The sequence below is a fragment of the Amblyomma mixtum genome, chromosome 5 (assembly GCF_055824585.1).
Source record: "Amblyomma mixtum isolate Tamu chromosome 5, ASM5582458v1, whole genome shotgun sequence".
Taxonomy (NCBI): domain Eukaryota; kingdom Metazoa; phylum Arthropoda; class Arachnida; order Ixodida; family Ixodidae; genus Amblyomma; species Amblyomma mixtum.
Genome location: NC_143016.1, coordinates 135528903 through 135600991, shown reverse-complemented (window position 1 = coordinate 135600991; position 72089 = coordinate 135528903). Strand labels below are relative to the sequence as shown.

The following is a 72089-nucleotide window of genomic DNA, read 5'->3' as shown; positions in this document are numbered from 1 at the left end:
CGGAAGCATCCTGGCCAACTTGAGTTCTACCGATTGTGGGGCTAGGACCTACGCGTATGTAAGAGATTTCTTGAATAATCGCCAGGCCTTTCTTCGGATTGAGGGCGAGGAATACGGCCCTTACATGATGGGAACACCTGGTACCCCTCAGGGAGCATTGTTATCACCGTTCCTGTTCAACATTGCTATGATGCGCCTCCCAAGCCAATTGGCCCGGGTGGAAGGCATTCAGCACGCGTTATATGCAGATGATATTACAATTTGGACCACTCAGGGGAGCCTTGGGGACATGGAGGACCGCCTTCAGCAGGCTGCTTCCATAGTCGATGCGTATGCTATTGACTGTGGGCTCCAATGTGCTCCAGCGAAATCAGAGCTTCTGCATGTCAGAGCGAACCCAAAGGATAGGACAGCAATACACACCTCTCTGTCAGGAGGTCCTATTAGAGAGGTGGAGGAGCTCCGTATTCTGGGCCTTTTCATTCACCAGAGACTCAGACCGGACTCCACTATTGCGAAACTCAAGAGAGTAGGCCAACAGGTAGGGCGCATGATCCGCCGCATTTCCAACAAGCGGGGTGGTCTGCGGGGCAGGGACGCGCTTCGGCTAGTCTATGCCTTCGTGACTAGCCGGATCCTCTACGCCGTGCCATATCTCCGCACTACTAAGCAATACGAGGCGCGAATAGACGCCATCATCCGCAAGGCAACTAAGCGAGCCCTGGATCTCCCGGTGGCTACCTCTAATGCCAAACTCAAGGCATTGGGGGTGCTAAACTCCTACCAGGAGCTGCGGGAGGCCCACCTCATGAACCAATACACGCGGCTCATGCAGACGGCTCCTGGGCGCCGCCTGCTAAACCGCTTACACATCCAACACGACTGCACTCCAGAGGAGGCGGAGCGTATCCCAGTACTATGGCGCCATATGCTCTGGGTCTCCCCGCTCCCCCGTAACATGGACACCGACATGCATGAAAACTGACGACAAGCGCGGGCTCGGGCTCTTGAGAGGCAACATGGCTCCCGACCCGGTGTATATTATGTAGACGTAGCAGGGCCATCGCCCACGGGATTTTACTCGGCCGCTGTCGTTCACCAGGAAATGCACGTTGATGGACTCTCCTTTCGAGCCCCGAATTCAATGCGAGCCGAGGAAGTAGCGATAGCGCTTGCTCCCGCCTACGCCAATTCCAGAATAATCATCACGGACTCCCGAAAAGCATGTGAACATTACTTGGCAGGGGAGATCTCTCCCTTAGCTGCTTGTATTCTACGACGGACTGCCACTGATCCAACACCCAAACGAATCATTTGGGCTCCTGGCCACCAGGGCTTACGAGGTAATGAGGCCGCTCACGCGGCTGCCCGAGCGCTTACTCACCGGGCTCCTCATCCCAGCTCTTCTGGCTCGGAGACTAACCAGCCGCTGCTGCGATTCAGGGAAATATTAACACATTATAGCGACAACCGCCGCCTTTTCCCGGCCCCTGCAAAAGGGCTGAGTAAGACGGAGGAGCGAACTTTAAGGCGCCTGCAGACAGGTACTCTACTCTGTCCTGCAATCATAAAACATTACGATCCTAACACGGATGGGCGATGCCCACACTGTGGGGAGACCTGTGATATCTTCCACATGGTGTGGGCATGTACTCAAAATCCCCACCTCCCCCCTTCCCCTACCCCTTCCAGGGAAGCATGGGAGACTGCCCTCCTCAACTGCTCCTCGCTTGAGTCCCAAAGGGCTCTGGTGAAACGGGCGAGAGACGGTGCCTCGTCATGCGGTGTCCCGGACTAGGGACGCCGACCATGTAGCGGGGCCACTCTGTGGCTCCCAAACTCTATTTCACAAAATAGAAGTTTTCACCACCACCACCCTGGCTGTTCTCTCCTTCAAGCACAGATAACAGCAGTTGATCGTTTATTAGAGGAATCTCTAGCCAAGTGGACAATTATCCAAGGCCAGCCTGACCAAGGGGACACCCTCGAGATGAAAATGAAGCCCGCCAAAGTTGCCTCGACGTAAACAACTGAAATGACCATTTGTCAGCATTCCCTAAAATTTTCGCTCCGAAATATTTCCGCCAAATTTCAAAATTAAAAAGTTCGATTTCTTATTTTTGTTACCAGCTGCATTTAAAACTATCCTGAAATTGGTCCAAACGACTGCTTACAGCCTTGCTCAAGTCAAATTTCCTTTCAGCACATTGTCGTTTTGTCGCAATTTAGGTGAAGCATCATTTCTGTTCCTCTCAGGCATATTCGCGAAGGTAAAAAAATTACCGACGATTACTTTACTTCTTAATGCGAAATTTGAGCGCAGCTCATAGCCTGTGTCAGCTTTTCGATAGATTGAGGCAAAGAATTCGAACAAGACATGTTTGTACAATTACAAACAACTTGTTATTTTTCACACATATTGCTTCTTCAAGAAACACTCCACTAACAGTTCTTGATTGTCACGAAGGAAGCTTAGTGGACGAAGAAATAGATGGACATATGCTCGACTTGCTGCACCAATGCCTGGTTCTCAAAGACGAGGTCTGAACAAGTGTTTCGCGAGGTTTTCACAGCTGTGGGAGCCGTTACCAGTGAGAGGAACGGGACGTTCTCGCGCGTAAGTGGCAAGAAATTCCCGCTTGTCTTTATATCTACATTAAAGTCCCCACCCACCCTGCCACCCTGGCAGGAGGCAGCGTTTCTGGCACAACGTTGTCAATGCCAAAGCATGCACGCACATCTGCCACTACAGCCACATAGTTTAAAGCACGATTCAGGTGTCCACTGTTCCAAGAGGGCAGTTATGCGCCTTCCCTCTGGTTCAGGTGTGTGGGGTTTAAATGGGGGAGATAAACACGTATTCCCCGTTTAAGCGCGGCTGACATGGTTCAAAGCCGCGCGGACCCCACCCCGTGGTCGCGTACGCTACTGAGCGCACGCCGACCACGGCGGGCCGTGCTCTGCGGGAACAAAGGAACGACACACTGGCTGACACAAACAAGGCATTTATTGCTATAACAACAATAACGCCAGCTAGCAACCAAAATACACTGAGGAATCTAGGATGTCCGACTCACCAGCACGGCTACGAGCGAACGTCCGCCCACGGTAGGGCAAAGGGATAAACTCCGAGGCCCGACGGAACGAGCTGAGGGGAAGACGTTTCCACACGAGGACGCCCGCGGCCAAGAGCGGAGCTTTGCGCGTGAACGTCCACACGCTATCCTGTCCCGGGGAGAAGAGAGCTAGCCTTTCCCCCGCGCGCGAGCGGCAAAACACGCCATCCGTGGCGCTGCTGTCGCTGCGACGCGAGCGCCCTCCCCTGTTAGCTAGAGTAACCTAACTAAAGGGAGTGCTTTTCGGGGGCAGCTAACAACAGTGGGGTGCAGTGCGGGAAAGTGAACGCAGGGGACGAAGGCGTCCCCACATCCCCCCAACCTTAAATAGACCCACGCGCCTGCAAGTTACATGCTATGGAGGAGTCTCCTGGTCTTCATGCACTTGAGGCAGGTCGTGCAGCGGAGGTCACGCCGACAGAGTGCACGCAGTCTTCCGCGGTATTCCGAAGGCGGCGTGAAGGTCTCCGCTGGGACGACTCGCATGGCCCGCGGACTAAGTGCCCGCAGGCCCGCGAAGAGGAGGGCCGGTTGACCACTGCAGTCCAAGATTCCGCAGTAGTCGCCAAGGCAACAGCAGCCTGAGGTGGCTGCTGTCTGGTCTCGCCACGGCTGCCCCGGATGGATGCGGCGAACAGGATACAGGCCGCTCCGTCGCAGCAGGCGGCAGCGAGACGATGTGCACAAGACAGCAAGCCGCAGTGGCTCCGCTGGATCTGAAAGATTGCCAAAACACACTCCGCATGCCTTTAACGTAGGTCACGGGAGGGGAAACGGCGTACACAAGAGCCTCGTGGCTCAATGCTCAACTCGCTAGCAAAAGGTGTCGGGCGGCCGTGCAACGCAAAGTTCGAGTGAACAAAGCCCTTTCTTGAGTTGAACGAGAATGCTCGGTTCATGCGAGGTTAAAAAAAACAGGCGGCCAGCAAAGTGCGCCCCCTCTCAACACCACGGTCCGGTGGTCGTGTCACTTTTGACATGGCGCAGGCAGCTATGAATAGCCTTAGGCCTCACTACCACTGTGAAGGTCGACGACCCCCAACAAAAGAAAGACCCGAAACGGGTTTCGTGCGCGCAGCCGCGAGGAGACATCAGCGTTGTGGGGTGGTCCTCCCCGCTCACTGCACGAAGCAGCTGCTGAGTGATCGGCGCCCACCGTATCGGACGGTGTCGGAACGCCCGGTGCCGAGCTGCAATACCAGCGAGCTCGTTATGACACCCGTGGCCCCAGGCCACCCGGCTCCCAGAGCCGCGACTCCCAGAGTCGAAAAAGAGACAGCGAGAAAATATATACAGAAAACTCGGACCACCCACGCGGCTTCCGTACTCACTCGGTTCGGGCTCGGCAACTCCGCGGGCGCTAGGCCTCGCGCTCCCTCGATGCGGACCAAGTGGTTCTTGAAGAAACTCCAGGAAGAAAACTTCACAAAAAAACATGCTGAGCATGTCGAAAAGTTCAAACATGCTGCAGCGCAATACACCTCGCACTCAAGAAAGCATGCCGCAGGTCCTAGCGATCAAAATTCACTCTAGGCCTAGCACTTGTCAAGTCCGGACAAAGAGCGTTCCTCGAACCGAACAGACTGTCGTCCAATGTTCCAAGAGCAGGCCCCACGTTGGGCTGCCAGATGTGGGGCTTAAATGGGGGGAGATAAACACGTATTCCCCGCTTAACCGCGGCTGACATGGTTCAAAACCGCGCGGACCCCACCCCGTGGTCGCGTACGCTACTGAGCGCACGCCGACCACGGCGGGCCTTGCTCTGCGGGAACAAAGGAACGACACACTGGCTGACACAAACAAGGCATTTATTGCTATAACAACAATAACGCCAGCTAGCAACAAAATACACTGAGGAATCTAGGATGTCCGACTCACCAGCACGGCTACGAGCGAACGTCCGCCCACGGTAGGGCAAAGGGATAAACTCCGAGGCCCGACGGAACGAGCTGAGGGGAAGACGTTTCCACACGAGGACGCCCGCGGCCAAGAGCGGAGCTTTGCGCGTGAACGTCCACACGCTATCCTGTCCCGGGGAGAAGAGAGCTAGCCTTTCCCCCGCGCGCGAGCGGCAAAACACGCCATCCGTGGCGCTGCTGTCGCTGCGACGCGAGCGCCCTCCCCTGTTAGCTAGAGTAACCTAACTAAAGGGAGTGCTTTTCGGGGGCAGCTAACAACAGTGGGGTGCAGTGCGGGAAAGTGAACGCAGGGGACGAAGGCGTCCCCACAGGTGTCACAGAGATGTGTGAGACAGATACTGCGCATTTCTTTTCATCAAAAACCAATTTACAGACTTTATCCTCTGCCTTCCAAGCCCCCGCTCTACTGGTTTCGCAGCTGTGGGAGACATATACTGCGCATTTCCTTTCCTCAAAAAAATACCGAACACACTTAGGAAATTCTAAAGTGTGCTTGGTGAAAGCCTTGTGGTCAACCCACTGCCGCTTCCCAGAACCGCTTGGCGCAGAATCACTGGGCCGCTGCGGAGCCATGCGTCTCACTCACTCGACTGCAACGAGACGCCTGGCAAAAGGGCGGCGGTGCAGCTGCCACCGCCAACGCGCGCGCGCTCGTTCTACCCCTACTGTGTGACGTCACGGTTGCTATGCACAGCTGCCCCCCCCCTCCCCACTGGTGCGCTGGTTGCTAAGGAGGGAAGGAGGTTGCGCTTTTACTTTCTCCTTTCCAAGCTCCCGCTCCATTGCTTTCGCAGCTTTAAGGGTGTCCACTGCTGGTTACAACGGACACGGCGACGGCGACGCCGCGAAACGCAGAAACGGGCAAAATTGTGAGTAGTGCGGTCAGCGGCCCCTTAGTACGCTGCTCACTTTGAACGTCCATAACAAGAAGTCCATCTTCAAACAATCAGAGGATGAAGACCAAATTGGGCTGTCGCCCTGTCTTACCCGCGGTACTTATGTGGAGCGGGGAGTCCTCCCTAAATGACTCATCTACCATCTGTCGCCCTGTCTGTACCGATTGGCTACTTCTGTGCTTTTATGTGCTGTGTTTACCTTCCCGGCCATAATGTCACCTCTTCACGCTGCCTGAAGATCCGAAGACCGCCACAAGATCTCGGGACGGACCCTCCGACACTGCCTTGACTATGCCAACGTTCGTTTTGTGAGGCGCGAAGGCCTACCTCAGCCTGGCCAACGGATATGAACAGTAATTATGACATGGAAAGACCACATCCTGCTATTAATGCGTCTGCTGTTTCGCCTACCCTTCCACCTCAAGAATGCATCCTCAGCACCTAAGCTCCTCTTGCACCCGGTATTTGATCGCTACTCAAGTCACCGTCTTCACTTGCAGGGGAGGAATCATCGTTCAACCCTGCCGCTTTGCCTACTCCTGTGCCTACCCCTACACCACTCCTGCCAACTCCTGTGCGGACAGTGTCTGATGCCAGCTTTGAACCGGCCGCGAAAAAGTTTAAGGACACCCCAACCGATCCTACCGCATCAAAGATGACGCCATCGAAATATTCACCCCCTGAACTTAATTGCTCCTTCCGAGTGCACATTAAGCCTACCGTGCAATATGACATAACGCCAGTTCTCTCAAGATCGGTGCAACAGCTCATTGACCATGCATATCAGGGTACCGCGGTTTTGTTTACCATCGTCCCTCCAATTCCATCACTGTCCAAGTAGCGTCACTTGCCGATGCTGAAAAGATCTGTCATATTGACAAATTATATAACAGCGAGTCACAGTACGTACCTGTGCAGGCCTACCTAGCATCTGGACCCGGCTTGCAAAGATGTGTCATTTATTACCTGGAACCTAATACGCCTCCGATGGAAGTGATGACGGATCTTTACTCCGACACTCACTCAGTGCTTAATGCCCGCCGATTAGGCAACCAAGGCACATTTCTTCTGCTTTTGGCGCCGTTAGAACTTTCTACCCGATTCTTCTACAATGGATGAATCGTTCATCCGAAGCCTTTCCGTCCTGCACCAGTCTTCTGTTATCGGTGCCTGCGACAACGTCACATCAAAAAGTTGTGCCCTGCATCGCAAGACACTCTGACCAAACCACCAACAGTTGGTTTTCCCTCATTCACGTGTCCATTTTGTAAGACAAACGACCACGACATCACTTATTCTAAATGCCCTCGAAAGAAAGGTCGTCCGGCTGCACCTACTCAGGCTGCAGTCAAGATCTCCAACCGTTTCGCTGCTTTGTCGACAGACAGAGATGAAGATAATACTGAAAAACCGCCAGCATCGTTGCCCTCACCTTCTGGTGTTCGCCCTTCCAATGCCTCTGTTTTAAAGCCAGGTTCTCCTTACCCAGTGGGAAAAAAATGAATTTGCTCCGATATTCCAATCTATGCCTGATGAGATCTCTGCCATCGATGATATGATCGCCAACGTTCGCGAACAACTTGACCAGCTTTGCCGACGTCGCTCTCTCTTACTACAACGTCCGCATCTAGCGCCAGTCGCGCCTGTTTTCCAACTGCCTTCTTTATCTAATGTGCACAATCGTTCAAGCTCAAAATATGAACAATCCGAGCAACTCTAACTGCAACTTCAAAATCATCCCTGATTATCCGGTTGCAGCAACTGCCTCAGATGATTGCATCTATTTTGCAAGCGAATGGCCACTAACGCTACTTCCCATGTTATACAATGGAACAGTCGGGGTCTTACTGATAAGCTCCCTGAATTGAAGCTGCGTATTCAAGAAGGCAAACTCTCTGCCTGGGCTTTCGTTCTACAGGAACATAATGCCATCCTTCCTCTGTCTGGTTATTGTGCGTATCACTATCCGTCAATACCTGACCGCCGCAGTGGTCTTGCTCCAGGTAAAGCAGCTATATATGTTCATTGTTCGACACCACAATCTCCCGTCGACCTATCTCATTGGTGCAATACCCGTCAAGAAGTAATTGCCATTCTCACAAAGCCGCAGCGTACTCTAGTATTATTGTTCTTTTCGTGGAGATCAGATTTACGACACGTTTTTCGACCAGTCGTTTACACTTCTGAACAACTCCTCTAATTATACCCGCCCGCGTGCTCCTCCATCAACTCCGGACCTTACGTGGTGGCTGGGCCACGGCAATCCTCACTGGTCTTGCGAAGCAGACACCTGGGGCAGTGATCACGCCCCCATTCTAATTGACTTAGTCTCAAGTACATTACGTAAAATTCACTGCAAGATCCATATCACTTCTTGGGACAGTCTTCGCACAGATGGTCGCCTCCTCTCAATAACTCCTGCCTCAGCCCTTTCTACATTAATGCTAGTCTTAACTGACAACATAATTTCTGCCACTGTCAACGAAGACCAACCAAATCCTGACTTTCACCTCCTTAATCTCTGGGCAAGGCGCAAGCAGCTGGACGTATACGTCACTCAGCATCCGTCAGATCCGAATGCACGAACGGAACTTCATAGAGTCACCGCTAAAGCCCGTCGGTATTCTAAACACCTTCTGCACAAGCGCTGGACAGAGTGGTGTTCTCAACTCAATACTCCTGTCGGCAACCGCCAGTTGTGGCGTGTATTTCATTCCATGGAACGCAAGCCATCCGTCAAAGACTACGCCGAGAGTATTCAAATTGCCCTTCGTCTTTCTCCAGATGAATTCGCCTCGCAAGCTGCCCTTCAGTTTTTTTCAAATTATGATTGCTCACCTGCACCTGTTCCAGTCAGTCCCAAACATGAGGCAGAGGATAAGATCACCTGCCCGTTCACCATGGCTGCTTATAGCTGCCATTGAGGACATTTGCCTTAACAGTGCACCTGGTCATGACGGTGTACCTTATGCCCTATTCCGGAATCTGGACGAAGCATCGACTTCACTTCTCAGAATTTTTAACGAAATGTGGACATCCAGTGAAATGCCATCCGATTGGAAACATTCAGTGGTAGTTCCGGTACCAAATCCCGGAAAATCACCCACATCTCTTTGAGCCTTACGACCGATTTCTCTTACACCAACTATTTGTAAACTGTATGAAAAACTACTTGCCACTCGAATCTCCTGGTGGCTCGACCATCATCAGAAAAATTCGTCTGCTCAAATTGGTTTCCGACCAGGATACGGAGCTGAGGATGGTATCGACCGCTTTGCCAACGACGTGATACGTCGCTCACCTCACAGCCGTCTTGTTAGCACAGTCCTAGCAACAGATATCACGAAGGCCTACGACAACATTCTCCAAGCGGCCATTCTGAACACTATGTCATTGTCACCCAACTTCGCGCGCTTTTAAGCGTGAAGCTCTCAGATACCCTTAGAGCGTGTGGGGGTAGCGGTCTCGGACTCAAGGAGATGCCCTCGACTCAGCGTACCAAGCTCAGTGGAGACCAGCTACCAAGTGACGAGAAGTTTTTGGTCGTTTGGTTCCCAGCTTTCGCCGGTCGCAAGCCAGAGAATGGGTCGGAGCCAAAGGTTCACAAACAAAACAAGTTTATACAGCAATAAGACGATACAGAGGATTTCACAATCACTATACAAACACATACAGAGTGATTAACAAAACAATGCAACTCGTGCAAAGTTAAACTCGAGAGAGAATACAATACAAAGGCAATATTTCACCTAAAGTGCACTAAAACAAGAAAGAGGCAAACAAACAAAACACAGTTTGTTCACCGGGCACTGCGGCAGTCCGACGACCAGAGGTCCACGACGATGCCGTCCCGCAGACTGGCGAACGTTGCCTCGTTGGTCCGATGCTGGCCGAGTGGTGTTTTCCCGGGAGTCGAACGGGCGCGCTTCCATGAAGCTTAAACGGCGGTTCGGACTTATCTGACAGCGGTCAACGCCCTTCTTATATAGGCATGGTCCGCGTCTGTTTGTTCTACGCGCCAAAGTAGGCGCGCACATACACGCAGTGTCGGCCATACAGACTCCCTTCCTTTCTCGCGTAGGCGGCGCGTCCTCATTGGTCAAAAGCCGGGAGACGCTCTCGAAGGTTCTAGCGTGGCGCCGTCGCCGATGTCCGAGTGCAGAGGAGGGGGACATGTCTTAGTGCACGCAAGGCTATGCCCTTTTCCCCCGGTTAGCAGTAGAAGCGACTCGGACGTTCGAGAGAAATCTTCTTCATGAATGACTCATTCCCTCCCCGCACGCCATGTCGGGGAGCGGTGGTGAAGGGGGCAGCAACGCACAGCAGGCTAGTCGCACAGCGGGGGTTCCCTTTTTCCCCGCTTTACGACCGCGCCGTCGAGACGCATCCGTGCGGCGCATATTTTGTTTGTTTCAAAAATGCGCCGAATTTTGTGACAGTCATCACTTGGCATGTCCTTGCAGCTATGTCGAGCAATTCATGCCTTTCTCTCGCAACGGACATTTCCTATCCGCGTTAATGGTAAACCCACAGGCCGCTTCATTTCTAATCGCGGTGTACGGCAGGGCTCAGTTCCCAGCAACCCAAAAACCTCTCAGAGACGCCTAGCTAGACGTCTCTGAGAGGTTTTTGGTTTGCTGGGTTTTAGCCCCAATTTCATTTACCGTCGCATTCATTCATCTGATACACAGTCTCTCCACCCTTCCTAATGTTCAGGTTCTAGCATATGCAGACGATATCACTCTCTGGTCCACAAATCGCTCAGCTCAGGTGCAGCAAGACTCCCTGCAAAATGCCCTCAATATTCTTCACAACTTTCTTGCCGACACTGGCCTCTCCCTCAACCTCTCCAAATCCTGCTATGTCCATGTGGGCAATAAAGCTGGCCGACGTACTTTCAAGGCCACTCCGTTCGTGCTCACTATTGACAATACCCCACTTCCCGGAGTGAAACATACCAATGTTTTAGGCCTGCACATTCATGCTTCAGGCAAGGGCACGGCTTGGTTGTCAACTATGCGCAAGAGGGCTATAAACACACTTGGCCTCATCCGCAGGATAGCCAATCGCTCTGGAGGTGCCCGTTCAGATACAGCTCGTCGACTTGTTTGTACCGTCTTTCAACCTCGGCTCCTATACCAGGCTCATTTCCAACAACTTACGAAACGACAGTGGTCAACACTTGAAGCACTCAACCGCGAAGCCATGCGAGTCATTACTGGCCTACCCCGAGCAACTCCTATTTGTCTGCGGCAGGAGTATGCGCAGCTCAACACACTGGAAGATTTAATTACCCGGCGACAAACCAATAGAGCACGGAAAGTTTCTCTTCATCCGATGTTCGAGCCTCAACCACCTCCATGGGACTACTGTCACATTACATCAAACAAGCCTGCTCGTCAAAAGAAGTCGGAGTTCTCCTCGGCGCCGTTGCCACAAGCTTTTTCTACGCAACATGACAGCTGTACTCTTTACACAGATGTCGCCATAACCCCAACAGGAGGATCAACTGCTTTCATAAGCCCGACACACTCTCAACTCTACGGCCGACAAACCTACTCAACTGACACTTCATCATTTCTTCCTTTGGAGCTGCAAGCGATATTAAATGCCATAGCAGCTTTACCTGACGACCCTCTTTATAACCCGGTGCACCTATGTACCCATTCACAAGTAGCTGTGAAGCATCTAAAGCAAGTCCGTCATACCCTTCGGGTTTCCCAGGCCATGCATGCTGCTTTTAAATCTTACCCGGTGCCTATACTCATCCAGTGGGTTCAAGCTCGCACGGATGTCCACACCATCGCACCTGACACGATATCTCGTGTGATTGACGTTCCACAAACTCCACCTGCCTCTTTGCCACCAGATCCACTTCTGACACATCTAACATCTTCAGCCTCCCTCAGGCAGCCTACACGTGCTCTTGTTCCCCCGTGTACCTACCCCTTCTCCCCAACCTATCACGGGTAGAGGAGGTCTCTCTGAGGCGGCTGCGTGTCGGAGTGGTCCTTACGCCTGCAGTTCGCAACCAGTGGCAAAGTGACACGATTCCTGCGCCGCAAAAATTCCCTCACTGCGAAGCACCCGCTTCCGACATCAATGTCCACCACCTACCGTAGACATGCCCAGGAACTTCGCTGGTGCGCGCTCCAGTTCTTCAAGAGGCAGGCCTGTCTTCAAACAATGACTCTAGTTTGCACGTGTGGCTAACGAAAAACATTTACGCCCGAAGCTTATATGACTTTTTACACGCAACCGGGCTTCATGCGTTTCTATAACATATTAAAGCATTTTTCACTAACATCACGTTTTATGCCGCGCGGCAAACTTAGCGGCACAAATAAATAACAATCAGGCCAGTCCTGTGGTTCAATGCAAGCTAATAACTCTGTTTTAATATTGCGCATTTGTAGCTATTACTGCACACTGTAGTCACCAGCAAAACTGTTTTCACTCATTTCGCTCCACGTTCACGTGAATAGCAAACAGACAGTCGGAACAAAACTGAGAAAAATAAAATAGTCTCAGGGGCACCAAGTTTTGAAATGTGCTTGTTCAATTTCATCTGATGTGCAACTTTGGACGGTGGCTCATTGCCCTTACTTTAGTTCAGAAACAAAATAGTGGCCGAAACTGTGCGGCTTATCAGTTTCTTGTTGCTGAACCACGGGATCAGGGAATGAAGCCAGAGTCACGCATTGCTTTGCTCATTAGATTGGTTCGGGCTGTGGCTATACCGTTACCAAACGCGAAGCACAGCGGAACCACTGTCACCGTGCCAGATTATCATGAGCTGAACTTCCATACAAAAATATTTATGAATCCTGCCTTCCGTCGTCCTGAGCACTCAACAAAGAAATTTTAATACTGATCACAGAACGGCCCCTACGAAATTCGGCTGCCTGCATTTCAAATATAACATACAATGAGTTTCGGAAGTCCTAAGTGCTAGATGATACAAAGTGCAAAAGGGACAGGACGAACGAAGAAACCACACGGACAAGGCGCTTACTGCAACTGTAATCTTTTAATGCACGATCTTGCCTTTATAGAATGGTGCAAGGGAAAAAACGCAACAGGCATACAATCATAACACACGACAATTGTGACGAAAGCTAATATCGATGAACACTCTCGCCCAAGTACACAAGTTCCTTTCTTGTCAATGTCACAGAGGGGTTGCTAACACATGCTTCACCAGCTTTTGTAATTAGGAATGCTTCGACAATTTCCCTGGTGTCCTTTTGTTTGTGCCTTGTGACGACACGTGCATCGGAGAAGATAGGGTTACATCCTTCGCACCCTCTGCAGTGTGCAGCAAGGTGGCCTTTGATGGCCACATTTCTCATGTCATTATTATGCTCAAGCAATCATTCATTAAAACATCTTCCAGTTTGCCCGATGTACTGTCTCCCGCAAGACAAAGGAATGCTGTAAACAACCCCCCCCCCCCCCTCACATGGTACAAAAGGTTCACGGTGTTTTATGAGGCACCGTTTAGGTGATGCCTCTTCGCAATTAACCTTCGCGCACAGTCTACCGAGCTTTACAGGAGCCGAGAAAAGAACTTTTACGCCAATCTTGCTTGCAATTTTCTTCAGATTGTGACTAACAGTATGCATGTACGGAAGGACAACCGTCTTCTTATTGGTGTGATCCTGTTGATCGGCCTTACTTTCTTGATGGTCTTTCTTTAACAAGCGGCAAGCCACAGAAGACGGTTGTCCTTCCGTACATGCATACTATTAGCCACAATCTGAAAAAAATTGCAAGCAGGATTGGCGTAAAAGTTCTTTTCTCGGCACCTGTAAAGCTCGGTAGACTGTTCGCGAAGGTTAATTGCGAAGAGGCATCACCTAAACGGTGCCTCATAAAACACCGTGAACCTTTTGTACCATGTGAGGGGGGGGGGGGGGGGGGGTTGTTTACAGCATTCCTTTGTCTTGCGGGAGACAGTACATCGGGCAAACTGGAAGATGTTTTAATGAATGATTGCTTGAGCATAATAATGACATGAGAAATGTGGCCATCAAAGGCCACCTTGCTGCACACTGCAGAGGGTGCGAAGGATGTAACCCTATCTTCTCCGATGCACGTGTCGTCACAAGGCACAAACAAAAGGACACCAGGGAAATTGTCGAAGCATTCCTAATTACAAAAGCTGGTGAAGCATGTGTTAGCAACCCCTCTGTGACATTGACAAGAAAGGAACTTGTGTACTTGGGCGAGAGTGTGCATCGATATTAGCTTTCGTCACAATTGTCGTGTGTTTTGATTGTATGCCTGTTGCGTTTTTTCCCTTGCACCATGCTATAAAGGTAAGATCGTGCATTAAAAGATTACAGTTGCAGTAAGCGCCTTGTCCGTGTGGTTTCTTCGTTCGTCCTGTCCCTTTTGCGCTTTGTATCATCTAGTCATGTACCAACTCGCCCACCAATCGATTCTTCGTAAGAGCTGTCATTACTTTCAAGAAGCAGTAGCGAAAGAGGATACTTACCAAATATACATCTCCCACCCCTTTGGCTTCCCCAAGCCTTCGTAGTTGAAATAAATCTGCGAAAGAGTCGGTCTTGCAGTAGCTCTTCTGAACAACTCGGCGGTCAGGCAAATATTAGTCTGAGCAGCGCTTCGTATGAGATGCGGCCATCGTTCAACCACGTTCAGACAGCGGAATGGAGCCGTAGAGCCACAGTGTTAAAGACTAATTTCAGTCTTAAAGCACTCCAGGGCGAACGTTCGACAGTAGTGGATTCAATTCTTTAAGCTTTCCACGTTGACGTGCTCCCTTCGTTGAAGAAGGTCGTACGCAGTCGAGCTATCAAAGCTAGCCGCTTGCGTTGGTATCCGGTACACCAAAGACAAATGTCGCCTGCATATATCGACATTTGGACATGCCTGCAATTTTCTTGTAGCGAAGCGGGAAGACCAGCCATTACAACATTAAAGAGCATTGGAGAAAGAACACTTCCCTGAGGTACACCTCGTAATACCGCCTTTTCAGTGCTTATGGTACCTCCTAACCACACTCGAATTTTACGGTCAGTGACAAAAGAGTGAATGAATCGTAAAAGATGGCCCTGTATACCTATATTCTGCAAACTATGCACTATTGAGCTCTGAAAGACGCTATCATAAGTCTTTGATACGTCTAAGGAAATAGGTAGTGTTGAAGGGCCGAAAACTTTTTGATGTTCAGTGTGCCTTGTCAAGCCCAAGACGCTATCTTGCGCGCTTAAACCTGGGCGGAATCCAGTCATACATATCGGCAGTGCCTTTCTATCCACTAACCACCACGATAAACGCTAACTTGCCAGCTTCTTCATTAGTTTAACCACACACAACGTCAGTGATAGAGGACGATACGAGTCCAAGTCCGTCACCTCTTTGCCAGGCTTCAGCACAAGCCTGCCAGGCTGCCAGGCCAGCCAGGCTTGTGTTGCCAGGGGCAACACAAGCCAACTTTCATAAGTAGGAACGACGCCAGTCTCCCGCACTCGATTGGAATAGCTTAGGAGCGTCTTCCTGTGTTCCAGAGACAGGTTCTGCAGCATCTGGCTGGTGATGCCGTGGGGATCGGGTGCACATCGACGCCGCAGGCCGCTGAGCGCTGTCTAAAGCTCTCGAAGAGTGAGCGGGGCATCCATAACAGACGTCGACGTAGCAGGTAGAGCACAGGCGTGAAGTCCTGAATTTGCACGCACAAAAGCATCAGCAGATTTCTCCGCCAAGCATGCGAGAGGTTTCTGCTAGCGCAATGCAAGCGATTCGAAAGGCTTCGTAGGGCGAGAGACACCACGAAAATGGCCAATAACTTCCCATTTTTCAGACGTGAAAAGCTATCAAGGTAGCGCAGAAGGACGCCCATTGCTACCTGTAGATTTGGTTCGTATAGCGTTGAATGGCAGAGTTAATCCTATTGAATGTCGTCTTCAAGGCTTTGTCGTCCTTCTGGCGTATCAGTTGCCGTTCCGCTCTTCGACGCGCTGCGCAAAGGTTCCTGAGTTTTAAATCCGAAGTCGGGAAATGATCACGCAACTTGACCACCGTGGTTGCTGCCATCTTACTAGAAATCATTTTGTTTATAACATCACCAGAAGCACTTGCTAGATGCTCTCTGTATTTGTCCCAATTATTAACATGACCGACTTTAGAACCACGCATTCGTACGTGTGCAGTAAATTAATGCGAACATTTGATAATGATCACTTCTCATGCGGTCAGGTGCCGTGGACCACTTCACACGGACGTCAGGTGAATGCAGAGTTAGGTCTATAGCTGTTTCTGAGGATGGGGGTCGAAAGAAAGTGGAACTTCCGTCATTGGCCACGCACAGGTCCAAACTGTCGATAACTTCTGCAAGTTTCCGTCCGCGGGGATCTGTGTTCCTATCACCCCATACAGAGTGATGGGCGTTGAAGTCACCGCAGATAATTCGGGGCGCTGGGCAGCGGTCACAAAGCTGCTGTAGAAATAAATCCAATGATACCTTCTTCAGCGGAGACGCATACACTGATGCAACAGAGAGAGTTCGGGAGCCGAGGCGTATCCTCACAGCCGCTACCTCAATATTATCAGTGCAAAGATCAATGACGTTCAAGCCACATGAGGAATCTCTCGGCGTATGTAAAGCGCGGTACTTCCTGCAGCAAAAAACGATGCTGCTATTTTTACGGGTGACATATCCAGTCAAAGATCTCCCACTTGGCAGGCCAGCCTCCGAACGCGCCAAAATAGGAACACATGTGTCTTTCAAAAATAATTTCAGCTCTGCTAAACGACCTCCCTAGCAGCGCACAATGTCGCCAGAACGTTATGGCAATGTCGCCAATGTTTATTATGTTGTACAACATACTCCAACATTGCAGCAACGTGTCCATAAGTTGGTCAGTATGACACTATCTGCTAACATTGCAGATACATGCTCAGAAATTGGTTAGGATAGCATACCATCTGCCATCGTTGGAACAATATCGAGAAGCAACGCTGAGGCAATATATTGGTCAATGTCATTATAGCGTTTGAACAGCAACAATAAACCAACATTAACAATATGTTTCAAGCACAGGGTTCCAGAACTTTTCCGACTGTTGCTATAGCAAACATTTTTTTTTCAACTAGCAGCACGTTTTAACTAAACTTCTTCTATTGCGCCTGCCATAGATTGCATGCACAGCTTCATTTATTTGTCGCAAAGCTTTGTTTATTACCCATTCGCCACTATCACCCTTGGGACACCCTTCAGTGACGGCTATATAAGCTTGACTCCATGCTATCCATCCGGAGGGGAGTGTATGGGTTGCACGTTGCACTGTATTGTGGAGCTGAAGTGTCGGTCGCTCTCGCTGGTCCTTGCAAAGCGTTGCGATATGTTGTGAAGCTTACCAACTGGCAGGCCTGCATGTTCGTGCAGGGTTCCTGAAGTTTTCAAGAATGTTAAATTTATGTTACGAAACGTTGTGGCAATGCTGCAGCAATGTTGTACACATCTCAAATGTGGACACAACATCGCTGAAAATGTTGCAGCAATGTTTTTTATGTATGCTGTCTTGAAATTGCTAAAGGAGGACACTAGCCACGTTAATGCAACCTAAGAAGGTAATATTGGTGCAATGTTCCAGCAGCAATTTGTGCTGCTAGGGCTATAATCCCACCGCAGTTCCAGTACATAATAAATGGCACTTTTTGGTGGTTTTTACTAGCCCGAGGATGAAGACCAGCCATATTAGAGGGTAAAGTTCGCTGCGAAGGTGATAATCATGGGCTCAAAGGAAAGCACCAACTGGAGAAAGTTCTTCAGGGTGCCAGGCTGCATCGCTGGGACATGTGACCCCAGGGCTTGAAACGTCGGACAGATTCCGACTTTTGAGCTCCTTATTTTGCGCGAGGCACCGACTCATAACTTCGACAAAAGATGCGGACTGAGACGCGCTCTTGGAAACTGCAGCTGTTTTCCTCGTCTCTTTTGAGGCAAGGGAATGACCTCCATGCCATATTGTCTGGCTGTGATCTGATCGCTGAGTAACGTAGACACTTTTTGCTGGAACAGATCGAATAGCCGACTCATACTCCGAGGTTTGTGCTTTCTTGCTCAGGTCAGAGCACTCAGGGACATTGCATGTTACCACACCACGAACTTCCGACTCCAACGCAGGGAACTCGTCACTTCCAGGTACCGGCTTCTGATTACGTTGTGGTTTGGGGCCACTAATGAAGGACGTTTTACGGTGTAAGGCGCTGACACGGAAGGGGCAGCCACTGAAACTCACTGGGTGGTCACCTCCACCATTGGGGCAAGCAAAATCTGCTTTGTAAGCTTTGAAATCGTGGGCGCCACCACCCCTCTTGCAACGTTGGTCCTGGATGCAAACTTTGGCTATACACCCAAAGCGTTGGCACTTGAAGCATTGGGGAGGAGTTTCAGTGAACTCGTTGACTGCATGTTTGGTAAACCCTAGGTCACATTTTTCCGGGCGCTCAGTGTTGGGAGCAAATGCTATAACAAATTAATAATAGAGTGTCTAGGTTTCACTGCTCATTCTTTTGTTGGAGTCTCCACCCGACGCATCAGTCGTCTCATGTGCAGAACACCTTGCGGTTTACAGTAGTCAAGAAGTGCGCTCTCTGAATACCACACTGGTACGTCCCTAATAATGCATGTGTTAGTCATGCAGAAGGGCGGCAACAGGCTTCAACACTTATGCCACTAATCTCAGAGCACCGCAGAATGTCTACTTGTGCTTCCGTTTAGACATCTAGATGAAGAGCCCTTTTCATGGTGAATCGGCTGCGAATCGGAGCACATCCGAGCAGTGATTTATTGGCTTCGAAGAGCGAGAAAATGTTCCGCTTTCTCTATTAAACCCCTTCTTCGGTTGGCATTACTACAACCGGGATTCTGACCCTTCTTTTCTTCTTTGACTCACCACCTTGAAGTCGTCGTTGGTCACTTCCGCCATATCGGTCACTTCGTCATCCAAGTCAACGATAGTAGAGTCGTCCCCACAAAGCGATGAGGACGCACTGGACTGGTGGTCGTCTTCGAAGCGGGGCAGCTGGACGCCTTGCGAAGCCGTGGCCGCCTCCCCCACACTGGCCTTCTTCGGTTGGCGCTGTCCCTTAGAAGCGCCGGCGCCGGGGCAGCCGTACCCTTCCCATAAGGGCTGTAGCGCCGGGAAGATGCAGCCGTCTTCTAAGGATGTAAATAACTTACTGAAATAGACAAGACCGAGTCAAATAACGGAGCTGAGGAGGATGATGATGATGATGATGTCCTCATGCGTAATGGCACATACCCACGGCGGTTGTTGTTGTTGTTGTCCTCTAAATAATGGCACGTACCCACTGTGGGGGTTTGGCCAAGACACAGGCGGCAACTGATAGGTGCTCAGAATGTTAAACAAGAAAATAATGATGGATTAAAAATAACAATAATAATGATAATAATTGAATTTAGGAAATAAATGAAAGAAATTCAGATGTGTAATTGAAATAAGCTAAACAAATACTGTGAGATCGGTGACTGAAATTGAGAACGGGGCTAAAAGTTCCATGTTTCGGAAAGCTTTCGGTGCAGAGAAATATTGATCATGAAAAAGAGCAGAGCTTAAGACGGCAGCCGTTTAGTGTCTGTAAGGAAGTTTTGCATGGTGGAGAGCACATTCCAGTTACTGTGCCCAAGGGAGGAAGCCCCAAGAGACAGAACAACCCCAGCTGACAGACTTAGACCTTGTTGTCGTAACGGATGTTCTAGCAGGCGGCTCCGTAAAGAGAAGAAACGGCGGCAGGTCAGCAAGAAATGATCTATCGTTTCATGTTCTCCGCAGAACGGGCACAATGGGGAGACCGTCAGACCAGATCTGTAAAGGTAGAAGTTTAAGTGAGGCACGCGACAACGTAGACGCGTGAAGGAAACCTCAAGCTTGCGTGATCGCTATCCTTTACTGCTCCACGGGTAAAGGAGATGCCGGAATTCGGGAGAGGACGTCAGAGCTGATGCTGCGAATTCTTTCAAGAGCAGATACCTGCGAAATCTGGCCGCAGTAATATATGCGCTGGGTGGAAGGATTGGCCAGACAGCAGATCAAGCAGCGTCTTCGTCCTCTTCTTTTTCAGGTGGACGTATCAATCCGGCCTCTTTACCACATTTTACCAGGGGTGGACGTATGAATGCGCCTCTGGTAAAATTTCGAAGGGCTGTAGTGGAATCGGAGGGAATGCATTGCGCCGGGGTGTGAGAAATGGAAACGACTATGGCGGCCGCCTCTGCAGCCTCGGGGGGCGGTGGCGCGGACAGCTGCGGGGAGTATGGTCTTGGCTTTATTATCTATATACTACTGCTGCTGTGGATGCGGAGTTAGCGGGGCTCTCGGCCACGTCTAAATGGACGGCTTCCAAGAGGGGAGAGTAACGCTTTAGCTCGAGCCTACGGACACTTTTTTGTATATGTTTTGGGTGCGTGTTCTTGGGAAGTGGTTGTCTGTGAATTTGGTTGCCGAGGAAAGATGACAGTGGGTGCAGGGTGGGGTTGTTTGCCGTTATTCGGATACCCAGCTTGATCAGGATAGCCCGAACAGCGGCTGTTTTGCAAATGCGTTCGTATTGGGATTGAAGGTGAGCTTCCATGAGCTCCTCCAATGTGTAGTGAACACCGAGCTGCATGAACCTTACCTTAGGTGTACGAATGGGTAGGTGTAGTGCTAATTTATACCTGATCCTCCCCAGCTTCTCTCCCCCTTTGCATCGCTCCTAAGGCTTTCCTTCCTCCTTCGTTACTGGCAGGATGTCCCATTGCTGTGCTCTACTGCTTCTCTAAGTAACGTTTTGATTACATTGGCTACTGTATAGATTCGTGTAAAACTATTTGGCTACTTTAACTATCCTATCTCTATTGCTAACGAAATTGCCCTTCTTGTGTCTTGGCGCGTACATCTAGCTTTTACCCATGCCTAGTTTCCTCTTCGCTGCTCTTAGGGTGTCTCCGTTCTTTAGAGCATGCTCGATTTTCTCCATATTAAACTTCATTATGTCGGCGGCCTTCTGCTTTATTTTTAACTTTGATAGCTATGCAAATTCTATTCTGTCCGTAGGGTTAGACGCTTTCGTGCTTTGGCGTTTGCTAATCAGATTTTTCGTCTTCTGAGATAGCTTGCCGGTATCCTGTCGAACCACCCTACCGCCTGCTTGTACTGCGCACTCCGTAGCTGTGGGATTGTCGTTCATTGTTTGAACATTAAGATCGTCTTCTTCAGTTAGAGCCGAATATCTGTTCTGCAGCGATATCCTGAATTCCTCTACTTTCCCTCTTACCGCTAATTCATTAATGAACTAATTTCTTCCGTTCCCTCCTCAGGTCTAAGCTAATACAAGACCTTACCATTCTGTGGTCGCTACAACGCACCTTTCCGAGGACCTACAACGATCCTGCACGATATGCAGGGTAAGCGCATAGTATGAAGTCTGTTTCATTTTTAGTCTCACCATTGAGGCTCTTCCACGTACATTTCCTGTTCTATGGCTTCCGGAAGAAGGTATGCGGACATAAATTATTTCTCTCTGCGAACTCTACTGATAACTCCCCGCTGCTATTTCTGGAGCCTATGACGTAGTCGCCTACCACCTGGTCTCCGGCCTGCTTCTTGCCTACCTTCGCATTGAAGTAGCCCATCAGTACAGTGCACAAGCTACAAGCTTCCTGAATATGAATCTGGCGATGCCAAGTACCGCAGTTCACGACAGTGTGCAGCCCTGTTACCCGCGAAACAAACAAAAGAGAGCTACACAGTCGCGCATATGTTTCGAAGCATAGCCTTCTGGAACCCGCATGGCCCACTGCACAAAATGGGTACACTGCGATTATTTTTGGTAGCAGTCGCGTTAGCGCGTCATCCAGCTTAACCAGGCAGAGGTTAAAACAGTGTCATTGTAGCACCAGCAGCAGCCGCAGCTCCGTAAAAGCCAGAACATAATCAAAAGCCTAGAGACGTCTCCATCAAGGAGTTCGGGCCAGGCCAACGTTTGCTCAGGAATGCCAATAAAATGTCCCATTCAGGACCAGGTGTGACAAAAAAAAACTTTTCCGATCAAGTGTTTGGCACTTAAAGGTTAACGTCAGCTATTTGAGAGCTAACGCTCCATCATCACGGCAATCACATTTGAATTTACCGCTGCGCATGCACGCGATGTCAGTGCACGTTAAAGATCCCCGTGTAGTCGACATTTTTCCGCAGCCCTGCCGTACGGCACCTCTTCCTTCCTTTTTTCTCTAAGTCCCTCCTTTATGCCTTCCCTTACGGCGCGGTCCATCGAGATATGTGAGGCAAATACTGCGTCATTTCTTTCTTCAAAAAAACAACAAAACGCCCCCCCCCCCCCCCCCCCCCTTAAAAAAAAAATCACGCAACGCCGACGGAGTGGGAATTATAGCACGCGATCATTCGGGCTCCAGGCAACTCTATGGCTCCAGGAATATCTGTAAAACAGTTGTTACATTTCCATCCCTCTAAAAACTCCTTTGACGGGAATGACGACAGTCGGTACTTCCTCCATGGTCGGTACAGTTGAGAAAACAGAACCATGCAAATGAATGCAAATGTTACTACTACAGTATGAGTCCTGTGGCAGCCAGGTTAAGATACACAGAATTTGTAAAGAGGTCCAAGATGCTTAGTTGCGGTTAAAATTTGAAGTTTGTGGAGTCATATTTGTATTTGATTTAGCAATTTTGTCGTTTACGCAGTTTACCTGTTTGGCGCTGCTGTCGTCGCGTTGCAAGTTTTCGCGGTTTTTGCGCGGTGCGCGAGTGTGTTAGTGCGTGCGCTTCTCTGCGGAATTTGCAGAAATCTGCATTCTGCTAAAGTAAGTGTTCTTTTACATTGCTTGTGTTTGTGCAGCCGTAAAACTTGGAACGTGGAAAGAAAAACAAAAGGTAATTGGCAGCCTGTCACGCCGGCAGAAGCATTGTCGTCTAGATGCTGCGATTCAGCGTTAAGCAGAGAGGACTTTAAAAACGAGACTTCTTTTAGTAAGTCTGCTCCAACAAAGCGTACTTGACATTGGCGCACCTTCTGGCATTGGCCGCATCAGTGCAGATATGACACTTGACCATTCTTGCGGCGTCGAGTCAAACGAAAATCCCATTCACGCACCTAGCGAAATATGTGGCTTTGCAGTGCATAGAGTACCGAAGAGGCATGTTCCGCTTAGACGTCATCATGTCTGTCAGCTCACGAAGAACCGCAGCTAGCATGTGGGTCATCTGATCACAGTGAACGAAATGTCAGTGAGCCTGGCTGTCAGCGCATATGATGGTTTATATGCCCATGAAATGGGTTGACAACTGCAAGGCGCGCGAACGAAACTTTGCGCAAACCACGCTTTCTTCGACTCTCATCTTCTTAAAAATGCTCGGTTGCTTGGTAAGCGTGCTTTCAAATGCACGAGCACTGTTTAGAAACGCAGCCTTCGGCTCAGATACGAATTTGAGCCAGGGCTTCATATGCATCGATCGCGAATTCAGCATTGCAGAGAGCGTCTAGTGAATCTTGGGCAGATTTGCTGATGGGGCATTGCTCTTGGAGAACATTGTTCTGATGCTTTATATCCGCTCGCGAAGTCAGGTGTGGCCAGTTCTTATCTGGGCGGATGACATCGCAGGTACAAGTGTTTTTCTGATAAGTTCCACGTCTACCAGAAACCTGCAGCCATTTGAGTGGCTTTATGGATCCACAATGAGGCGGGTCGTGTTCCGTAATTGTGAAAGGATTTGTGGGTGAATTACTACCTCATGCACTCGCTTATGTACTGTCTTTGTCAAAAGTAAAAATGAAGTGGGGTTTGTCTTGATCTCAGCCTTATAGTTTTACGACACCCCTCTGGACCAAAAGGTCTCGAGAGGTGAAGGCAAAAGTTCTCCTTACCTTACACATGTTTAGATTGTGGGCGCTTGATGTGGCCTTACATTTATTCAAGATGGCTTCAGACCTGATGAGAGGTAGTGGCCAGCCAACAGCACATCTGCTCTGTTCGAGTGTTTTAAATGTTCTAATCGGTGAGGTGCCGAGCTAAAAGCACCCCACCCAGACAACGTTGAAAAAAAAAGTTATGAAAGAAAGAAACTGCAAAACACAATGAACCAGAACACTAAGAGCTAAGAATCTCTAGACATATGTAGAGGTGAAGTCTGTGTCCAGGTCATAGTCTGATGGGCTAGGAGGGTCACATAAAAAGGGCTGTTCCAGAGGTTGTGGCTGGGTAAAACGCATACTGGAGGGTAAGCTGAGGAGCCATGAAACATAGCTATACTGCAGCCGAAGTCAGAATAAGTCAAACTTTCGCGGCACTGCACGAGCACCAAGGATGTGAGGTGCTTGTGCCAGCTGTGTCTATGGTGGGTGTTCAATTTGACGAGACTATGTTGCATGGTGAGGCGGTCATCGACCGAAGGCTGATGGGAATGGTGCAGGGTAGCTGTTGTAGAGATACGTGGGTCTGCTCTGCTCGAGTGTCATAAGGTGTATAGACACCTAACTTTTTGGTATGTGTTTTCTTCTTTGTAAGGAGCCATAAGGCATTATTATACACAGATTACCATGTGGCATTCTCATATCACCGCTAAATAATTTAATATCGAGATTCTTTCTCATGCTGTTTCTGTTTCGGTTTCAACTGCTAAACGGTGGCTGTGACGTCAAAGTGTGGTTGTGTGTCAATTGAGGCATGAAAAACTGCAACATAATCGGTGGTTCTACATTCGTCGTCATTCAGGCTCTTGAGGAAGGCTGGCTTTGGCACTGTAGTGAATTAAAATGATCAAGCAACAATTTCATCGCTGCTTTTCGGTGCCTCACGTGACATATAACCACACTTTGACGTCCCAGCCATTGTTCGTCTTTTGAAACCGAAATAGCATGACAGAAAAATTTGATTATAGATTATTTTGCGGCTGTAGGCAAATACCGCATGGTGATTCGTGCACAGTAGTGTCTTCCGCACCATTGCAGAGAAGAAAACATGCCACCAAAATTGGGTGCTTATACTCCTTTAAACGTTCTACTCTGCGTGTGCCTGGAACCTCATTTTTCTCTTTCAAAGCACCAGTCCATCATGGTAGCACTACAAGATCTTAACTATTACTTGCTTACTTTTGGCAAAGCCATGGCTTCATGCAGGGCACTGTAATTGTTGAAAGTACGAGCAGAAAGAGGAGTATGTAATTGGGAAAGTGCTGTGTTCTCAAAGGTGCGCGTGTCTTTGTAAACCCTGACAGCGGCTCGAGTCAGACAGCCCAGGAACCACACCACGTTGCTAATATCGGGCCCTCTCTCCACACTGCCCATAGGTCAAGTTTTGCAATTCCCATTAGGCTACATGCATTTGTGTTAATTGTGGTGACAGAGAAACTAATACGGCTTTGTGTGCAGGGTTCACCATCATTTGTTTATCTCTTTCATTTAAAGAATCTCAAAGCAGATACTGGTGCTAGCATGCACTCAATGTGAGGAATCTGCTTACAAGCCATGGTCTTTGAAAGAGATTAACCGTTGAAAAGCAGTTGAACAGTTGACTTGGATCCATCCATCCTTATGGATCCTTATCCATAAGGATGGAAGGACATTAATTTCCTTATTTTTCACTTAGCAGTAGCAGTTTTATCACGCACCAACATGCCTCTAGTATAGTAACTGTTTGAAAGACCTCATCATGTTGCTTTATCCAACATTTAAAGTATCTGTGTGGGAACCATGATTGTTTGCACAGTGTTCATTTATTGGTCTATTGGAGTGATGTTGTCAATTATGGTTCACCTAACAACTTCATTGTTTCTTGCTGAGACTCATATATACTCCAGGAGGCCACTGGAACAACTTGTTAATTTCATTGGTGAACATGTGTCTGTTGGAACATTTTTTTAATATAAAGCAGCAGTCTTGGCAAAGGGTAAAGTACCTGCAAATACAGCAGTGGGCTGTTTATAGGTACTTCAATAACATTATTGTGCAACAACACTTGCACTATGGTAGATTCAACTGTGACCACAATCTTAAATTCCAGTCATGATGATCATGAGCATAGTGGTGATTAGCACGAAGATAGACGTTCTCAGTGCTTTGTACATGATCTGGTGTGCATTATCCATACTGCTAATATCTACTGGAAGAGAAACTAATAGTCGTCTTTAGTCATGGAAGGTCGCCAACACCAAAACGATGTGGGCGCTGATATCTTTTGTAGATGAGCAGTCTAAGCATACAATTTTTCTGCGGTCTACAGAGCAACACTGTGATTACCCAGAGAATTTTTCGCATGCTGCATGGGTGAAAGACTCCTTGATAATGGCGATTACGCCTGCCGCCTACGTGACATCATGGCAAGCTTTGTGCCACGCCACCTCATCAGCCAGCATCGCAACCTGTCTACGCACACTGGGAATTGTGTTCTTGCTGTCGTGTGTTTGTATGACATGACACAGTGTCATGACCTCTCCAGCCGCCATAAGACGTACTGTTCAAGGTGCTCCACCGCACTTGCAAGCAATTCACAGTGGACAGTGGGGGTCGATACGAGGTTGTGTCTACTGACCGCGTGAGGCTGGCCCATATCGACAACTCTGATTGGCTGCGTTCCGTGGTTGTGGTGCCTTTAATCAGAAATACACAAGAGACTTCCTCCCGAACATGAGCACGCTGCATGCTGCACCAGTTTGCATGGACATTTAACACATTTGGCTACTCATCGGGGAGGGAGTAATGTGGTGACTTTCATCCATGCACCAGCGCACCATCTGCTCGCTGCTCACAACTGGAGCAGCCATCAGCCGCATGTGCTGGTCAGTTGCTCTCTTCCCGTGCAAGAAGAGGGAGCGCAGTGAGGATGCCCAGTGTGGGAAATCTTAGATAATAAAGGCAGTCGTTGTTTGGGATCCGTAGCTCTCGGTCTATCATTCTTGGTCCACGCTAGCACCCCTTCTATCCACACTTGTCTGCCTGTTGCGAAATCTTACCTGAAGCTGCTGTGCTGCGAAATTTTAGCTGTTACTCTTTTCTTCATTTCGCTCTTCATTTCGCACCGACTGCAAAATTGGCCCATTTAATTTATGTCACTGCTTTCATGAGCGACTCATTGTACAACATTTACTTTTGAAAGCCGTTCTGGTGAATGTGAATGTTTTACGGAAGGCATGGTCACTAGCTGTTCTCATGAATGTGAATGTGCGTGACATGTATTCGCATGCTATCATTATGTCACGCAATGCTTGGCATCCTCATAACCCCGCGTTATTCATCATCATCATCATCAGCCTGACTACACCCACTGCAGGGCAAAGGCCTCTCCCATGTCTCTCCAATTAACCCTGTCCTTTGCTAGTTGCCACCACTGTATTCCCGCAAACTTCTTAATCTCATCCGCCCACCTAACTTTCTGTCGTCCCCTGCTACGTTTGCTTTCTCTTGGAATCCACTGCGGTACCCTTAAGGACCAGCGGTTATCTGGCCTTCGCATTACATGCCCTGCCCAAGCCCACTTCTTCCTCTTGTTTTCAACTAGGATGTCATTAACCCGAGTTTGTTCCCTCACCCACTCCGCCCTCTTCCGATCTCTTAAAGGTGCACTGAAGAGGATTCTGAACTTGTCTTTTTGCCGCGGAAACTCGATCTACACGTTCCTAGCATTCTTAGAAACTGCAACTTATTGCCCTGTATGGCCGATTCACCTAATTAAATCGAATTAACGTCCGGCTCCCGCCCTTTCTTTTAAATTCTGCCTCGTACGATGGGCGGAGTCGACCAACGCGTGAAGTTCCTTTCAGCCAGCTCCGTGGAGGCTTTGCTTTCGCTTTATTTTGTTTTTTAGCTTTCCATGAATAAATAGTTTCATTCGCAGATAATATAGCCGCAAAATAAGCCCGCAGAAATAAAAATACGCGCGGACTATTTGCTACTACGGACTACTACGTATTACTCCGCCGATGGCAGAGCGGCAAGCCACCACGGGACTGGGTGAAAGGCACTCCACGCGTTGGTCGACTCCGCCCACCGTACGAGGCAGAATTAAAAAAAAAGGACGGGAGCCGGACGTTAATTCGATTTAATTAGGGAAATTGGCCACACAGGGTAATAAGTCGCAGTTTCTAAGAATGCTAGGAACGTGTAGATCGAGTTCCCGCGGCAAAAAGACAAGTTCAGATTCCTCTTCAGTGCACCTTTAACGTTACACCTATCATTTTCCTTTCCATAGCTCGCTGCGTTGTTCTTAACTTAAGCTGAACCCTCTTTGTTAGCCTCCACGTTTCTGCCCCATAGGTGACTACCGGTAGGATACAGCTGTTGTATACTTTTCTCTTCAGGGATATTGGTAAGCTACCATTCATGACCTGAGAGAAGCTGCCATACGCGCTCCACCCCATTCTTATTCTTCTAGTTATTTCCCTCTCATGATCCGGATCTGCGGTCACTACCTGCCCTAAGTAGACATATTCTCTTACTACTTCCTACCTCGCTTCCTCGCTACCAATGGCGAACTGCTGTTCCCTTGCTAGGCTGTTGAACATTACTTTGGTTTTCTGCATGTTAATTCTTAGCCCCACCGTTCTGCTCTGCCTGTCTAGCTGATTGATCATGCTTTGCAGTTCTTGTCCCCTGTTATTACTTGTGCCAAACTTTGTACAATGGACTGCCCACTGTGATTAACACTCTGTTCTTTTTCTCATTGTACGTACTATCGCGCTCAATATGAGTTGCAACGCGCGGTCATCGACCAGGGCTCGTTCCATGGTGTGCCTCCTCCAAACAGTCGCTCGGAATTCTGGGAGAAACTTTTTCCTGGGCGGGGGAGCTGTTGTTTCCTGGAACAGCAGTTTCTCCCAGAATTCCGAGCGACTGTTTGGAGGAGGCACACCACGGAACGAGCCCCGGTCGATGACCGCGCGTTGCAACTCATATTGAGCGCGATAGTACATGTTCAAATGCTACGAACTGGTTACCACCTCAGATAGCAGTACATATTTTATTTGGAAGAATAAGATCGGAGACCTTTCTTCGCGCCGGAAGTGTTTTCGACTATGTCTTTTCCACAGACTGTATCACCATAACCCCCTGTTAAAGGATCATCTTTTTTCGAGCCCTTCATACATTTCATCCCGTTCTGATCATATATTTAAAGTCGGTGTTCCATTTTCGAGAACCAAATTGTGTCATGATTCTTTTATTCCTAAAACCAGCGTTGACTGGAACGACCTTCCTCCCCCCATCGCTGCCATTACCAATGTTGAGAACTTCAAGAAAACTGTGTTTTCTGCCATCATATAACTTGTTTTGTATAACTATGCACTGTATTTTTTTTGTTGTACCACTCCTTTCTGTAATGCCTTCGGGCCCTGAAAGTATGTGAAATAAATAAATAAATAAATGTGCGAAAACAAACTGTATGGTATAATCTGGTGAATCTTCATACTTGTTTGCGTTTGTGATTGCTGGATTATTACTGTACCATTGTCTATAATTGTTTAATGAGTGTTTTCAGTGTGCTTGCTGAGGACATTAGTGATACCCCTGTCATTTAACCTTTGTCTCCATTCCCTCCACACAGGATTTGTTGTCCCCTTGCTGTTGTCTGTGAAAAACATGTTTTCTCTTGAAGACACCAAAGTGATGTTGCTTGCATTAATTTTGTTTCAACAGATTCTTTTTTCTTCCACAGGACATGTATGCTGTGGTGCATTTCTTGGAAACGAACAGTATGGCTGTGGTGGCATCAAACTGGCTTGTGGAAAACGAAACAAAATGCCTGTGGCCAAAACGCCTTTGGCCTCCAACAGAGAATAGTGGACTTTTCGAGAAGTTAGTGAAAGCAAGAACTCAACTTGACACGAATTCCACAGAAGCATATGATGTCAAAATCATAAAGAAAACAGGTATGACACTTCAGGTGCTCGGTAGATGTGTTTATGAGTTGTTCCCTTGTGTGATTTGCGGTGTGAAAGTGGAAAAATAAATTGCAGATTCGAAGCCGTAGATGTAACTGCAGTAGATGTAACTGCAACATTGCTTAATTGACACACTTTTCTTGTTTTGAAAAACATGTCTATCCTGTGGATAGGATTTAGGGCCTTTGGCCTGCGGTGAGCGTAGTCAGACTGATAATGATATTATTCGTAAGAAAATTTATCATGTGAGGTTATTGGCTCTGTGCCTAACCATTTCTTGTGCAAGTAGTGTAAAAGATAGTGTTAGGGTAATGAGGGTTGCACCATATGTCGCCTTCAGGTGCTGCGTGTGCATTTGTACACGCACCCTGAATGCTGTAAAATCCCCATATAGGAGACGCAAGATGCAGATATGTCCGCACTGTATTAAAGTGCCAAAATGTGCAAAATCGTCCACAGAACGTCTCAAGCTAGGGATTTGAAATAGTTACCAAAAAAAATTAGCTGTGGTTCGACCCAGCTGAGCCTAGTAAAACGAGTGAAGGCTCTGTTAAGCATAGTTAGACATAGTTTAGCTCTGATTAAGCTTTATTGCGTATCAGTCGTTTGGCTTGGACGGCGACGATGTATTGTCGAAGCACTAGTTCCAGTGTATTGCTCATCCACGGCTCTGTGTGAAGGTAAGCACACACCACGCACTTTTATGTAGAGAACGTCGCGTCACACAATTTCCGGCAGTTGTGAGAGTGCCATTGGCTTCGCATATGCAGCTGTGGCGAGGCGCAGCAAGTCACGTGATTCGATAGTTGCGAGACTAGCGTCGTCAGCTCAATGCACGCAGCTGTGGCGAGTCACGGGGCATGACCTCAGAGCCAAGCCTCCACTCCTTCTGGTTTGAAGGTCAAATTTCGTAGCCACACGACCTTCAGCTTTATACAAGAGGTATAAAGCTTTCGCTCTAAGAGTTTGTTTTTAAGGTGGACGCCTCTGTTTTACAGTATGTTTGGTATGGCTCCAGTCAATACACACATTTTGAGGGGCTTGTTTCGGAAGATTAAGTGCTTTAAAATGTGTGAAATGTGCTGATTTGTTTACATGATAAGTTCTTATGATAGGAATGGGTCGAGAACTATATAATTGAAACCCTAAACTCACTGTTGAGTCATTCAGTTATTTATTCATAATACCTTGCAGGGCCCTTAAGGGCATTGAGTAAGGGGGACAAAGGTTGACAAATCTACAAGAAACACTAATTAATACATGAGATACAAGGGAATAAGTAAAAAAACTATTGTACACTACAAAACTTAAAGCCGAAAATGTACAATGTGGAATTTGGAAATGTGGAGTATACAGTGTGGGAATTTGAGGTCTTGACGTGAGCTGTAGATAGAATTAGGCATCAGGTGGGATGGATATTTGTTCTGTGCAGTGTGGCTGCATGCTTCTCAATATAATCTGCGAATTTTAACGTTCTATTCCTATTGGATGGTACCGTAAAACCTTGTTGATACGTAAAAAAAAAAAAAAAAACTGTGGGAAAAAACGTAATATCCAGGAAAATGTTTGATGCAAACCACCTAATTTTGGTAAATGAAGTGTTCAATGAGGTACAAGACATTTAGTGGCAATTTGACTTCATAAAAATGTCGATTAGTCGAAAGACCTGAACAGATCCTTTTCTAGTGCTCGCAGAATTCAGTCCGCATTTGCGCTTTCTCAAGCGTAGAAGGAAATTCGTAACGTATCCGGTCAGTGGACGGAAATGACGAAAGTAACTGGAATCTCCTCCTCGTCACTTTTCAGTGCTTTTCCCATTTGCACCGCAGTTTTGTGGAGAAGCCACCGCGGCGGCTGATTGCCACGTCGTTTCTACTTTTTAAAGGGAGACTGAGGCGGTTTTCGAATCAGCTAATTTTTTAGGGTTTTGAAGTAGTGTCATTGCTGATCACGTCTGTGAAATTATTTTTTCGATTTTGGCCAAAACAGTGGTGCAATCACCAATTAAAAACGCGATGTTTAAATCTCCCGCGCTGCGCGCTACCGCAGGAGAGGAGAACAGCGGAGAGGGAAACCTCGTCCATGTCGGCCAACGTGACGTCACGTTGAGGAGCCGGGGATACTTCGGCGCACCCGAGCGAGCTTTCAGCGCGCGTTGTTTCTCGTGCTGCATGTGTTGTTCCTCGTACTGCGTGCGTTGTGACTTACAAAGCGTGTCAGCCGACCTTGAGAATCAGATTCAACATGAGGTACTACTCTGCTTTCGTGTCCACGAACAACTACGCCCGCGACTGTGTCGTCTTCCACTGTTTTCCGCAAGATCATACGCTCGCAGCGCAAGCGCTCGCTGCTTTGACGAAGAATTCAAGCCGACCAAAGCAAGCGTACTCTGCTCGAAGCACTTTCGTGAGACCGCCTACATGCAGAGCTTGTCCCTAATGTGATCTCTGGAGATTTCGGTCCCGGCTGAACCATGACGCAGTTCCTTTCATTTCCTCGCGCATGAGAGGCGTGTCACCATTTCGAAGAAGCGCCTCTTCTAAAAGCAGAAACATGCTCACTAGAAACACGCCCCTGCAGAAACCTAATAGAGGCTCAAGCATGTGTTGCTCTTCTCAGCTTATAAGTGCGGCCAGACCACCTGAGGCATGCTCAGCAAGGCTCGGTTAGTGATTTTGTACTCGGTTCGACGTGTCCAAGCAAGCAAGCAAAGCAAAACACAATAAAGCAAAGCAAGCAAGCATTGAAGCTCTTCATATGCGGCATCTCGTTTAATTGTATCTAAGCGATTAAAATGAAAGCGTTCGACGTTCTGATTTCGGATGCAAATTTAACACAGAAATGAATGCCAACGAAGTTTTTGCATAAAACATCATGTCTCGCAACCTTAGTCGGTTTCTTCTTCAAGTTGTGGCAGCAAACAAGTTGCAGCTAGCTTGGCTTACACACATATAGTTGGCCACTACTTCACTGAACGTAAACTGCAAATCTAGGAAGGGCGAACGTTTCCGAGGCAGCGATTAATATTTTCTGGCATCTGCTGAACGCGCCATGAGTGAAGCAGCAGCCTTGTGCGCGTATTTAGCTTGGTTTCCAGTGCACAATGATTCCTTCAATATCCTGTGGTCACATGCCTCGCAGTGCTTGGCCACTGCGCTTCGCTAATTTTGACATCAGCTTTGTGCTGCTTCATCGTTTCCTTGAAATACTTTCTTGCCCCAACCTACGCCGGGTAGTGAGAATAGGATTTTTTGTACACAGCGCTTTGGGCCTTTTCTTTAGGATGACGCTCTTTTGGGCGAGCCAGGAGGCGTCCGGTGGTGGTAATTGATTTGAGTATTGTTCGCACCCCTTCCTTTCCGAGAATACCAGCCGAGGTTGGGCTGGCACCTTTTACGCATGATCTGCGTACGTGTCTTTCACGCTAGCGTATGCTTGTGCTAGGCGTAGAATTTTTTGCTCGTGTCTTTTTTGCTTTCAGGTGATACGTGGAATGAACAAACTGTAGTATCCTTTTCTTTGGAGGTCAGTAAAAAAAATAGTCGCCATATTCGCTTTTACAACGCCACGGAAAGCTGCGATCTGCACTCAGCGCAGCGCCGGATCCGCATCGGCAGCTTCTCCAGTCCTCAAAGTGACGTCACGACCTCGCTTGACCAATCACGGGCGGCGGCGCGCCGCGCGGCGTGCCCCGCGGCAGAGGCCGCATATTTCTGCTAAAAAAGGCAATTCGCGCTTGTTTTTGCCTGATTTGGATGCGATATTCGAGCATACAGCATGAAAAACTATAGGACGCCGCTGCCAGCCTGATTTTCAAAAAAAGTGCTTCAGTCTCCCTTTAAGCACCGTTCCCAGACCCGGCCTGCTTGTATGTAAGCGCATCGCTGTCCCCGCAAAAATGGCTGTCTCGGATGCTAGCGCGCCGTTTTTATTTTTGCTGTTGTTATTGGTAGTGGTGCTTCGCCTCCTTGCTCCCAGGTGCTGCAAAGAAGCCACCATGATGGGTTACTGGCACTGCATTTCAGCGCTTTATGTCGCGTGCTCTCATAATCGGCCCACTTGTATATGCACATGTGCTGTTGTTCAATAAACGTATCACACGACTACAATTTGTTGAAATTTTAAGCTTAGTAGCTTTGAAATCATGTTATCTGTGAATGTATTAACCTGGAAAAATATAGTATGACTCTATGGGACATTTCGAGCGTACGAACCGTGAAATCGTATGAACCGGGAGTGTATCAACGGGGTTTTACTGTAATTTGTGCCTGAAAGTGTTATCTGACACTGCAAAGTTCAATCTCTATTGAGCAAGGTGTGATCCTAGGCCTCAAATATATACAGTGCAGTTTTTACATGTTCGTTGCAGCATCTTATGATGAAGCAAGTCGAGGGCTGCCTAAAACAGAATGCACTGACACTGAGAACACAGCCACGGGCAAAGGTTTGTATGTTATTCTTAATTATGCTAAGGCTACCTTGGTCTTCGATTTCAATCTGTTCTTGCAGAGAGGAAGAGAGGCAAACGCCGAAGGAGAGTTTCGAGGACGCGTTCATCAGATAAATCTGGAACGGAGGATGAGGAGTTGGAATCACCTGAGGCATCTCCTCGCTTGCGAAGGTAGTACACTGTTGAACAGAGTGCGGGACAGAATTTACATTTTTGGGGATGTTGCAGGCGTGCTCTGACGGAAGGGACCAGAAGCAATGGTAAGCTTATTTGTGCTTGGGATAACTTGTTGTGTACTGGAAGGAAGTCTGCTCAACTTTTTGCTGATATATGTATGCATCAAGGATGACTAAAATAAACATTCTTCATTATGGCTGTGTGTAGACGTAAAGTGACGTTCGATGACGTGCCACGTCACACCAGCGGTAACTCAGGACATACTACGTCCACCGCTTATGAACGTGGGTGGCGCTGATGAACACTCTCAAGGTTAGGTAACATGTACACATAAATACCCCCGAAAGCAGAAGGTCAGACAGCCGTCGCCGTAGCTCAGCGGTAGAGCACCGGACGCGTATTCGGAGGTCGTGGGTTCGGATCCCACCGGCCGCATGTGGTTGTTTTTTCTTCTGCTTTTCTAATCAATTAGCTTTAAGCGATGACATATTCTTTAATATTCTAAATTGATCAACACCACAAAATGAATAAATAAATTTAAAAAAATCCCCTGTGCCCCTTGGTTTCTGTGGCTGTTGGCTTCTCTCATATTTATAGGTTAGTCAGCTGAGTAAACAATTGCAGCCTTTATGTGCCAGCTGGGTAAACAATCGTGGCCCTCATGTAGACATGTTAAAGTTTTTTCCAAGCTTTATTGTGCATTTGTTCAAATCTCCCCTACTGGCTTTTAAATGCATTGCACATTTGCTTTGGAAGGTTTGCAAAGTGACTAACTCCTTTCCTTCAATTGGATATTAACTGTTAGCCAGGCATGTTAACTCCTTTTGGGTTGCTTGTTCCCTGTGCAGGAAGTCAGCGTACAGCATCATTCCCCAGTCCAGGTAAGAGGTTAGTCACAGGTGCTGTTTGACAAAGACAGGCATTGTGCACATTTTTGCATATGCTTTTTAAAAAAGCCTTGCAGTGCTGATTAAGGGCAGACCAGTTCGTACAGTATTGTTTCAGCAGCTTTTGTGCAGATTAGTGATTTTGTATTTTAACCCTTTTTTTTCCCACGGATTTCCTTGCAGATCTACCACAGCAGGCTGCTTTTGTGCTTCAAGGTAAACGCAAAGAAAACAGTTTTGTCACATGCTCTTAGCTGAAACTGGCAAGGATTTAAATGATTATCTTTTCTTATTCTTTTTATGTGTTGGTGTAGGAAGCTCCTTGCATGCAACCTCCCTGTCTGATCCACACAATACAGGTAAGAGGTAACATTTGTGCAATGCTGTTTTATGTAGCTTTTATACACACTGGCAGTTTTATATGTTGTGTTGATTTTTGTACAGAACATTGCTACAGCTCGTGCATGATTGTATAGATTGCTTTGTAGCCGTATGGCTGCGCTTGGGTGGATGTTATTGAGTAATTACTCCCTTATTACAAATCTACTCCACCTTGGGGGATTCCCCTAAACATTTGACTAACTTTACTAACACTGTTCCCACTTCAAGTTATTGGCCAATTCGCCCTCGCCCTACCATAAGCTTGCCGTCCCTGTTAGCTCAGTTGGTAGAGCGACTGCTCCGCTGATGCGGTGGTCCTGGGTTCGAACCCCGAACCAGGACGAATTGTTCTTTAACTGCACAGTTCTAAGAAAGCTCTGTAGCTTTTCTTTGTAGCCGTATGGCTGCACTTGGGTGGATGTCAATGAGTAATTGCTCTCTTATTGTACAGATAATGAAAAAATCCTTCTTTGTGGTTTACACTTGAGACGATTCCAGTGTTAACGTGAGCATCTGGACTAGTGTTTCGTGTGCTGTGGTGCAGGAAATCCCTCACGTGCAGTGTCCCCGTGTAAGCTGTGTCATACAGGTGAGAGAGCACCTGCTTGGCAGATCCAGTTTCAGGAGCTGTTCACAAGCACCTGTATTCATCTGTTTAATTTTGTCTTTCAGATCTGCCCGTGTGTGACTGCGGAGGTAAGTTTCAGAAGGCCACTTTTCCTCTGTTATACCTTGAAGTGATGTTGGTTAGAGTCACTGGATAAGTCTCCGCACTGCCAAATTTGCAAGCTTCATGGCTGGCCCTGATTGATGTTCCCGGCATTCCAACCACATACGTCTTCCCTGTGTGTCTGCTTTTGCAACATCATTATTATCAGTGACAAATTGAACTTGTGTGTAGTTGGCGCAGTTAACTTTTAAGGTAACATGAATGGACACTCAGTAAACAGGAAACTAATTTTTTTCACTTGTTGAAGGAACATCTTACACATGTATGTGGGTCCCATAGGAAAGCCCACAGGCTTTGGAAGCTCGCTGCTCTATGGGTGTTTAAATAATAGCTTATGCCACAAGCCGCCCTGTTGCAAAAAGAAAAAAAGGTCCTTGCAAATTGTAGTGTTTGCTGTTATCGCAACAATGGGCTACGGCAGCAATATTTCTTCCAGACCCAGCGGCACGGGGAAAACTGAAAACTTATCCGGTGACTCTACTGTTGGTCACTGCCTATATTTTTTGTGCAGTAGTTCAGTAACTGGCCCAGATGTTGCGCATTTTTTCACCACCATTCTATAGTTAATAGAAAGACTGTTTTTAATATTCTGCAAGTATATGTACCTGTTTTTTTGTGTGTGTGTGTGTGTGTGTGTGTGTGGACATTTATTTCAGGCTCGCCACAGGAGCAAGTGCGTCTTTCTGAAGGTAAGCTACTAAAGGGAACACAGTGTAGTCCTTCACAAATTCTTGTGGAGACAGTTGCCAAGAAGGACAAATCGTGTAATGCTGTAAAAATGTGCTTGTGATTTGTAGGAAGCCACCAACATCCAGTGCCTGTAGCTGTGTCACGTGCAGGTGAGAGTTTGTCTGCAAAATGCTGCTCAGCAGTCTTTCTGTGCATGCCTCTGCGATGTCTTCCTTTGTTCGAGTTGCGTTTCGTTTACTGAGCAAGGCTCGGAAAGAAGGCAGTTTATCTGCAGTGTTATATACTGGTACTAGAGGCAGCTCACTGTCTTACAAGAGAGGAGGCAGCTTACAAGACAAAAGGGCATAATATTCGCGTCTTGCCTGTACTCATTCACGGGGCAGAGATGTGCAAAATTTTATTTGTAACGTTAAGAGGCAGGAAGAGAACAGAATCGCCCATAGAAAAAAACGCGAAGTTATGACATCTTAATCAAAACCAAGGAGAAATGGGTAGGGCATGTAATATGAAGGCAAGGTAAACTAGGATTATTTAGGGTAACAGACTGGATTCCAAGCAAAGGCGAGCGTAGCAGGGTGCAGCAGTGACTCAGGTGGGCGGATGAAATTGTGCAGTTTATGGGCATAGGGTGGCTGCTCCTGCCACTGCACAGTGTTAATCGCAGGGATATGGTTGAGGTCTCTGTCCTGCTGTGAAACTAGTTGGGCTGTGATAGCAGGAGGCAGTGAACATAAATAACGAAGTCATGTGATTAGCTTTAGTAGTGCTTTTCGATATCCCGTAGCTGTTGCATTGTTTCTTTGCAATGCATGCACACGAATCTGCCCAAATTTCTGCTTATAGTTAGTGTTTATAAGTGTTTATAATTGTGCCCACCCCTTATCAGAAGCCAGCGACAAACAACGCCAGCAACCTCTCCATGTGGCACAGATACAAGTATCTTTGTGAAAGGCACAAATTCGACATCTGGTGACATGTTGGTGTTTTCTCATGTCTCTTATGCCTTGCAGGCTCGCCGCAGGGGCTCTCATTGGAATTAGAAGGTAAGCTGCTGGTTGCCACGCATCTTCAGATGTGTGCGCACTAGTGTCTTTCTAGCTGGCTACTAAGGACTTTTTTCATGGACAGCTCCATTTGGGGAGAAATTTAAATTGGCCTGTATCAATAGATTGCTGCATTGTAATGATAAAGGGCCTACTTTCACCGAAAATGAAGCGTTTGTCTCCTAGAAAAGGCCGAAAAATTGAATGCAGATATCTCCACCACCTACCTATTTGACAAGCAAACTGTAGTTACGAATGTTGCGCGAAACGCTTTCAAGAGTTGCACCTGTGGAGCTAGTACTGAGTGACCGTGCCCTCCCCCCCTCGCCTTTCCGAAGAGAAAAGTGGCAGCAGTTACTCCGCATGCCCCAACTCGCGAAGGAAACAGTGCAAGATATGTGTACAAGTTTCTGAAAAGATAAGATAGATGATGGGACTACCCCAAGCATGCCAGCTTTGCATTATGGCATGCATTTTTGAATGCAGATAGGTGAGTATATGGGTACATGACACTGGTAGAAAGAAAGGCAGAAACGTACCAGTTTATAAATTACACTGCTATCCACTGTGGTGTGCCTCGTAGGTGGCACTGTAGCTTTGGTGTATCCATTAAGCACCTGCAAGACCAAGTTTCCCTGTTGATTCTCGAAAAACAGTGGTGGCATCAAACTTGCTTGTTGAAAGCTGAACCAGATATGTCTTTGGTCATCAGCAAAAAATACTCCGGTCATTGCTGATGCATAGATTGCATGCTGCTTGCCGATTGGTTTGAGTTTCATCTTCAAAAGTACTACATACTTAAAATAATGTGCTGGAGTTTGTTCTTTCAGGTGAAAGGAATGGAACTCCACTGATTCACATTCCATGCGATGAAGGTATGCAGTGGGTCTAACTTTGGTTCATATCTTCATTGTAGAGGTCTCTTACAACCTTTTTTTTTATTTGAGGGTTCTTGTTTAGTGTGCATAAATCAAAAATTTCTTTTTTCTGTGTAGAGCCTGTATTGCCAGCACATGAAAATTGCCGAGGTGAGTCAAGGTTGTCCGTGCCTGCATGCCAGCGACATGTTTGTACAGGGCATTTCCAAGAAGAAGAAATGGCTGTATGCAAAGCCTGTATCTTGTATTTATTTTTGTCTTTAACTTTTAGGGCATGACGAGGACACACTGGCATCTCTTGTCAGAAGGGAGATTGCATGTAAGTACACTCCGAGTGGTGCTTCTATCTGCTGATGTGTTGGGCCACTATTAAGGCGGAAGCCTTTAATGCCTCATTGTTGTAAGCAGGAGTTGTCGATAGAAATGTCATGCTTTTCAATTGATCGAAAGGGTCGTGACATGACAGCGCACGAATTTCAAATTGGACCAATTGTACTTTGGCTAGTAACCATGCAACCAATTAAAGGGACGGTTAGTGATGCTCCAAGTAAAATAAATAAATAACACCGAGCAGTAAATTGGTCGAGTTGTGGAATTGAACCAGGGTTTCCACAGTGCGAGACGAGCACGCTAACCACCACCACCGTGCCAGCTTGATGGTTTGGAAAGAACAAAGGCGCGTCTAGTGAAACGGTGTCTTCGTTCACTCCCATCTTCCTCCCTTCCCTTACGGCGAGGCTCTGGTGTCCACCGAGATATGCGAGACAGATGCATTTCCTTCCCTCAAAAACCAATACCGACGAGCAAGGCGTAGAACCGAACGGGTGATGGCATTCGGTGGACTCCCTGGCAGCGTTGCAAGACGCTGTCGCGTTCCCCTCTCAGAGGCAAAGCTTAACATCTTAACCACACATCAGTGACAGAAGCAGCAACACTGCGCTTAAGGCTTTCACCTCACTGCACTTTTGGTCAACGAAGCGACCCCCCTGAATTTTTTTTTGCACATAAGTGTATCAAGGTCCCTTTTGTATTATTATTTTTAAACTTCTTAAAATGATCTTTGGTCTTTATTAATTCTTTAATGAAAAACAGTTGAGTTTTTGAATCTGCCATATTTTAATAGTCACACAGCCTTATTGTGATATGTGGTAATATTTAACACTCAAATCTATTGTTTGTTGAATGAGTCCTTTTGTTCAGTGTGCATCTTCAAGAAGTGCTTTCTTTAACTGATAGAACAAGTAAAAATACAAGGGCTATTATGTTTCTTTATTTCTTGACCTTTCCAAAGCGTTTGCTACTATTATTCATAACATAATATTTGGTAAATTAAATACCAGTGTAGATATTGGGCTAGCTTTAGCACTAATTCATGGCTGTCTTTTGACAACATTCTGTTGTTATTGTCTAAAGGTAGCATGGATTTTATGAAGTGTCAGAAAAAAGGTCTATTGTGGCCTTGAGATAAAAATGTGTAATATTTTCATATTGCAAATCACGATTGCTGCCACCTGATCGATACCCACTAACTCTGAGATCATGCTGTTGATCATATCTCTAGGCATTCAATTATGGAGGCATTGGAATTTCAGTCATTTTAACTTGACAGTAACAAGGAAAGCTGCTTATAGTAATAAGATCCTAATCAGTGATTTTTTATCTTAGTCTGCAGACTTCATGATCTATAAATGCATTACATCCATATTAGCTATTGTTGGTCATCCTGGCGAGACACCCCATATGTTTCACACCATTGCAGCACCTCTAGAATTATGCGACCAGGATCGTGTGAGTCAGTAGTCACACATCTAGCACTTTATTACTCAAGAGTCAATATGTTCTCAGGCTATTCCGCTACACAAATTCATTAACAGGAGGCTTTCTTAATTGTTACTTAAAACCAGTCAACTACCCTAATCGAACTGAACAGGTTTTGCATGTCATAACTCCTTATTACCTACACTGAGAACTAATTTTGCCACATCAGGGAACTGCTATTTTAGTGTTGAAATTAAAACGTGCATGCTTTTCTTCATTCCGTGTAAAAGTTTCTTATGTTTTTCACTTTGGGGACGCACTAAAAAAAAAAAAAAGGCGATCAAAGTACTTCGAATACAATTTTCAAAATTCGTTTTTACCGAAAAAGGGTCATTATCCGTGTAGCATGAACACCACAACTAACTAACCATAGAGTATTAGCTACACTCATGGAAAGAGGAAAATTAAAAAGTGCGCGAGCCATGGGCATGGTGTCACCGTGCTGTGTTTTTGAGGTATTGGTCCGCTATGTTACATGGCTCTGCAGACCAGGAGGCCGAACCTCCTTGAAAAACGTCGCTAGCATAGCTCCGTTCACTATCATCACTTGCCTAGGGCAGTTACTTGGCTTAGTAGGTTTCTCCAGCGCATATAGGGACACTGATTTGGAACCATGCATAAATATTGCAAAAAACATTATGTTCGGGCTAACATGACGGTTAAAGGGCAGTCCTGTCACTGCCATCATCACAGGGACCACGTGATGTCCCAATTCCTCTTCCAACCGGGAGCAGCAACTTAAGAGAGTATAGACGCTTCATTTTTCATTGATTGTTTTCCTCTCTTTAATGATGCGTAAGACATTAGCATACAGTAGAATCATGTTAAGACAAATTCACAGGATGAACAATGTGACTCCATTGGTTGGTTTCTCGTAGGACTCAATGTAAAAAAAAATTCGTTTAAGACAAAACAGTTTCTCATGTCCTTTGGTTAGGTTTGGTTCATTGGGGTTTAACATCCCAAAGCGACTAAGGCTATGAGAGACGCCGTAGTGAAGGGCTCCGGAAATTTCGACCACTTGGGGTTCGTTAACGTGCAGTGACATCGCACAGTACATGGGCCTCTAGAATTTCGCCTTCAAAGAAATCCGACCACCGCGGCTGGGATCGAACCTGCGTCTTTCTTTCAGTCCTTTGGTTAAGAAAAAAATTTTGCAGCTACTGCAAGCTATAGCGATCCTGTGTAACGGCACTCACACAGGGTGTCTGCGTGGCACTATCACGAGGAAAGAAAAAAATATTTAAAATGCTTCTGCCCAAGAGAGCACACCCCGACAAGGTGGCTTCCGCGCACCTTCGCGCCAAGCTGTGGGGAAGCCATCTGGCAGAGTGTGTTGGGGAGAGGATTTCTCGCCGGTGCGGAAAAAGCAGGGGATCATCACACCTTAGCTGGTGCAGAAATCTGACAGTGAGATCTCAACATAGCGTGCGCATCATGTGCTGCACGTTGCCTCCCACTAACTAAAAGGCACATGTGTGTGCCTGCCCATGGAGTTGGTAACAACTGTGCTGCAGAAGAAGTGAGATGATAGAGGCACGGCTACCTTGCTGGGCACGTTCGTAACGCTCTGTGCAGGTTGGAAAGAAAATAATAATTAAAAAACTAAACACCATTAGCACCTGCTCTGGGATACTGTGACGAAGAAAAAGAGAGTAAGAAAATAAAAACTAGATCACTGCCATTTTCGAGTACATTAACGTGACCTTGTTTCATGCTCTGTCTTCAGCTCACTTTGTGAATTGCGCAGTAAATGCTGTATTCGAAATTAATCTCTCTATTTTATTCGTTTTCCTAATGTGAAGTATATGGACGCACCCAGCATTTTCACATATCTTTTTTAGGTGCACTTCTGTTAGGGTGAACAAATTTACTCGATCCTCTAAGTTCGTCTTAAAAGGAGTCTACTGCACATGGATCACCGCATGGCATTCGCCTATGACCACTAATGTATAATTGGATTTCTTCTGTCGCCTGTTGCGATTTCCATTTCAAATGCCGAGCGATGGCTGTGACGCCAAATGTTTGTATAGGTCGCGTGAAGCATTGAACAAACTACAGTATAATCGCTGCTTCTTCACTTGTTGTGTTCAAGTTTATTTATTTATTTATTTGTTTATTTATTCACATACCTACAGCACCCTTACAGGCATTATCGTAGGGGAGAGGGAAAGAAACAGTTGAGAGCACGGATGACAATATCAATTCAGTTGTGAAAGACGAAGAATCAAAACAAAGAAAAACGACATTTGCAAGTCTTTCACATGATGTTGGCACCTCTGTCACACTGTAGCGTGGAAACTGGAATAACATGCAGTTGCAAGAAGCAGTTGTCAAAACTCATATAAACAGCACATTTTTAAGATCTGAAATAAAAGATGAAGGAGTCCCTGCGACAGTCTCTTCTGGCAAATCATTCTACTCGTATATTGTCGTAGGGAAGAAGCTGTCCTTCAATATGTTAATCCTGCAAGAAATTTTGTGCACTTTTTGGGAATGGTTTTTGAGGCAGGCTGGCTTTAGCGTTGCAGCGAATTAAAACGACAAACCAGTGACTATATCACAGTTTTTCCCCATGCTTCACGTGACCTAAACAACTTTCGGCATCATAGCCATTGTCCAGTTTTTGAAACCGAGGCAGGTGAAGAAGAAATTTGATTGTAAATTATTTAGCAGTCGTAGGCGAATACCACGTGGTGATTCATGTACAGTAATGTCTTCCGCTTCATTTGCAAAGAAGGAGACATGCAACTGAATTTTGGTGTCCGTACTCCTTTAAAGATATCATGTCAACCCAACTTTTGGGAGTCAACTTCTGGTTGGGTTTCTTTAGTGGCTCTAAATATGATCACTTTTGCGTTAATTACTTGTTAGTAGAATGCTCGGGCTGAAAAAAGAAGATTAATGATGGCTTCTAACCGCACGGCTACGCCACATTTTAATCCCCCCCCCCCGCCAAAAAGACTAATTCAACCATTGAAATTTGTGTTTTTCGTAAAAAAACAATAGAAATTTGTGTTCTGAGCTTAAATACCAAGAATAGTTCAATGAATTCTCACGAAATAAAGACCGAAGAGTCCACCCTATACTTGTACTTTACTGAAATGGCGACATTAACTGCAGTGTATATTATGCTCGTTATACTAATTAGAAACAGGAGGTCTTCTTTTGAGTCTCTGACCCTGGGACCTCCGTCTGTATCTGCTATTCCCATTCTATATGCCTTTTCACTTTGTCATGAATGAATTCAAAGACGAAGGGAGTGTTGGGGGGGGGGCTTTGCTTTTCCTTTATTTGAGTTATTTATTTTTCATTTCCCCCGGCCAGCCTTCATACATTTGAAACAGTTGTGACTTAGTGCTCCAAAAAAGTTGCGAAACATTTGACACTACTAACTTTATGCAGTGCGTTGTGTAATTATTGTTAGTACAGTTGCTCATTTTTCTTGTTCAGTGTTTCTGGTGGGCACAGCGCTGCATTTACTTTTTTGTTTCAGTGGCTACACAAAACATTCTCAAGGAGATCGCTGTCGTAAAAGAACAGAATGAGCAGATCCTGAGAGCATTAAGCCAGCGGAATGGAGACTCGGCTCTAACTGGAATTGAAGAGCCCGTTTCTGCACAAGTTTATCCTTTGGCTGCTGTTCACGAGGTTGATGAATTGGAGAGCACCCTGAAATCGGCACCAGCCCGCAGGAAGCTGGTAAGGACTATTTATTGTATATTTGTATTTTGCAAGGGATGATTTTTGCCCATTTCCTAACAGTGCAACGAGCTGTCCCTCATTGGTGGAACCAGCGTGCGTGCTGTGACTACAAACATCATGAAGCACCTTTTTCACGACTCCCTCGGTGTCTTGTATAGTTTGTACGGCCAGAAAGGGAAGAGGCGTCTAGTCAACACCGGGCTGTACCGGGTAATTGTAGGTAAGCGACTCCGACGTTAATGTTTCCTAATTGCAACACTTTCAGCTTGTAATTTGCCTGCAGTCGACTTGCGTTCTTCGTTTCATATCTTGGAGTAAATATTTTAAAGTGCCGCCTACCCTAAGTTGACAGTTTGTCGCTATAATTTGACACATTGCTAACCACTGTAACCCAGTTTTGTGCCCCCGCCGCGGTGGCTCGGTGGTTACTGCGCTCGGCTGATGACCCGAAAGACGCGGGTTCGATCCCGGCCGCGGCAGCTGAGTCTCGATGGAGGCGAAATTCTAGAGGCCCGTGTGCTGTGCGATGTCAGTGCACGTGAAAGAACCCCAGGTGGTCGAAATTTCCGGAGCCCTTCACTACGGCATCCCTCATAGCCTGAGTAGCTTTGGGACGTTAAAACCCAATAAAACCCAATAAACCAAAACCAGTTTTGTGCACGCCAAAGTGCGCTGTTGTCGTGTAGGCATTTCAGCTGCATGTTTGCGTGTTTGTCAATGCTTTCATTTTAAGGCAGAAGCCTTTAATGCCTCATCGTTGTAAGCAGAAGTTGTCGACAGAAATGTCACGCTTTTCAATTGGTCAAAACGGTCGTGACGTCACAGTGCGCGAATTTCAAATGGGGCCAATTGTACTTTGGCTACTAACCATGCAACCAATTAAAGGGATCGTATAGTGATGCTCCAAGTTAGTGGGACTTACTTAACCAATTAGCCTAATTAACCTTTCTAGTCAGACCAGATAAATAAATAAAACTGAGTAGGAAATTGGCCGAGCTCGGGAATCGAACCCCGGTCTCCGGAGTGCGAGTCGAGCACGCTACCACTCCGCCATGCCAGCTCGATGGTTTAGAATGAACAAAGGCGCGTCTAGTGAATATGGTGTCTTCGTTCACTCCCATCTTCCTCCCTTCCCGTTAGGCGAGGTTCAGGTGTCCACCGAGATATGGGAGACAGATACATTTCCTTTCCTCAAAAACCAATTTACTGAGGAGCAAGGCGTAGGACCTTTCCTCAAAAAGCGTTGCATTCAAAGGGCAAGCATCGCGCGGAACGGGTGGTGGCGTTCGTGGGCTGCCTGGCAGCGCTACAACACGCTGTTGCGTTCCACTCCTAAAGGCAACGATTAAGCGTCATTAATTGGCAGTTAATTTATGCACCAACAGAATGTGAAGCGAACAATCGCGTAGCAGAATGCAGCACTCAGGCTTTCGCCTTTCACCACTTTGGCCGCTAAAGTTCCTCGTAATTTTTGTGGTGCAGCCTGTGCTCACCTGTTTTGCTCGACCTGCTCGTTTGCAGAAACTGTCCGAAGAAGCACCTGTCCCGCCTCGGCATCAGATGAAGAGATCAATGCTTCAATCATGGGCTGGCTTAAAAACTGCCAAGCTCGGCTAAACACTGCAAAAAGGTGCATCCTGTGCATTATTTCATAACGTGTCCGCAGCTGTCTGTTTCAGTGCACATTGCTGTGCTTCTCTCTTTCTCCCACCGTTCCCAACCTTCGTCTCTTCCTTGACAGTGTAGTTCAGGCATTCACATGGAGTGAAGCAGTTATAGTGCCTTTTATTTATTTATTTATTATTTCTCAAAGGTCCCTTTCGGGACATTACATGAGGGGTGGGGATAACACGGCAAAAAGAAAATATTATACATTAATAAGAAAACGGACAAAATTACATTGATGAATGGGCTTCCTCGATGGTGGTCTTGAAAAGTCGGTGAATCATGATGGTGGCCACTTCAGCAGGGAGGTTATTCCAGTCACGGGCAGTCTTTAAGAAAAATGATCGCTGGAATGTGGTGGTATGGGCACGTTCAGGGTAAACAGCGTTCGGGTGGTTATGGCAGGAAATGCGATGGACATGTGGAATTAATTGGTTGGCTTCGGGAAAGTTGTGGAAGAATTTGTGAAATAAGCAGAGACGTGCTGCGTTCCGACGGGTGACTAGCGTAGGCAATTGCAATCGTGATTTCAGACCTGAGATGCTGGTATGATAGGAGCAGTCAGATGAGATTAAGCTCGCGGCACGATTCTGAACAGACTCAATGGTATTAATTAGGTTAGTCTGATGGGGATCCCAGACAGAGTTAGCATATTCAAGTTTAGGTCTGACGAAAGTCTTGTAAGCGAGCGATTTGAGAGAACTTGGTGCTAGAGCAAGGTTGCGCCGAAGATACCCTTTTCTTCATATCTTCCTGTGTGTATGATGACCTTCAATGGCTCTTATATGTCAACAGAGCTTTCTTTGTTTGCATGTATGAATTTGAGATATAATTTATATCCAATTATGTTTTGATTAGGCATGGAAGCAGGCAGCATGTTCAGTTATTGTGCTAATGGTACAGAAGCACTTTTATTACTTCATAGAAACCTCCAAGCATTGTAGCTATAAACCAAGAGCCCAAACTAGTTAACTCTTTTCTTACTGTGGAAAAACAGTTTCAGAGTGGTGTGCATAAAGAATTTATTCAAACATAAATTTTAGAATTTTGCTTTATTGCAGCACTTCATAGTTTAGATAATAGAAGTTTCTTTTGATGGCATAGATACATGTTGCTTTTGAAGGCAAAAAATTTTTTGATTGGCAAAAATTGATTGACTTTCAGAAAAATGAACTAGGTGTATTTATTCAGATAATAAGAGAATATAGCTAATAAGTGAATATAGATAATATAGATAATAATATATAGATATATATATAGATATAGATAATATATTTAGATAATAAGAGAGTATAGAATATAGAGAATATAGATAATAAGAGAAATTTTTTGATCGGCAAAAATTGATTGACTTTCAGAAAAACGAACTAGATGTATTTATTCAGATAATAAGAGAATATGGGTTTTTCAACCCCCCTATGTAATGCCTGTAAAGGGCCTTTAGGGTATGTGAATAATAAAAAAAAACATATAGGATATACATTTCATGTGTTACTGTATGTCAGAAAAGAGCATTTAGTTACAGAAATCTTCATGACAAACCTTCCAATCAGTACTAAAAAAGCAAGCAATTGCTTGTGCAAAGCGGTTTGGGCTACTCCATAGTGCATTGCCAAGGTGGATACCAGGCTGTCTTGGAGAAATCATGATCCGTATCACTGCTGGGGGCAAGGAACCATTCAGAACATGTTGGGTACCTTAAGAGAAGCTCGGAAAGCAGCGAATCTCCTTGAACATGGTGAAATCAGAAGTTCCAAACGGCTACCCATTGACGGCTTGGCAGACCAGTCATTACAGTCTGAATTAAAATCATGTAAATGGTTGTAATTTATTTCATGCATTGTTGTCACTTCAGTCTAAAAGTCAAGTGTGGATGCTACGGAATCGCGAGAACGGTGGCTCCGCATAGAGAGATTTCACAGGAAGTTTAACAATACTCCCTCATGCGGCTGACAAAGAAGCTAAATCTAAAACTGAAGCACGGTTATTTTTCAACATGCTGGATGATGCTTATATGTCGAAAAATGGCCACGGTTATGTCCTGTGGGCTGTTTCACGCCATCGATCAAATTTATTGGTTCAAATTGGCGCCGTGAGGAAAGCGTTAAGGTGTTCAGATTATTGTATAGCACTTCACTAGGAAAATATGAGACATTTAATAACCCGTTTCATTACATTTACCATTGGAGACAAAAGTCTCCAAGAGCCAGCGGCACTAATACTACAATACTGCAGTCGAACCTTGATATAACAAATATGGATATTACGATTTAGTGGGTATATCAGACTCTTCTTAAGTATTTTTAACAAGCACAGGCAATTTCTGTCTTTTATGTTGAGCGTGGTTGGCTGTGAGACGAATAAATCGAAGCCTTTAAACATGCAGTGAAGAGGAATCTGAATTCGTCTTTTTTGCCGTGGGAACTCGATCTACTCGTTCCGAGCATTCTTAGAAACCTCGATTTATTACCCTGTGTTGCCGATTTCCCTAATTAAATTGAATTAACGTCCGGCTCCCGCCTTTATTTTTTTTTTAATTCTCCCCGTACGGTGGGTGGAGTTGACCAATGCGCGGAGTGCCTTTCAGCCAGCTTCATGGCGGCTTGCCACTCTGCCATCGGCGGAGTAAAACATAGTAATCCGTAGTAGCAAATAGTCCACGCGTATTTTTATTTCTTCGGGCTTATTTTGCGGTTATATTATCTGCGAATGAAACTATTTATTCACGGAAACCTAAAAAACAAAATAAAGCGAAAGCAAAGTCTCCACGGAGCTGGCTGAAAGGCACTCCACGTGTTGGTCGACTCCGCCCACCGTACAGGGAGAATTAAAAAAATAAAGGCGGGAGCCGGATGTTAATTCGATTTAATTAGGGAAATCGGCCACACAGGGCAATAAGTCAAGGTTTCCAAGAATGCTTGGAACGTGTAGATCGAGTTCCCGTGGCAAAAAAGACAAGTTCAGAATCCTCTTCAGTGCACCTTTAACACCAAGTGGTGTCCGCTCGGATGGCAGGCAGCAGGCTTCACCACAGTGCACAAGTGACTGGTGGTGACGCAGCAAGTGTCTGTTAGCGCTTTTATCGTGTTATCTGGAACAGCGCCTAGCAGCGGGGAGGATTGGTAGCTCGGCAATTGGCTCGCTTTTATTGTTTATTTATTTCGGCATACTGTCAATCCCTTTTTGGGATTTTTACAGGAGTGGACAAGAACATATGGCATACAAATTCAGTGTCACTGACTAAAGTTTGAAGCTTAACATAGGACAGTGCACAGGCAACTCATGAGGTGTTTGCAGACAAGAAAATAATCAAGTCATACAACAAGAATGACACTTGCGTATCATAAATACATGGGAAGAAAGCACAGTAGTATAAAGTAAAAAAGAAAGAAAAAAAACAGTCATGCCGAGGTAAATGCAAGAGCAGAGCTCTCAGCTTACTCCTTTCGCTCCCATCAACAGCACCTTGGAAGCATTGGCAGGGACGGTTGTAGCCGTGTAGCTTGCACTCATACACACCATTTGGCACGTGACATGACTGTGATGCAGGGAAGCCACCCTAGCTGTTGCGTGCTGGCGGTGCTGTGTGGAGAAGCCAGTCTAGTGCGCTTGTTTTTTTACGGCCTCCGTAATTGCCATCAGTGCCTTCGAAATGGTGCTAAAACTTCTAAAAAGGTCTACCTGCTTCTCCAGTAAAGGTCACCCGAGTTGACGTTCCTCCACTGACTGAATTGTGCTGCTCTTGCGTGCGTTGTTGACAAAATTTTATATTACGAATTTCGGTTATATCGAACTAATTTACCAGTTCTCTTTAACAAGGTGCGACTGTGTTAGCTGGTGGCTAGAGACCATACTTGAGTGAATTAAGTTCCATTGTTGGAAGACGTGGCACTTACCATATAAACGCATGTAAAGGTTGCACCAGTGCATGGGCTGCACCCCATTTTCCCGAAGGAAATGTTAAAAATAAAAATCCGTGTAAGGGGCCGACCTCTCCACCTTTCCCTCATTAAAATTCCTTTCTCTCTCCGTGTAAGGGCCGCACCCGAACTTTGCCTCCGCGATCAGTTCCGGCTGCGAGCAACGGTGCACTTGATGATCGCAGAGGTCATGCACGCGCCATAGCCTCCGAGCAGGTGATCTCAGAGGCCATGCACACGCACAGTAGCTTCCAAGTGCCGTCCATGGGTGGCGCCGGAGGTCGTAGTCATCATCATCATCAACAACTTTTATCTTCGCCGCGATTTTCCGTTATCCTCATCGGCATTAGTATCGCCAGCTCCTTTTTTTGGAGTGTTTGCTCTAGTTGCAGTGATTGTGGCTTTCGCGCGCTCAGAGCACGCACAGCACCAGCTCAAAGTTGAAATACTCTGCGAGTGACAATTGAACGCAGAATAAATGCCTCTCATTGCCTGATTGGTGTGTTTTTACTTTAAAATTTTTTTTTTTTTTTTTTCGTATGTTGCGTGTATGGGCTGCACCCCGAAAATTGGCCTTAGAATCTGGAAAAAAAAGTGCAGCCCTTACACTCATTTATACAGTATGTGCCTAGATCACTTTTCCTAGAAACCTTTGTCCCCGACAGTACAAACTACCATGGCAGCTTGAAGCACTTCATTTTTAACGTAGCTGCTGTGAGCTGTTTCATGTATCATTAGCCCTTTCATGTGTTTCTGTTTGCTCAAACTTATGTGAGCATTTTGTATTCTGCATTAGGTCTGGCACCAGTCAAGAGGATGAATAACACTTTCGAAAAATCACTTAGGTGGGCTGGCTCCTCAAGTTCATAGTAAGTAAGTGTATAGCCCACAAATGCCACTCACTGCGACATTTCATGCAATGGACATGGTTTCTTTATTTGCGAATTCTTTTGCCCCTACAGGTTGGACAAGTTTTGTGCGTGTTGCATGTAACCTTGTGACATGCCTTGGTCTTCTGACCCCTGGTAAGGCATTGAGTTGCACATGACTGTGCTTTTGGTTCACGTCACATTTAAGCTATTGCTCGCTTGTTTGGGGAACAACAACGATCGGTAACACTAACGCAATTTTCCTTCTACAGAAAAAAACTCTTCGTAATATTGCTAATGTATCGTACTACCATCCAACAGAAGAATTGTTTGTGAAGTATAAAATAATAAAAGCAAAACATTATCTAGAATTTCGCTTACTGCACACTTTCTTTTACGCAAATAATGCCCTTCAAACATTTTTAAAGAACACCGCAAGTTTACGTAAACAAAAAAGCGATGGTCATACTCGCAGTTGTGACAGATGGTTTGTACCACACCGCCGTACCGATTATCTCTGTCAGTCCCTACAGTACCTGCTTCCATTTCTTCTGAACGATTATGAAAATAAGGATGTATATTTCGAGACCTACAGTAAAAAACAACTGCGACAGTATTTTGTAACCCACTAAACAACCTGTGTACAATAATCATGCTAACTTTGTATTAAAGTACGACTGACATATGTCAATTGTCAATTCCGCTATGTTTTCTGATGTTCAGGAAGAATTGAAGCTGAACGCCAATCACCTGAAATTTTCATGAATAACGATTATCTTGTTAGTTATTATACTCTATATTTGTTTGAATGATTGTCTGGAGATGTGTACTCACACTGTAATATAGTCTGTAACCACTGCTGCCTTGTATGGGCCCCCAGGCACCTTTCAAGCTGTCGTAGAACAGCTTTTTCGCCTGGGGGCCTTCAACCTCAAGTTGAAAATAAGTGAATTGAATTGAACTTAATATTTTTTTTTACTTCTCCAGGCTCCAGAACAGAGCTGAACTTGAGTTCTCCAAGTTACCTCCTGGCCGTACCATCGTCACACAAGAAGTGACTCTGGCGTTATCTCTGAGTTGCGCTGCCCGCCTAGCACCTTGTAATTTTAACAACATTGAACCTGTCAAACAACCTGTTTTAACAACAACCATCATTAATTTGGCAGTTGGTTTCTTGCCTGCATTGAATGCAATAAACAGTAGTAACATTTCTTATCTCACTTAGCATGTGCATTTATGGCTGCTGGGTAACAGTTGTTCACTTCTTTTGATGTGTGCTCACTGGCCTCATTATTGAAAATGAAGAAAGTCGATTTTGAAGAATGAACTTTAATGAAGTTTAACAGAGCTTGAGTTTAAACGCTTGTTTGGTTTGGTTTGGTTTATGGGGTTTAACATCCCAAAGCGACTCAGGCTATGAGAGACGCCGTAGTGGAGGGCTCCGGAAATTTCGACCACCTGGGGTTCTTTAACGTGCACTGACATCGCACAGTACATGGGCCTCTAGAATTTCACCTCCGTAGCGATTCAACCACCGCGGCTGGGATCGAACTTGCGTCTTTCGGGTCAGCAGCTGAGTGCCATAACCACTGAGCCAGCGCGGTGGCTTAGATGGTTGTAACAATACGATGAAGACAAACCTTAAAGTTCGTAAAAGTAATATAAGCAGCAATTTATAAACAAATGCCTAAAAATTCTCGAAAGGATTGAGGCAGAAAGTCATCTACATTTGTGACACAGGCACAGCTACAGGACGGCTTGTCTTCACAACATTTGAAGTCTATCTTATTAGGGCCATGAAATTTACTGGGGCATTAACATTTTCTTGCATACATATTTGTTATTTTTGTGTTTTGTAGGGCTTTATTAATTCCTGTAGAAATACTGCAACGGTAGCCTAATGGTCTACCTCGTGTATGGGAGGTACAGCGTCTGCGCAATGAAAATGGGTGCAAGCTTTCCCTTGGCCCGGTGTTTGGTTTCAGTGGGATGAATTGCTTGAAAAATGGTTCTTTGATCCCTCCTTGTGTAACGAAAAATACCTTGTACCCAGCACTCTTGGACCACAGATGTCCTTGCACCGTGAAAATTCATCGTCATCCTTCCCTTGAATTTATGTACAAGCCGACCCAGATGACCTTTCTTTTCAAGCTTCCGTTTTCATTGGCTGGGAATGTAGTTCGAACTTAATTTTTGTACACCTGGGAAGTGAATCCAAAATAACTAAGTGTCAAAATATAAGTATTGTAAGTAAGTTCTTCCACAACTTTCTCGAAGCCAACCAATTAATTCCACGTGTGCATCGCATTTCCCGCCATAACCACCCGAACACTGTTTACCCTGAACGTGCACATACCACCACATTCCAACAATCATTTTTCTTAAAGACTGCCCGTGACTGGAATGACCTCTCTGCTGAAGTGGCCACCATCATGAATCATCGACTCTTCAAGACCACTATCGAAGAAGCCTATTCATCAACGTAATTTTTGTCCATTTTCTTATTAATGTATAATATCTTTTGCCGTGTTATCCCCACCCCTCTTGTAATGTCCCGAAAGGGACCTTTGAGGAATAATAAATAAATAAATAAATGATAAAAACTTATAAGAATCAATCTAGCGGTGACATTTTCCATTTTGCTTAATACTATTCTGGAATTGAGCGCTGCTGTTCTAACTGCCGATACTGAGAAGGCAGCGAAGAAAAAAACGGCCTATGCATGCTAGCCAAAAATATAAGAAATGAACGGGATACTGAGGAAAAATTGCAAGGATGGCAAGCTGGCATAAGGGGATCCCCCTGTATTATTGTCCCACCCTTCAGCCACACCCTCTGCCCTGGCTACGAGCTGCAGGCGAGGAACTCCATGCAAGCTTCCAGTGTGTGTGTGTGCGAGGCATGGTTCTGATTTTCACTGCCAAATTTCTGCAGCTGGCTTGTGAAATGTAATTTCGTATGCTCTTTGTATTTTGAACATCAGAGGTGGAGTAACTATTGTTTCCATGTTCAGGTTTCAATAATTATTTCTGCACTGATATCTGATCAGTATGAGTAGAGCCCTTCGTTTTCGTGTAAAACCCAATTTTACCCGATTCTTGGAACCTGAACACATTTCTTCAAAATTGGGTTAAATTTAGTTTCTCCCCGAAAATGCCCTTTCTAGACTTAGCACAACAGCAAGTGAATGAGGGGCTCGTTGAGACATACGTATATATTATGAAAGGGCGTAGAGAACGTACATTTGCCTGAACAAAGCTGAAGACACCGCATGGCGGATATTCTGGATATTTTGTGCTCATTCTATAGGGGGGCTCACTCAAATGCTGGTCTTAATCTTTGTTAAGACCATGTTGTTGTTAACACTTTGTCGTAACACTTGTTCATGACGGGACTTAATTTAAGGACATGTTCAAAGAGTAAAGTAACTTTGGGAAACGCGAGACCAAAATGCAGGAACTGACGAGGCATTTATTTGGCATCATGTATAAAGGGCTATCCATGCCATTGACATCCTGCTTCAGGTCTTTTGCCCATTTAAAATAGCCTCTGTGATGTTTAATGACCGTTTTCGTAGTGTACAAGGTAGGCAGGGCTTTCTCGCACATGAAGTGCTGCGTATGAAATTGGCAGTTTAGATGATGAAATAACTGGAGTAGATGAAATGCTGCAGATTAACAGTTAACGTGACGAAATAACTGCAGTAGATGAAAAAAAAAAACATGAACTGGCAGACTGTGGAATCAACATGTAACGAATACGTTTCGTTTTAGCATTTAGGACTCAATTTGGGGAAAGGACATAGCTATAGGAGTAGCCTGTTTAGAGATGGGGAATATCTGCAGGCAGAAAAACCAAGATTTAGTACAACACCTTAGTGACAACATAAAATACAGTTTGGGGATAGTGCCAGAGCGATGTTATGTTATTGGTTGATGTCAAGTGATCACATCCTCAACATTCATGGATACACCAACAATACAATGTGAATTTAATCCTAGAACTCCGTGAGCAGCCCCACTTAAAATTAGTTATCACGAATAGAGAACCCGATAAGGGAAATCATGTGTGAATTCTGAAACAGGCAGTCAGCCTCTGACTATGTATAAATGCCAAAAGGAACTTGGAGTGAGCTTGGTATAGTGGAAATTTAAGAGACGAAGGAGGAGTACGCAGTTTAGGATCAGCAATTAGCGCAGATAGCAGATAACAATGAGGAAGAAATAGAGAGGCACCAAAGTGCAAAATGGCATAATGATAAATTATATGGATAAAGCAAACAAAAATCATGCCAGCAAAACAAGTACACTGTCAGAAAGGGAAAAGTATGCCACAGAGCTGGTTTAATCACACAATGAAGGAGGCTGGAGGGGGCTGGAGGGCTCGAGCGCCGCCCTGAAATTTTTCCAGGGTGGGCTTAGCCCCCCCGCTCCCCCCCCCCCGAGACTGAGTGATGGGTTGTGATCAATAGCATGGAAAATCAAAATAATGGTACATATATTTATATATCTTGTCAATTTTCTGGAGGATAACAATTTCTTCTCTCTAACAGAGTGTGGCTTCCGAAAGTTTTTCTCTTGTTCCATTCGACGACTTTCCTTCACTCATGACTTGCACTTCTATTTGGACTCTGCTTTTTCATCTGACTGCATATTTATTGACTTTGCTTAAGCATTTCATAAAGTTAACAACCCACTGCTATTACATACACTAAATGTGCTCAACATTCACGCTGCAGTTCTAAACTGGATCCGTGGATTTCCTTCTTCTCGTGTTGAATTTGTCAGCATTAATGACGCCGATTCCTCTACTGCACCACTTGGTTCTGCGGTTCCTCAAAGATTAGTACTTGGCCCCTTTACCTTTTCTTTATTTTCTATATTGCTATGAATGGCTGTTCCCCTCTGGAATGTACTCTGTATCCTGAGAGTAAAATAAATAAATAAATATCTCTTCCCAAGGAGCATGCCCAGGGGAGGGTGGGGGGGGGGGGGGAATTAAAAAGAGAGAGGGGGCCTTAACTGGGCCCCAGCCACTCCTGGCTGTTTGAAAACTCGGCACCTATATGGGCTGCTGAAAAACACTGTACGACATCAAGATGGCGGAGAAAGGCAAAAGAAGGCACAGCTTCCTCAAGTTATGAAGCAGGCAAAATGTGGTAATCATACTGGGAAAAAGAATTAGAGGAACAGTTCCTTGTTCAGAGCATAGTAATTAACACAGGCCAGTGAGGGCTGAAGCATGTGAAATAACTATCAGTGGGCTAAAACAATTCTGGAAATATACAAAGTCATGTCAGATAAGCAAATTCCCATCAGGTGAATGGATGGAGAATGAATTTGATCTACAAATAAAAAGGGGATAAGTAGTACATTGTTACCAATTACGATGGCATTCATTGCTTGAAGGTTCAAAATGCAAGAATTAGGATTAAAAGTGCGGGCAAGGAATGAAAATTATAAGATACTGGGAGAAGTTCAGAATGGGTTCAGAACTAGCATCTGCTTTGACTATAGCTTGTTCATGCTTGCACAATGTACAACAATAGCTATAGGCCAGAGATCAGGTTTCAACAGTGCCTGCAACAATGTAAATAGGAAACTCACATGCTCAAAGAAGAAGGCATTGCTGAAGAGATTGCTACAAGATATGCACTGAGATAATAAAGTTCAAATAACAAGGTAGCGGGTAAGCAGCAGGCAACAGTCAATGTTCAGAAAGGGTTAAGACAGGTACAGTTGCCACCACTGCTGTCCATGATTAAATGATAAAAATATAAAGAAGACTGCAAGAAGGTAAGTTACTATATATAGCATCCTGGGTAAAGTGTACAGAATGATGAAGGATCAGAGGCCTCCAGGTTTAATGCACGATAAAGGTTTATTGTTGCACTACATATCAGCTGACCATCAAGGATATTCAAAGTCATTCATAAATGTTTATGGAGACAAAGAAGAAGATCTAGGCATTACCTTGAGGAAAAACACAGCGCACTCCTAAAACACGGACAAAGAAAGGCAAGACGATACAGCGCTGTGCTGTGTTTTTCCTCAAGATGAACTACCAACTAGCCCGCTCTTCCACCTTGCACAGCGCTGTATCGTCTTGCCTTTCTTTGTCCATGTTTTAGGAGTGTGCTGTGTTTTTCCTCAAGATGAACTACCAACTAGCCCGCTCTTCCACCCTTGCAGCGCTGTATTGTCTTGCCTTTTTTTGTCCGTGTTTTAGGAGTGCGCTGTGTTTTTCCTCAAGATGAACTACCAACTAGCCCGCACTTCCACCCTTGCACAGCGCTGTATTGTCTTCCTTTCTTTGTCCGTGTCTTAGGAGTGCACTGTGTTTTTCCTCAAGATGAACTACCAACTAGCCCGCTCTTCCATCCTTGCACAGCGCTGTATCGTCTTGCCTTTCTTTTGTCCGTGTCTTAGGAGTGCGCTGTGTTTTTCCTCAAGATGAACTACCAACTAGCCCGCTCTTCCACCCTTGCACAGCGCTGTATCGTCTTGCCTTTCTTTTGTCCGTGTTTTAGGAGTGCGCTGTGTTTTTCCTCAAGGTGAACTACCAACTAGCCCGCTCTTCCACCCTTGTAGGCATTACCTGCAGTGCAAATAAATATGTTTGAATATATCCAATGACAGCACTGATCATGATCAAGCACTCACAATACAAGACCATCAGATACCCTGGGTAGGAAAGTACAAATATCTTAGAGTATGGATAAACGAGGGCAATGTATACAAACTACAAGAGCAAAGGAAAAGAGAAATGCTGTGACAGTGAAGCATGGGATACAATGGGGCACAACAGGTATGAAGTGCAGAGAGGTAAAGTCTTTGTAAAAAGTATACAGGCCAATGGGTCTGCTTCTGAGCCCTGCAGTGCAGCTTCACTTGAATACTCAGGGACTGTAATTGCACGAAAGCAGGAGGAATTTAAGTCCTCAACCCTCCCAAGCTTGGGACTGTCAAATGTGCTAAAGAGCCCCGCTACACGGCTTGGAAGAAAGCTCCTTGGGCCGCATATTTTTGACAAAGACTGCACCTGGAAAGCAGTAACGGTGCCGGAGCTTAGTTGTGGCAATGCAGTACTGCACCTTAGGTAACAAGTGCAATCAGCATTAGAAATAAGGAGAGGGTGATTAGGAGATTAGCATTAGGCACTCATGGCAAAACTAGAAACGAGGTAGTACGGGGGAGGGGGGGGGGGGATATCGGCTAGACTTAGTTCGAAGCATGTGAAGGGCAGAGTAAAATGTTATGTGAAGAACAGCCAATGAAGGTCAACGAAAATGGATGGGTAGATAAAATATTAGAGTAAAATCATACAGAAAAAGTGATGACTCACAGTGGAGAAAAGGACTAGAAAACTAACCAGTGCAGGAAAGCAGAATGGGGTAATCTATATATAACTTTAAATGCAGGGTCAAAAAGGCAGAAAATGTGGACTGGATCAATTCGATGGAAAAGGAGCAGCTTCTGGACCTGTACAGAAGGAGGAAGAAAAAACTCGGAAATAATCTTTCTCTGAAAATTCAGCTGACAGTTCAAAAGCTCTCTCCATGCTTGCCTCTCACATTGCCCTGTTTATATTTCTACCGCGCATCAAAGTGCTTCTTGCGTCCAAGGATGAATTTAAAGGGACCTTGATCCTCAAGTGGGAAATGCATTGGCTCTTATAACACACAGCAGCACAGAGGATGGTCTTAACTAGACTTGCATGGGAGAGAGAGGCATTAATGAATAAAGGAGAGGTCTGCCTGGTTATTATCCTAGCATGCATAACTGTGAATGCGGACTCCGTGTAGATTTTTTTTTTAATTACTCACCCACATCCTGAGTTTAATTTTTTTTTTCCTGTTCTCCTACCTTTGATTTTTTTTTTCTCACCAGGCAGTGTGTTTGTGTGCAAGTGCGTTTTGTTGTACTTTTTTTCTTCTTCAAGATGCACCAAGGCTACCAGACATATTAGTAAACTAACCGCGTCTTCTTTATTTTGGGAACAAAATGAACAATTACCCAATTTTCCAAGGAAGAACGGTAAGAAAAATACATGGTGCAAATAGGATCCCTCCTCACATGTGTGGCCATAAAAACGCCCTGCTCGCGACTGGCTCACGACCACCACGTCACTCTCCATTTCTGCCCTCTGTTCTTGTACTCCGTGCGCACTACTTACTCGAGGAAATATCGCTCGCATCTCTTCTACTCCCTGCGTGCCCTCTACTGCTCCGTGTCCATCTCAATATCCGCTATTCATAAATGGCGCCAGTTTTACAAGTGGCGCCACGTCGCGGCGAGAAAACGAACAGAAGAGTGATGTAGGAAGAACACGTGACTGGTTGTTTGGGATCTTTTCGCGGCGTTTTCGCTGCGTGTGCGGCGTAGGTTCTAAGAGCACGTGTTTAAGGGCCCAATTTTCCTCTTGGTGGATGAGTGTCCTGTGGTGTATACCACAAAGTTGAAAGCTCTTCAACAGAGGGTACTGCGCAGCATGCTTTTGTTGAAATGCCTGACCGACTGTCTCTGCAGCGCTCGCTCGTAAAGTTGAGGTTGAAAATATTCCGTTGACTGCCGCGCAGCTTGCGACGGCGTGGACGCTGCGCGTCGTCTCGGGCGTCTTCCAAGGCACTTGACTACTGGAACTCAAAACCGCTCAAAACATCCGTGTCGACGCTTCGGGCACAGCTAGTACACTGTCAAGTGCTACTGAAGTAGGGACTAGCCTGTGCTGTTGTCCGTTGTGCCTTTAGTCGAGAACAAAGGACGATTTGCGTGGACCTCTAGCACCTTTGTTCGCTAACCGACAATGCGCTCTCCGTGCGGATGCGGGGTCGTGGCCAGCTTCGTGAAAGTGCAGGTCAGGCATGAATTGTTCCCGCTACATGTGACGTTCCGAATGCCTGCGGTTGCGTCATGACAGCTCGCGGGAACCCGACTACTCTTCTCGCAACTTATCCATGACCTCGGGGTACTGGCAAGCGAAGTCCACTCTCTGGCTGGACTGACCGGCGATTTGGTGAGTCGATATTACTGACATTTTTATCCATTAACACGTCATGACTGTTCTTGTATTCAGGTCGAAAATAGTCCTCAGTTGTGTGGCGTTTCAGTGTTTACTATGAGCAATTTACTGACTACGACGGAAGAGCGTTATTGCCCCTTCAATACTACAGCCAAACGGGCGAGTTGGCGGTACTACATATTGAAGGCCAACAGCGCAACGACGCAGACAAAGTAGAAGAAAACACAGGACAAGCGCTGACTCACAACTGAAATTTATTCAAGGAAAGTAGTACATTTTATAGAAAAAGTGGCCAAGTTATCAGCTAGTACACAAACAAAACCCATGTTTCTACGTGGCATCGAGGTATCCTTGTTTTTTCCTCATGTGATATGCTTCAATAATCTCACGTGTTAATCGGGACGGGTGTTTGTAGAGGATATCACAGTAAGGCAATGAAGGAAAACAAGATTGGCAGTCTCGAACATGGTCAACTAGATTATTAGATTTGTTAGGTTCCAGATTATTTGCATGCTCTTTCAAACGTGTATTGATGCAACGCCCCGTCTGCCCGATATATATTTGTCCGCATGACATTGGGATTTTGTAAACTACCTCTTCTGCGCATGTACTACTTTCCTTGAAAAAATTTCAGTTGTGAGTCAGCGCTTGTCCTGTGTTTTCTTCCACTCTGTCTGCGTCATTGCGCTGTTGGCCTTAAATATGCCCCTTCAACTCAAGCATCCGGTATTATATGAAATCTTTTTTTTTTGTTCTAGTGAATTTATTTGCCAAACTGATGAGCTTAGAGTGACACATACAGTAACGAGGTCTGCGACAAAGCATGAACAGCAGGAAGGCGCTTATTTATTTTGTTTACTTCTGTAACACAAGGAGGCTAATATTGTCCTATTGCAGTGCTACTGCTAAGACCTTCACATTTTCACAACTTTTGTCTCTGGGGTGAATCCTCAGTACAACGCAGGGCAGGTGGCTCCAGATGGGCCAGCAGTTGCTAGTTACTGAGTTGTGATTTTTCAAATTTGTATTGTGCTTGCTATATTCACTCTTCTCATATTTGTGAGCATTTCCACAGCTTGCCTGTCACGCTACACTGTTCCAACAACTTTGGGTACAGTTTTCTTCGGTTTTCGTTGCAGATGAGTACTGTATCACCCTCATGGAACGTCTTCATGGAGGTGTGTCTATTTTAATGAGGTGCATAAGCTTCCTGATTTGTTGCTGGCATTTCTGCGATGTTAGCTGTGAGCAGCCGTTTCTCCGTATGCTCACAGTAAAAAGGGGATGAGCCTATCCTACTCTTGGGTGTTCCTCTCTATTACTCGCATTTGACCTTCTAGCATGCTTTTCATCTGTCACGTTCATTGATATGGGTTGCAACAGCTTTGCTGCCTCGGGCAAAATCATTCTTGCGCACTGACCCACCAGCAGTTGTGTCAGGCTGGAAATCAGCTTAATTATGGCAGCGTGTTTTGGAAGTTGATTCTGGTTGATTCTGGCTTGCTTTCTTCTGACAGGACACTTCTGATGCTGTGTTTCCTGTCTTTTTTAGTAGTGAATCACTCGATGAGCTAAGCAATTCCAAATACTTGTGCTAGTTGAGGTTTAGTTTTGTTCGGGGCTACGTAGATGTGCTCAAGATGAATAGATGTGTGGTCCTGCTGCGTAGCAGCTTGAGAGATGTGGCACCATGTAACAGGAGTCTGCTCTGTGTTTCTGTTGAGGATGAGGGGAAGGTGGCGGCCACAGGTCGGCTCATAAGGAGTTTTGCTCCCACTGCAGCAGAGCTGATGGGTTGCTGGTCAGCTGGCGCCATTTATTATTACTTCTTTCAACGACTTGGGTTTCTGCTACTGCAGCCATTCCTCCACTGCTCCCTTCTTTGATTGTGTTGCATTTCATTTTAGTCTACAGACACATGCATGCCTGTGGTGACAAGATTTTCCTCAAATGCATCTAAAGCTTCATGTAGCCATGTGATGTTTTAGTGGAAGGCACGCTGCTTGCATACTTCTATTCAGATGGTGACTGTCTCCATAGGCTGTGAAGTGTACGACTTCAGGCTGGACAAGACAACTCTTCAGCGAATTATGTTGCCAAGCTTGTGCTGCCTTTTTCCAAATCTCAGGCGCCGCATGAGAGACTGTTCGCAGTTATCCTCCAGAGCCCTCCCCTTGAGTTGCTGTGATAGTCTTTTTTTCAAGCAGTTATGGTGACAAATATGACATTGCAGCCAGCGGCAACAGTGTGCAAAGTGTGTGTGTGCATGTGTTGTGCAGCACGGCATGAAGGTACTATCTGGGATACTTCGCTATTATGCTACGGGAATTAACCCGTCGTAGTTAGATGACCCTGAATACCTTCAACCACATGTTTGTAGTCCTGTATGTTTTGCCCAGCCACCAGTAAGGTGCAGTGTGAAAGTTTTATCCTGTGCTTGTCAGCCGTTGTCTTCCAAGATTTTTTTCATTTCCGTTTTACTTGTCATGATTTATTTTTGTGAATGATTGTGCTAATTGACAGTTCTTCCCGGGAATGAACCAGTCCGTTAATTGATGATGCACGACTGTATGTTCCTTGTGGTTACGTAGCATTTGGGGAATGCTAGGAGCCTCGTCATGACATGGTGTGCACAGATTTATTCCAAGTTCAACTACCTCCAAGTTCAGATTTGTTTCCTTTATTGTCAATGGTTTAGACAACACATGGCTAATTATTTCCCCATAACGAAAGTTATTGTATCCTTATGCAATCTGGAAATCAAGAACACAGGCCCTGGTAACAAAGCTACGGTTAATCTCCAGTTCATTGTGTCAACATTCTAGACTGTTTAATTGGCTTTTGCTAGTGAACATGACTTTGAAAAAGCACGATATAATAAAAGTTTGCAATGAACTACTTGCATGCAAAGCACGTTGGACGTACATGGTTTTTTTTCTGAACTAATTCATCATCATTAGCCTGAGTACGCCCACTGCAGAGCAAAGGCCTCTCCTGTGTCTCTCTAATTAACCCTGTCCTTTGCCAGCTGCGGCCACCATATCCCCGCAAACTTCTCAATCTCATCTGCCGACCTAACTTTCTGCTGCCCCCTGCTACGCTTGCCTTCTCTTGGAATCCACTCTGTGAGAAGGCTATATTTAAATCCCCAATCTCAGCTGGAACACTCACTTGCGACATAGGAAGCCCCCTTTAGCTACAAACCAAATGGAAGCCCTATAGCTGAGATTACTCAGTGCGCAGCTACTGCTTTCTGTGGTGAAGCAGGGGGTATGATGATACTCTAAAGATTAACTGTTTTAAGCCAAATGTTTCGGAGAGTAGGTACGTATGTAAGGATAAAAAAACAGCACAAAGCAAAGGATGTGAACTGGACAAAACAAAGTGCCGACTGTGAACTCGTCTTCCATTCCACTTGTGGCAAATTGTACAGCTTGAGAATGGTACTGTGTAGGAAAAGGTGGGATGGATGAATGGGTTGCTGCTTAATACATTACTGAGCAGCACTGCAAATCTGTAGAAATGGGCACAGCCAGCAATTTGGCCTTGCATTGCAAGTTAGCCCTTTAAAGAGCTAGGACATGTGTCCTGAAAAAAATACGGAAGCTGCAGATTCGCCCGCTAGGTCAGCCTGCTTGAGAAAGAAACACAATGTTACTAGACCACACAACTCCTGCTTAGTGCCTTGGCCCAGGCCTTAGTTTTTGGACTAAATAATTCAAGTGGTTGTTCCAAGTTCTATAATGGTCAAAAAGTATGCCCAGATATTTAATACTGGTTGAAAATTTAATTGTACATTTGCAGTTATGGTAATTTGATACATGAAGGAGCAGTGGTGGCACAATCTTTAGCTTTTCGTGAGGGTTACAAAAACAGGTTCAGTTTTTTGCTGATTGACAGAGGTGTGGTTGTTTCATTAACATTTTATAAAAAAACAGGGTCCACTTATAAAGAAGTCATACTACAATTAAGGGAGGAGTGACCACAGAGATGAATGGCATCTATGCGTATTGGAATAGCCTAGAATGAGTAACAAAAGACAAATTGTTAACGTATAAATTAAACTAAACTGCGAATAAAACTGAACTTTGACGTACACCAGATTGTAAAAACTGCAGAGAATGTTTACTACATTCGAATCGGAGTGAAAGCACGGATTCGTTCCACGCAGAAGATGATGGTGAGCAGGCAGTGCTGCGGGACGGAGCAGACGGAAGTTGACGAAGACGACGCTCTCCAATGCACTCTGCGAGAGTGGCGTGCAGTTTGACACGGGGCGTGTTGGCTACGGCGATAGCCTAGTGGTCTCGCTGAGCGCCCCTTAAAGGAGGTCTGTGTGCAGCTGCGGGTTCGACTTCCAGTTATGGGTATCAGTTAATTTCTTTTTCTCTTTTTCATGGTTTGACCTCTCGGCTGGAGGTCAAAACTAGGCACCCGGCAATCGAAGCACGAGGTCCCGTAGTGAAGCTTTCGCTGCAAAGGTAGTCTGTTCGAATGACGTGAGCATGGTCACAAAAGCAGTTTTCCAAAAAACTAATACTAATCAATGTATTGTTTCGCAAATTTCACGTCTTGTGTTTTGCACTTTTCTTTCTATCTTAAAGGGGCCCAGAAACACAATCTTAGTTAACTGTTTTGCCTGTTGATTGCATACAGTGAGTTATAATGGTGCTATTAGCGTCGGTAATACTGCGTATATTCCGTTTTTTAATATTTTAATGTCCTCCCAAGAACAACTTCATGGCTCTGATGGTGTCGCCACACAGTGGCGGGTTTTTAGCAGCGGATATGACATCACCTGGCGCGAGCTTGATGATCGGACAAACAGTAAATATACTGCAAATTGTGTGAATAGATAGAGACACATTTTGTCACCTGTCTGCGTTTTATATTAGATCAACAAAAACAACTTCTTTGTCTCAGATAAAAGCCCTGCAAAGCAAGTAAAATAAAAATACACCACTAGGGGCGCTCTGGCATGGAAACGATGCTGCCAGTCTCAGCAAGAACGAGTTACAGAGAGCAGGCAACCATGGAGTACAAACTTCCGCGACGTGCTCTGGCTGGCTGTTTTGAATTGGTTGCACCAGGTGCCGTCATTGGGGGAGCGAAATAGGAGTGGGAAGCCCCGCCAAAATCGAGTTGAGGGCAGCGTTTTGTTTGCTTGTATTTTGAAATTCCTTCACTGAATAACTCCCGTTCCTGTGCATCGATTCCTGTAATTCTTTTTAAGTCAGCATCTGTGTGACATAAAGAACCCACCTGAAGTATAGCCGGCATCCCCTCAAGCAGTGTTTCGCAGCCCCTTTAAGGTGGCGGTCCCACTCTGACGGTGAGCGGGAACCATTTTTGGTAAAGTTTGTACGTCGACTGTACCTCGCTCGTTCGCTTCATAAATATGGTTCAGATATCTCCGAAAAGCTAGTTTTCTCTGCTTTCAAAAGATGCATTTGGTTTAACGATAGCTGCAAATTTGTTTCAACTGTAAAAGAAAACGCAAAGGTGAAAACTGGCAGTTAAGCTCAACTTGTCTCAGGAAATGCAAAATTGTGAAAAACCTCTTGCACCTAGAGAAATATCTTTCGAGATACTTTGAGATGTAATGCTAGTGCGCATATTTAAGCATGTAGAAGTACGTGTATAGATTAGTTTATTAGCCACGCTTGTTTGAAAAGCATAGAAAACAGAACAATGTAATCTGCAATAACTTTTGGGATATGCATTGCACTGCGGCGACTTTTTGTACAGTTTGAGATTGTTTAATCGCTCATCCATTCTGAAAATTTCATTTATCTGCCTTGTTTAGTTTAAAAGTTATTCCTGATCAAAGTTAGCGTTTTTTCGAAATAGTTAAAAACGGAATGCAAAACTGTTCAGTTAACCAGCACTTTACAATTCTGAGATTTTGCGTGAAGAAACTTAGTACTGCGCTCTACGCGGCTAAGCATCGCCTTTACTCTACGACCTTTAGGGAACGTGCACTGTCTAGTTGAAAAAATGTTGATTTTAGCTACCTTTTTCGTTGTGCTTATGAAGGGCACAAGCTCTCGGAACGTTCCGCAGCTTCGTTTTTTCAGGTAAATATACTCTTAAAATATCGGGCTCTTATTCTTTTATTCAACTCGTAAAAATTATCGACTACAAAGTCCACAAATTACAAACAATAATAGCAATAACGCAACCACATGCGATAAATGTAGTAAGTAGCGCCATCTACATTAGCGCACATGTACTAAATGGTCACAGTTCCGAAAAATGACAAGTGTGGCGCTGCCAAACACCTAAAATCATGGGGTGTTCACAAGAGGGAATAATTTCTCTACGATATTTGCACGTTCCCTTCCATTTTGCAGAGCTGAGGAAAGGAGGTACTGCGCATGCGCGAGGAGCAGTGACGTCACACGGCGCGCCGCCGTCGTCGCTGCGGCGATGACTCAGAGGTGCCGCCGCCGCGCTCGCCAGTTGCGCATGCGCAGTAGCGGCGCATAGCTAGCGTGCCGGGGCCGCCGCCGCTGCCGCGCGCTCTCCATCGCCTCTCCCGCCTCTCCCTGACGCTACGAAAAGCATTCTAGGCGTCGTTTTATTTTTCGAGGACAGCTTTGTTCGTTGTTGCGGCTAGCGCTGTGGAGGGGAAGTTGGAGAGCGCTCGATTCGCCTGCACTCGCTGTACCATTTCGGCAAAGCTGTGCGGCTGTGCCCCTGAGTGTGTAGCGCTAGTTCCGGCAGTTTGAGCCACGGTGTAAGAGTATGCTATGTCTTTCGCCGTGGTTTGAGCGCAGTTTGGCACTGTCTGCTTCCAAAACGGATGGTCGAGTGCAGGCTTAGTCGTCTGCTAGCCCTGGTGACGCCAGTGAATAGCAGCCAGCTGTTTCTGTTTACACCCCACATCAGCGGCTGCCAACATCTCGTATCTCGTGAAGAAATGTTCAAAGAACACATCACAATAAAATGTTGCCATGAACAAGCCTCGATGCGTGCATGTGCACCTCGTGACAGCTGGCGCGAAACGCCGCTGATGAACTGTGTCGACGTGCATCATGCTGCATGCACGTCTTTGTATTTTACAGTGGTGTCAGTTACGTGTAGCCGTTTTTTTGGAGAACTCGAGCAGTGTTCTAGCTTGTCGACGAGTGGAATTACTTGAGCCTCCGCCGTTTATCACTACGCGCAAACCATCATCTGCCTTCATGGCGGCTGCAGCTGCACTATTTCGGCACTAACCACCGAGAAGGGTTGCAGTTTTCCTGAGCTACACTCGCACTACTTTCAAACGAATGCCGTGGTTCAGAGCGCACCGTGTTTCACCGCTGAAATGAAGCCATGTGAGCTGGAGTGCCACGGGAACCAGTTCATGTGGTGCAGGCGAATCGAACGGATCTATAAGTCGGGTACAACCAGTATTGTAGGCGTTATCGAAAAAAAGTAACTAAATACGTTACTCGTTACGCTAAAAAAAAGCGCGTTACCGACTACGTTCCCTACAAAAAAAGATGACGCGTTACCGTTACCATTGCCGAAAGAAAGGACCGCACGTTACTTTGCCGCTACTCCATGGCCATAATTACACTGCGCTTCGCTGTAAGAACTGAAAATAACAATTTTATCAAGCTCATTTTTCACATAATTCCGACCTCACAAAGAAAACATAGCTGAACTCAACAAATTTACAGTAATTCTGGTGTGCTCATGCTTGCGAAATTACGCGGAAATTGTGTAGCAATAAAGGAATGCTTAGTTCCGGAAAAAAAATGTATTTGCGCACATGAACATTTTTTGTCACTTGAACTTGCATAATTATCACAAAAATGTGAGTGTTTATGTCAAGGTGTTCAAGGTCAGCCTCGCTCGCTTAGGAACTCAATAAACAGAAACGTAGCCGCAGTTGCAGATAGAAATAAGCAAAATTTATTTTGAAAACAATGTTGATAAATAACGACAACTTTCTAATAGTTACAACTAGCTGTTACTGCAGCTGCACTGCAAAGCTGTTATCGGACAGCTTGCCTCGCTTCCTAGTGGGGTTGTTAGTGGGGGAGTGGGTTGTTCCTTGTTCTGGATAGGGGAGAAAGGGGGGGGGGGTTGTATGACTATGAAGGGAGAAAGTTGGAGGGATAGTGTTGTTGAGCAGAAAGTTTTTAGAAAGTTTAGTATGAGGTAGCTCACTACTGCCGGCACAGGAACAAAGGCCCATTTCCTTATTTTTTTCTGATACTTCAGTGCTAAAGCCGGTTGACTGCAGTCCCCTTTTCTGTGCTGTACCATTGTACTCTTTCGACGGCTCTCTTGGGGCCATCTTGAAGTAAACTGGCGACATTCCTGAGTTTACTCAGAAGGGGGAACTGCTTCCACCAAGAATGCGAGAGTGTCGCCTGGGAACAAGACCTTTTGGTTGGAAAACAAGCTTACGGAGAAACTGACTTACCGATTTCTGCAAATGGTCTATTGGTGGCTCGTCATGCGTCCACTCTTTAGAGAGTTCCGTGCGTGAGTGGTTTGGGGGCAAGTGTGTGAATGCGTGTTCGTGCTTTTTTTTTTCTTGAGTGCGTCGTCAAGGGCAGGTGTTTTCTGGCATGCATGCGAGCCCCAACAAGGGTCGTCGAGAGCACCTGTAGATGTTGTTTATTTGCAACATCATTTTCGGCGTTTTTTTTTTCTGAAAAATAGGCGGAACTGGGCAATTGAAATAAGAAATAGCTAGTAACGTGACACCTCAAGTTACCGAAAAATGTTAACGTAAGTACGTTACCCGTTACAGTTCCGAAATGGTAACCAGTAGGTTACAAAGTTACCGAAAAAAAGTAACGCGTTACTGACAACACTGGGTACAACTCAACATTGTTGTCGGCAACGCGTTACAAGTAACGACGTTACCGGCAACGCGTTACTTTTTTTCGGTAACTTTGTAACGTACTCGTTACCATTTCGGAACTGCAACGGGTAACGTACTTACCAGGGGCGCAGCAAGGGGGGGGGGGGGGGGGGGGGGGTGCTTATGGGGCTTCAGAACCCCCCCCCCCCCCCCCCCCCCCGAAGTTTTTTCGAACTGCCAGCACCGCTGAACAAAACAACCACCGGCGCCGGAAGCCATTCTGGATTTTGTCACATACAATGTCTTTTTCAGACTAGAAAAGACATTTTGGAGCGAACATTCCGACACGCTGCGGTGGTAACCCTCTCGGTAGCAATTTCACGTCTCTTGTGCAATATCGCTCAGCGGTAAACAGAAATTGACATTTGCCCACTTCTCTAAACCTTGTTCTTCACCAACCCTAGATTCTATGGTTGGACAGGCATCCGTCGAGCGTTGTCTGAAGTTGTCTAGCTGTCTTTGTTACAGTTGTGTTATCATAGATGTAACATTATTTGATAAAAAATATTTTTTTTCAGCGCTCGAGTTGACAGGTTACACTCTAGACAAGGAGTGTTCCGACTACTACTAATATTACTACGCATCAACAGGGACGAAGTGATTGTACGCGCAAAAGACGAGGGCAGAAAGAAGAACACAAGAAAGGCACCGACTTCAACTACAAGGTTCATTGCAAAAAAAAAAAAACGCCAGAAGTATATACCTGGGACATAAAAAAGCATATATAATTTGCATGATGTCACACCTTTCTATTTTTGTCGTCCGCTTTCCCTTTTCGCTTACTGCGTGCTGGGCAGCATTATTTTTCTTTCTTTCTTTTCCTTTGCCAACACTAATATATGTATCGACATTGAAAATAGAAAAGTCTATAGTCGGGTACAACGCAAGGACGTAGCGGCACATACCCTCAAATGAGGCCCTCCAGACAGTAACGTCGACCGCACAGCTCTCTGTGGCTATGCAGGCAAGGCTAAACAAGAGAGGGAGGGAAGCGGTCCTTTGTTCCCCTGCCGCGCATCCTTGTCCCGAACAAAGATAATCCTCCCTCCGATGCCGTTTGGGCAAAGACGGTACCCTCTTTGTCCCAGCTCTCCAACTTTTCCCTTCACCCTTCCACAACCATAACCCGAACAAAGGAAGCCCCACTCGCGACGGCAAGGCCCTTCTTCCCTCTATGCTTAGCCTTGGCTACATAGCCGCAGAAGACTACCGCGTGTGGTTGTGGAAAAACCAGCAAGGGGCAGGCAGAGAAAGAAGCATGCCGAATCCCCCCAGCCAACACCTCCCCACACGCACGACGGGGACAAGCAGCCGGGTTTGCCATGGTTCATCTGTAACCCTCTGAAGGCAGGCGCAGCAACAAAAGAAAAGTCTTCACGCAGCGCGCGGGTCAAGAAAGGACCGGAAACACATCTCAACATCTCAACCAGAACCAGTCTCGGGTCGCTCAGGGGCAAAACGGGTAGACACTTTCCCAGTCATGGATCAGTGTCGTAGCCTGGTGGCAGAATCTGAACTACTCGCAAGATGGCGGCAGTGGAACCGCCACCTTAAATGCTCTGAAAGCAACAGTGATGTTACTGGTCACCTGCACCCACTCCTTATTCACATGCTACTCTTGTAAAATATATTTGTTAACCTCATCACATGCTGTTATGTCACGAACAGCAGACCAACAAATACTGAGCACTCATGGTAAATCTTTATTCATTGATTGGTCATTATTTTCTTTTGATACTAGATATCAGTCTAGCAGGCGAACCAAGCTGGCGTTTATGTCATTGCCCTCTTGCGTCCTGCGCAACATTTTGTTGCGGAACTTGTGAGCCCTTTTCTCGGCTTTTCTTGCTTCTGCTGCTTCGTCTTTGTGGACCGCAAGTAGCTGCTGGACTACAGAAGCATTTTCTTGCTTGCGGCGGCTTCTCTCGCCTCCAGTTCTTCCGCCGTCAGTGTCCGCTCGGTCCATGGTGCCTCTTGCGCTGGGTAGCACAGCAGGAGCAGATGTGCTCAGCACTGCAGCTGTGGTGCTGGTACTTTGGGTGCTGGCACTTTGGGTGCTGGTACTTTGGGTGCTGGCAATGCTGACTTGGGGGCCTGTGGTAGCTCTGAGGGGCCCGTCTTTCCCTGAAGCGAGCACCTCGGCATCTCCCCGTGCCTCAGTGATGACTGGCAGCTGCACATGACAAAATATAGTATATTGCATTTTCATCTTCCCAGATGAGGGGTCAAAGTTGCCCCAATGGTATGCAATCATCAGCTGTCCCTACCTATGCCAGCCAGTACAATGGTACAATTCGAGAACTTTTATCTGCACGTAACTGCACAGGCATATTATTGAGAAACTTAATAATACAAGCTAGTAAGCTGATCACTCAAAAGCAATAATGAATAGTATGTTTAAAACGAGAGACATTTTGGCACCATTCTTAATATATAACCTTGGCAAGAAGCCAAACCAATTACCCAAACTAGAGATTAGCCACCGCCGCGGTGGCTCAGTAGTTATGGTGCTCGGCTGCTGACCCGAAAGACGCGGGTTCAATCCCGGCCGCGGCGGTTTAATTTCTTTGGGGGAGAAATTCTAGAGGCCCGTGTACTGTGTGATGTCAGTGCACGTTAAAGAACCCCAGGTGGTCGAAATTTCCGGAGCCCTCCACTACGGCGTCTCTCATAGCCTTAGCCGCTTTGGGACGTTAAACCCCATAAACCAAACCAAACCAAACTAGAGATTAGATGGGGACTTTAATGGACTCTTTGGTTTGAACAGGAGTGGGATAGTAAGTACCTTTTTTCGCCCTTAGCTGACAGCCAGGGTTGTACAAGTGTTATTTTTTCTGTGCTACCTCTTCTTCCCTCTTTTTTTTTTAGTCAGTTCTCTAATATCTGCAGCCTGCCTGCCTTGTACAGTATTCTGTACATTTAAATATTAGTAGTGATGGAAATCGGCAGTGATTGAGTGGTCTAATAGCAGGTAATGTTTGAAATTGCAAATTACCTCCAAATTTTCCTCATCCCACCCATCATCATTGATGGGTAGTCTACCGAGGAGACTGTGAAGCGACCAGTAAATCTGGCACGGGACATCAGGAGAGCCAGTGGACGTTCCTCACCCAAAAAAAAAAAAAGGTAGTT

General features: G+C 46.0%; 1 protein-coding gene across 9 annotated transcripts; it reads left to right on the top strand.

Moving 5' to 3' along the window:
- The first annotated feature begins 22344 nt into the window (after positions 1-22344).
- On the top strand, positions 22345-52276 carry LOC149343853 (uncharacterized). 9 transcript variants are annotated; one of them, XM_089546075.1, is made up of 23 exons: positions 22359-22480; positions 22670-22788; positions 29629-29842; positions 34224-34298; positions 34364-34475; positions 34533-34564; positions 35330-35362; positions 35552-35584; positions 35683-35727; positions 36294-36338; positions 36422-36445; positions 37136-37168; positions 37277-37318; positions 38180-38212; positions 39043-39087; positions 39208-39240; positions 39362-39409; positions 44405-44610; positions 44674-44833; positions 46135-46243; positions 50995-51067; positions 51161-51223; positions 52055-52276. In XM_089546075.1, exons 1-21 carry the CDS (start codon positions 22387-22389, stop codon positions 51020-51022), a joined length of 1563 nt encoding a protein of 520 aa, XP_089402201.1. In that variant the 5' UTR covers positions 22359-22386; the 3' UTR covers positions 51023-51067; positions 51161-51223; positions 52055-52276. The 9 variants fall into 9 exon arrangements, with proteins under 9 accessions (XP_089402206.1, XP_089402201.1, XP_089402200.1 ...); XM_089546074.1 differs by having other exon boundaries at positions 50995-51071; XM_089546080.1 differs by lacking the exon at positions 22670-22788 and having other exon boundaries at positions 22345-22480; positions 50995-51071.
- The last annotated feature ends 19813 nt before the right edge of the window (positions 52277-72089 follow it).

Bases quoted from the DNA above. Each gene is read 5' to 3' on its own strand.
- LOC149343853 (XM_089546076.1), top strand. From the start codon at position 22,387: ATGGCTCCAGGAATATCTGTAAAACAGTTGTTACATTTCCATCCCTCT. The intron at 37,319-38,179 runs GTGAGAGTTTGT...TATGCCTTGCAG, and splicing joins TGTAGCTGTGTCACGTGCAG to GCTCGCCGCAGGGGCTCTCA. The intron at 39,410-44,404 runs GTAAGTACACTC...TTTTTGTTTCAG, and splicing joins TGTCAGAAGGGAGATTGCAT to TGGCTACACAAAACATTCTC.